The following is a 60,948-nucleotide window of genomic DNA, read 5'->3' as shown; positions in this document are numbered from 1 at the left end:
GTATTTATTTGTAACTGTGATTTATCATGTATGAATTGAAAGAAACAATATACGAAAGATTAGCTTTGCAAGTATTTCTGTTGATGCAGGACTAGATATTGCTGCAGAGAAAAAATACATCAGTACAATGACTTTGGATGCTCAGGTTTGTTGACTTTCCGTTAATAAATTTCAAATTATCGTCTTAAAACTCGATTGTTATTCGAATATATGTTAAAGCAACATTATAAACATATTATATATATATATTTTTTTTTTATAAAAAACACTCTATGAGCTAAAAAGGAAAAATCTTTTACTACATAAAACATCTTTTATTTATGGGATAGTGATAGTTATGACACATTACATTTTAGGAGTTTTTATGAATAATAATCTGATTATTAATCTTTTTGTTGACCACAATTTTATTGTATTTGACAATACAATTTCTAAGGCAAAAAGAAAAAAACACTTGCAACACTAATCTTCTTTACAATCTACCTTTGCAGGCAAATTTATCTCCTATAACAAAAATCTTAGGGATAATCTCTGTAATTGCTGGCAGTAGAGTTGTTACATTTGGAGGGCAATCCAGACCGAGAAGGAGGAGGAGAAAAGTAGAGAGACAGGTGTAGACAATTTTGGCCTTGAGGGTTTGGCGTGCTTTCCTTTTTTTGCTCTCTATGTTTCTCCTATATAAATATAAGTGATAATCTGATTATCTCCGACCCTTTCTCAAGTTTTTTTCCTCTCCCCCTTTTGTACCTCTCCTCAATCACAGTGGTATAAATTTTTTGTTCTTGGGATAGTATTAATGTTTATACTGAAGGTTTCTTGAATGCAAATTCTTTTAGAGGGTAGTACATTTGATTAATGTGTGGTGTGGAAGTAGAAGGGTTTGCTAGAACACCCACAAAGCCCAATCAGTCAGGTTTGTCAAAAAGCTTATGACTTTGCCCTTTATGAACTTGCATTAAAAATTGAAGATTTGGTGATATCTGGGTTTGATCCTTTTGGTAATTGTTGAATCTTGAATTGTTATGTGGTGTAGATATATGTGTTTGGTTGGTTGGTTTGTTTTGTTTCTCCTAGGGTGTATTGAGGTTAAAACAGGGATATCCTTTGTGAGAGTTTTTGGGATTTAAGTTTGAAATTAAAGGGTCTCATAATTCATGGACTTTTTGGGTTCTCATTGTTCTTTTATGTGAGCATTCAGTGATTGCTGGTAAAGCTATCACCTTCTGGTTTTCCTAGGGTTTATTGTGTGTTTTGAGGTGAAAGGGTTTATGTGAAATACATTTGTTCCTTGATCACTTGTCAGTTTCTTGCTGGTTCTTTGTTTCTCAGCTAGTGTTTGAAAGTTGCCCTTTTCTTCCTTTATCAGTGGTGTAAGAAGTCCGGCTGTGAAGATAATTTGTGGGAGTCACAATTTTAGATATGAGCAGGAGGATTCGGAGGAAATTGACAAGGAGGGGACAGGAGAAGGTGGATTACCTTGAGGTTGATGAAAGTTTAACTTTGGATGAGAGAGGGATAGTTGATTGGACTAAGTTGCCTAATGATACAGTAATCCAGCTATTTTCGTGTCTGAACTATCGTGATCGAGCAAGCATGTCATCCACCTGCCGCACTTGGAATAATTTAGGTGTATCACCATGCTTATGGCAGGGTTTGGATCTTCGTCCACATAAGTGTGATTCTGCTGCTGCTGTTTCTCTTTCCCCTAGGTGTAGGAATCTTCAGAAACTTCGATTTCGTGGTGCTGAATCTGCGGATGCAATAATACATCTTCAGGCTAAGAGTTTGAATGAGATCAGTGGCGATTACTGCCGCAAGATCACAGATGCTACATTGTCTGTAATTGCTGCCCGACATGAGTCACTTGAAAGTTTGCAACTTGGCCCTGATTTTTGTGAAAGGATAAGCAGCGATGCGATTAAAGCAATAGCTATTTGCTGTCCTCAACTCCGGAGACTTAGACTCTCTGGAATTCGTGAAGTTGATGGAGATGCTATCAATGCATTGGCTAGGAATTGTAAGGGTTTGATGGACATTGGTCTCATTGATTGTCTCAACATTGATGAGGTGGCTTTGGGAAACGTTTTGTCTCTTCAATTCCTATCAGTTGCTGGGACAACTAATATGAAATGGACTTTGGCTTTACAGAATTGGTGTAAACTACCTAACCTGACGGGCTTAGATGTTTCCAGAACAGATATAATTCCTAATGCTGCTTTAAGATTGTTTTCATCCTCACCATGCTTAAAGATCTTGTGTGCCTTATATTGCCCTGCTCTTGAGCAAGACGCGAACTTTGTTTCCAATAACAATCGCAGAGGTAAACTACTGCTTTCTTTTTTCACTGACATTTTTAAAGAAGCAGCATCACTATTTGCCGATACTACAAATAAAGAGAGGAATGTATTTGTGGAGTGGAGAAATTTAAAGACCAAGGGTAGAAAAATGGATGCTGTTATGAATTGGCTGGAATGGATCCTTTCCCATTCACTTCTGCGTATTGCTGAAAGCAATCCTCAAGGGTTGGATAATTTTTGGCTTAGCCAGGGTGCCTATCTGTTACTTTGTTTAATGCGGAGCACTCAAGAGGAAGTTCAAGAAAGGGCAGCCACTGGCCTAGCAACTTTTGTTGTCATTGATGATGAAAATGCTAGTATTCATGGTGGAAGGGCTGAAGCAGTTATGCGAGATGGAGGCATAGGTCTCCTGCTTAATCTTGCAAGATCTTGGCGGGAAGGGCTTCAGACAGAAGCTGCAAAGGTGAAACTTCTTTGTGATCCTATGTCCAATTGTCTAATTGATTTTGTAACTTCTTATGGTAGGTGGTTGTGAATTGTCTTTGCTAGATCATATTTGTGCTGTTCTATTACTTCAGTTCTGTCTTTGAAGAGTGTCCATTAGCTTGCCTTTACCCTCTGTCAGACTGTCACTACTTGCTGAATGGTTAAAAAATATGCTAAACAGCTAAAGTTATTTGCCCTCATAGCGAAGATTGATTCGTATGCATCTCAATTCGACGTGCAGGCTATTGCAAATTTATCTGTGAATGCCAATGTTGCAAAAGCTGTAGCAGAAGAAGGTGGGATAAGCGTCCTAGCAATTTTGGCGAAGTCTATGAATAGGTTGGCTGCAGAAGAGGCTGCTGGAGGACTATGGAATCTCTCAGTTGGGGAAGAGCATAAGGTTGTCGATCAGGTTCATAGTCACTTTTATTGTTTGCTCAGCAATTTGCTTCCTCCTAAACAACGTGCAAATACAGGCTGCCATTGCTGAAGCTGGTGGTGTAAAAGCTTTGGTTGATCTTATCTTCAAATGGTCCATTAGTGGTGGCGAGGGAGTTCTGGTATGTGCTTTAGCAAGGCATGTGCATATGCATGTAATACCCATGCCTTGCATTCTTACTTGCTACTTATGCCAATTGCCACATAAAAATGGAAGTTATCAGCTCATGTTTCTGCTAGTAACTTCTTTGTTTTTGATACATCTTAGGAGCGTGCTGCGGGTGCATTAGCAAATTTGGCGGCAGATGACAAATGTAGCATGGAAGTAGCAGCAGTAGGTGGTGTACATGCTTTAGTAAAGCTTGCTCAGGAATGCAAAGCTGAAGGAGTTCAAGAGCAGGTTCAATTCTTTTAGATTTTGTAGTAAGCAATTTTTGTCAGACTGTTCAGGATAGTGAGCAGAGAGTTTCTAGTTTTGGTTTACAATATATCACTTCATATTTCGGGTCTGATAATCATATTGAAGTTGTTGAATGCAAGAGTAAATCTGGACAAGCTTTTACATGCATGAAACGCCTTGTGCTTTACCAAAGGGCTTCCTTTCAAGTTGATAGTTCACTAGCCAAACTGTGAATTATGAGACCAAAACATCGTTTTCTTTGTCGACATGTTTGTGATAGGTCCTCATGGGAGGTGGCTTCTACATGCATGTACCTTATGTGATTCATTCGATAGGGTATATCTAAGTACAATGGGATATGCATTTCTCATATTTCTTGTTAATTCTATTCGCATAGTTCTCTCTGATATTGTACTGTCCTCCGCCCTTTTATTCTTAGTGTGCTAGTGGTACATGCAACATCTTCTAGTTAGGACTTGTATGATCCATTGCCAGAGAAGGGTTGCTTAACTTGTGGTGTCAGTGTTGCACTGTTTTGGGTTTCAGTGTATGGACATTTGGCAAAGGGTATGTTCGTATATCTGGTGCTGTCAGTTTTGTGATGACATCCTTTTTGTTTCTCCAGGCTGCCCGGGCACTTGCAAATCTTGCAGCTCATGGAGATAGCAATAGTAACAATGCAGCAGTTGGACAAGAGGCAGGAGCTCTTGAAGCACTTGTGCAACTTATTCGATCTCCTCATGATGGAGTCAGGTAGTTTGTCTTCCATAATTTAACTTGTGTACTGTTTTACATGAAGTGAAATATTTTAATACTTTCTTGCTGCTGGCATGTAGTTATAGATTCAGCAGAAGTCTTTCTAGGGTGGAGAGAAAAACTGTCCCTTCTCTCTAGACTACTTGAGACATAGAAACAAGCAGGACATTGATTATCTGAAAACTTCTCCAGGCAATTTCTATTGCAACCCACTTGATCAAAGCTCCAATGAGAATACTATCAGATTACATAGAGACATTAGCTTAGTATAAGAGAAGTGGAAAATAATAAAAGCTCTGTCATATACATGATAAAATTGGAGAAGTCTTAATTTTTCATTAGGAGAGAAACAAATCTAAATAAAGATTGTGGTAGAAAATTCATAAACATTGTATGGGTTCGTGGGAAGTGAGGAATGAACTTACGCTGAATGGGAGACCTTGAAGTTTATAGACCAAGGAACATACCATCCAAAGGAGATCACTCGGATGCCAAAAAAGCAAATTACCAAATTGCGGTGATCTATGAGTGTCCAAGGGAAAATATTAAAAATTTAGTGATGGATAAAGCAATTGAGGAAAGAAATCCAATGTGGAAAGCTCACTAAGCCGAGATTGAATCCTGATAGATGCTAACTCGTCAAGTGAGAAGCTTAAGTGGGCCATAGGTTGTTTGCTTAGACTTCAACACCACTAGATTTTCCAATAAAAGGGGCAACAACACAACCATCTAAGGGGCATGATAGAGTTCTCTGAGATCATCAATGGCTTGCAGCTTGTAAATCCCCCTTTTTTTTTGAGGCTCTTCCACTTGGAGCAGGGGGAATAATCAAGGAATCTCCTCAAGACTTGATAGATTCCTTTTTTCCACAGAATGGGACAAGAAATTTAGGAATATAATGCAATCTTTACCTCCTAGAATATCTTCTCATTATACTGCCCAGTGTAATTACAATGTGGAGACTGAAAGTACAGGAAATCCTACTTCAAGTGTGAGAACTGGTGGCTGAAAGTAGAAGGTTTTAAAGAGGAGGTGAAGGCATGGTGGGAGTCTTTTGAGGTGAAAGTTCATCCAGACTTTATCCTTGCTAACAAACTGAAGCTGTTAGAAACCAAGTTGAAGGAGTGGAGCTCATCTAGTTATGGGAGCATAGAAAAGAAAAAGACAGATTTGCTGAGTTGTGCTGCGAACTTTGATAGGTTACAGGAACTAGGAGGTATATCTGATAATGAACTACCGTCAAAGGCAAGTTCCACAATGGAATTAGATGACATAGCAAAAAGAGGAAACAACATGGAGACACAGATCTGGGGTGTCATGATTGAAGGAAAGTGATAAGAAACACAATCTTTTTAAAAGAATGACAAATGCAACATAGAAGATTAAACAAGATTGACAACTAGAGTTTGAAGGAGTTGAAGCAATACGTCCAGAACGATTTAAATGAGAAATCATCCCCTTTTATCAAAAGTAATATGCTGAAACTGAAACACGTAGGCTGAATTTTCGAGCTCATGAATCTCCCAGAATATTAGAGAAAGAGCAGAACTGGCTTCGAAGTATTTTGAAGAAACAAGAAGAGCTAGTTAGCATAAAGATGTGTGTTGTTGACAAAGCTCCATGGGCTGATGGGTACTCCATGGGATCCTTTCGTGCTTATTGGAAGATAATTTACTATGAATTTTTGTTGTCCCCGAAAAGAGTTCTAATGCTACTTATGTGGCTGTAATTTCCGAAAGAATGGAGCTAAAATTTTGTGGAACTATAGACGAATCTGTCTGATTGGATGTATTTTTAGGATTATCACCAAGACACTAACTGAAAGACTAAAGAGGATGGTGGATAACAATGTTGTCAAAGGCGCTTTTAAAGTGCGTGCAAGCCCTGAAGTGGGAATCAAAACATGTTGAGCTCTTTGGCTCGCTAAATGTTCAGTCTCATCATCTGGACAAACTTTTTCTTGTGGATGAGCGTTTCTTGAAGACACATACTAAAAAATTGATATTTTATTTTATCATAAGAAAATTTCGATAATTTTTGTCCTTGTAATTGTTATTTATGCTTATAATATTAGTCTTAGACCAAACATGTAACTTGGTATTTTTTTTCTATTTGCACCTCTCTTAATTAAAGCCCACACTTTATTTGTGCTTAAAACCCCAATGAACCTTCGAGCTTTTTTTCACTTTTCACTTTTCACTTTTGATAACCCTAGTGGATAACAACAAATGATCTTATCATCAATGATAATAAATCCTGGATGCAACTATTAACTCCTCCCAGCCAGTTCACTACTTCTCACTTACTACATACTCATCAAGTACCTTCCTCTGGCTAATGAGCTGGAATGGGCAAGGTAGAGAAGACAGAAAACACAAGCTCAAACTTAATCATTTCCACTACCTGTACTGACATTTCCAGTGAGTAAGAACTGGTATTGGAAGGGAAATTGGGGATTTTATGCAAACGAAATATCAATAAGGCTTTTGACCTTGTTAAATTGAGATTTAAATCAATATTCTAAATGATGTGAGATTTGGACAAAGTGGCTAAACGAGATTTCTTTTGGATCATTATGTTAAGATTCTCTATCTTGGTTAATGGTGTTTTTGAAGGTTCCTTCCATCTTTAGGGAGCCTAAGACAGGGGATCTCCTCTCCCCTTACCTCTTCATTTATTAATGGAAGAACTCAATAATATGATGAAGTTTGCAACTCAGAATCATCAGAAGAGAAGATGCCCGCAGTTGGATAAGAGTAACAGTAAACTAAATGAATGCTATCTTTCTTATCCAAATTTTCTTTGAGATCAGAAGCGGAAAGAGACCTCTTCTTGATTGGTCGCTGGTGGTTACTTGCCACTGATAAGAACTAAAGTTCAAGCCATGATTGGATAAGATTACTGAACATTCTGTGTAGTTATGTTCACAGAACATTTTTCGGATTGTCAGTGAGGAATGTGGAGTTCTTGTGAAATTAAATGAAGAAAGCATTAGTGGATCTCACTGGTAATAGGCTCCTGAAGGCGTGACGCAGTGAGGTCAGTACCAGCGTCGTTTGTGTTTGAGGGAGGGATGCAACCTACAGAGGAGTCTAATATGAGCTGAGTCGAGAACATGAGTACAACGGGATGGCCAGAATTCCTTCATCAGCTTGTATTCATCTCTGACAGAGTACAAACAATTGATAAAATTAACATTAAGATGGAGAATCTCTCCCGCTAGTCTTTCCTGAAAGATGACACATCTACAAGACTTGTACAATAAACAAACCAAACAGTTTAATTTTGTTTTGAATTACAAAGTCAGTTGAGGATATGTAAGATCTCTGGAAAACATTGAGCATGGCCATCTGCTGGTACGTAACAACTATGCTAAAATGGAACATCGCCACTTATCATCAAATAAAGGACGATAAAGCGCAGTGATTTGGGCTTAATAAAATAAGTGAGGAAATCTGCAAAGAATCCATGGCTGAGATACAAATGATTGATAAGATCTTCCTGAGATGACCTAAAAGTTGGAGGGCACCACTGATTAGGTTGACCGCTTGAATTGGAAACTAGAGCTGGTATACATGGAACCTTTTTTGGTTTTAGTATCTTCAAAGTTGGATTTATTGCATAAACAATATGAAACAGAATTCATGTCCCTAAACAGTTGTCACCTTAGGTCCATATTTCATCTCTCGTTGCTTTTCATTTGCTATTATATTTTATCTCTCATTGTTTTGCTTTCCTTATTGTGATTTAGGCAAGAAGCTGCTGGAGCATTGTGGAATCTGTCATTTGATGACAGAAATCGTGAAGCAATTGCGGCAGCTGGTGGTGTTGAGGCTTTGGTATGGTGTTATTCTAACTTTGGCCTTTCCCCCCCTGAAGTTAGGAAGTACATCTTAGTTGTAGATGTACAGTTTTTTATACATGATAACAGCTTGTGCTTGGTAGTTGAAAATTGCTGGAAGTGTCATGTTCTCATACAAGTCTCAGATTTTTCATACAAGATAACATTCTCCCAATTTACTCACACATGTCCCTGAATTTTTAATTTTACTGCAAGCAATCAACATATCTGGAAATCAGGTATTTTGTAAATTTTGCTAACTTAGTCTAGTTTGTAGTTTAAGAATGCTCAACTGAAAAGTGGAAGGAGCCTATATATAGTGGTTGTCAATTCATGTGGTAGAGGTTTACCTCTTTGCAATCGAGGCTTTCATCAGTTTGTGATGGTTTTCTAAATCATAATGAAGGTTGTGACATGGAATATGAGGGGATTAAACTGTGGCAAGAAGAGGGCTTTCATAAGGAAAATAATGAAGGAGTGGAAGGCAGATGTTGTTTGTCTGCAAGAGACCAAACTGAGAGGGGACATCACAGAAGCTGTTAGAGATATTTGGGGGAATAAGTGGGTAGATTATGTTCATTTGGAAGCTAGCGGGACTAGAGGAGGCATTGTGATAATGTGGGATAAAAGGGACTGTGAAGGGAAACTGAGCAGCGTGGGAATATATTCGGTTTCCTGTAGTCTTGTAGGGAAAACACAAGACTTCAAATGGCACCTAACAGGCATATATGCTCCAAATCATAGACAAGAAAGGGAGGAAACTTGGGGGGAAATAGGGGCTGCTAGGGGTCTCTTTTCAGGTCCTTTGATTTTATGTGGGGACTTCAACACAACTAGGCATCCATCAGAAAAGAAGAATGGCAGAAGAATCAACAAAGCCATAACTGACTTCTCAGAGTTCATTGAGGGCATGGAACTTGTAGATTTGGATTTGGAAGGGGGGAAGTATACATGGAAGAAAGGAGATAGCCATAACAGTGCAGCAAGATTGGACAGAATACTCATCTCAAATGAGATGGATGATAGCTTCAGATACATTAAGCAGTACGTTCTACACACTCCCATTATGTTGCAATGTGGAGAGTGGAAAGCATCAAAGTCTTATTTCAAGTTCAAGAACTGGTGGTTGCAAACTGAAGGCTTCAAGGAAAGAGTAAAGTAGTGGTGGGATTCTTTTAAGTACGAGGGCAGCTCTGACTATATCCTAATGGCAAAACTGAAAGCTGTAAAGGTAAAATTGAAGGAGTGGAGTAAGACAAGGCAGGGGAACTTGGGGGTTCAAAAACATGTTCTATCACAACTAGAAGCAATAGAGAGGATTCAGGAATACAGAGTCTTGAACGAGTAAGAGATAATATCCAGGATAGCACTCACAGGGGAATTTGAAGATATAGCTAAAAAAAAAGAGAGGTTTGAGACAGGGTGATCCGTTGTCTCCATTTTTGTCCATAATGGCAATGGAGGCCATCAGCAATCTACTGAATAAAGCAAGAGGGAAAATGTGGATTAGAGGTTTCCACTTGAGCAAGACAAACAGTTTAGAAGTAACACACTTACAGTATGCAGATGACACCTTAGTATTTTGTGAAACAAAGGAGGAATAAGTTCTGATACTAAGGGTCATCTTCATAATTTTTGAAGCAGTATCTGGGTTACATATAAACTTGGGAAGAGTTTTATATATCCTATCAACACAGTCAGTGAGATAGATGCAAAAACCCTTTAAACGGTTAAGTTCAATCGGAATAAAGAGGGTTCCAAGCTTCACATTGATGTTTATCTATCTCGAATATGCAAAACCCCTTTAAACGAGCCTTAGCACTATCTGTACTTGACAAGAGAACTCTAAATATCCCCAGGTCCCTTTTAACCCGTCATAGCTTAGAACAATGATCTGGAGGCTCGGTGGCTAGTGGTGGTGGCAACTAATTATAGTGATTGGCAGTGGTGTTGGTTATGGCTGAGGATGGTGTGGGTGGTGGATGGTGGTAGTTGATAATGGTGGGCAGTGGTGGCAGTAGTTAATAATGGTAGGCGATGGCTGTTGCGGTGAATGATTGAAATTGGTGAACTGCTATATTTGTAGAGATTTTGAATAGATATTTTAATGATATTAAAACTTTGCTATAGATCTTAATCATTCAAATCTATATAGACCGATTAAGTTATTGTAACACCAAATAAAACAAATGCACTTAATGGTCAAGATATGAATGATTCAGCTTTCAATGTAAAAATCAAACAAATTTAATCTGATTTAGATATAAATGGTTGCCATCTGTTTTTTTTTTCTTTTTTGCTTAAGAGAGCAGTCAAATGATGGTTTTTGTTCTTGGTTCATATATTTCTACTGAATATTATAATTCCGACTATGTTCCTTTTTAAGTTGAAGGTTGATGTTATTCTTTCATCTTGTTTGATTGCCAGGTTACTCTTGCACAGTCGTGCTCAAATGCTTCTCCTGGCCTGCAAGAGAGGGCTGCTGGTGCTTTGTGGGGATTGTCTGTATCAGAAGCAAACAGGTCTGTAAAACTATTTGCTCTGTGGTGGGATGCTAAATCTGTTTTGTCATAGAACAAACCTACTTCCACCACCTCTTCATGTCCCACAATATTTTTGTCCATCATAACTCACCTAGGTCAACAGAGGAGCACTTTTGGTATTTCCACGATTGGGAGGTGACTGACTTTAGAAGGTGGTTGTCCCTACATCATAGGCAAGTCACTCCGTTTGATAATTCTGATGTGTTGTGGTGGGGTTGGGGAATAACAGAGTTTTCTCTGTTAAATCTTTTTATGAGAAACTTTTGATTAGGGAGGAAGTTGTGTTTTCGAGTAGGTCAATATGGACTCCACAGGTGCCGAGGAAGGTGCACCCTTTCTCTTTACTAGCTGGTAGAGTGGTGATTTTGGCGGTGGAAAATCTTAGAATGCGGAAGATTGTCTGCATAAGCTGGTGCTACATGTGCAAGGAGACAGATGAGGATGTCAATCATCTTCTTCTACATTGTAAGTGTACCATGATTTATAGTGAGGTATGTTTAGGTGGTTTGGAACTTCATGGGAAATGCCAGAAACTGTGAACGATTTAATGGTTTGTAGGAGGAGAGGGAGGAGGAGAAGATGTAGGGAATGGAAGTGGTTCCTCTTGCAATGACGTGGATTGTTTGGATAGAGAGAAACAGGAGAGCTTTTAAGGGGGTAGAGTTGTATTCTTTTATGGCACTTGTCCAAAGCGAGAGATCATGTAAACCGTATGTCTATTCAGCTCTTTCCTTTAATAAGAACAATCTAAATGTGACACTTACACGATGAATTACCGGGAATTTTTGATACTAGAGTCCCAAAATTCAGGAAATTAAGCCAATGACCGACTAGCTGTGGAGTAGTCTCCGGTTACTTCTTTTCTTTGGGCTCCAGTAAAGTTCCTTGATGTATGGAAGAACGGGTGGAGTTCATAGAGATTCATGTCTTTTGTAGATTCTTTACCTTTTGGTATACCCATGGTATACTGCCAGATTTTTGGCCATGTTTATAAATGAAATACATTTACTTGATCAAACAAAAACTCTCCGAGGTCACCACAATAATTGTTCTCCAGAACTGGCATATTACATTAGACACCATTAGCTCTGGCTAGGTAACAGAAGGGGCATATATACAGCATGAATGCCAGCAGAAATTTTATGGTGATGAGCATAACTTGAACTACTAGGCCCTGAGCTTTGCAACATGTTTATTAAAAACGAAATTCACGTCTTCATGTTTTTGCCGATTGCTTTATGTCATTTTCTTAGCCATGTTGCAACTGTTCAATTTGCTTTCTCTTTACTCAATTTGTAATTAATCCAATTCATAATTATTGAATCCTGCAATAGTATTGCCATTGGACGAGAAGGAGGTGTGGCGCCACTTATAGCACTTGCACGATCTGATGTTGAGGTAAATCTTTGTGCAATGATGTATAGAAATGTTTTTCCATGCCTGCCTGGTTGTTGCTCTTTTTCAGCTTTCCACAACTTGTGAAAGCTTAATTTGTTAATTATAGTTTCTGCTATTGAACTATCTCATCTTCCTCGAATTGTAATTGAATTGGGTCCTTGTATATGTTTTTAATTCCTGCTTAACATAGCCATATTAATTTTGTTTCAGAACAGATTGTAAATTCTGAATACAGATCTGAGAGCTAGAAAGCTTATACAGGGAGATCCGACCTGTGGATCTCAGTTGCCATTACCTAGCAATTATGTTACTACTAAATGTGGCACCTCAACATGGTCTGCTAAAAACATGGGCACACATTTACCAGAACTTCTTTTGGATATTAACAGTTGTGACTTTATGTTACTCAAAGGGAAACTAGATCACTATTTCTGTATATAATGTTGTACCATTACTAGGTAAATTCATTCCATTTTCCAGGGGGGGGGGGGAATTTAGACAGAGTTAGCTAGCTTTTCAAGCTTAAAAAGAAGAACTAACCAGCCTGTCCAATGATGGTTAGGCTTAATAAAAATATATTCTACAGAGTTGCGTAGTTTAGAAAGTAAATCTAGGATAATCTTCTTGACCTATAGGGTTTATTTTAGGCTTAAACCCTTCCATGTCATGCTTCATCAGAAAAAATAAATAAAATATTTCCTTCCACGGCATATTGGCTAGTGGAGCTTTCTCAGACTCCACCTTAAAAGTACTAAACCATCAAGTCACAAAATCTGCAAGTTGGTCGTAGTTTCAATAACGTCTTTCACATAATTTCTGGGTCTTTCACATAATTTCTGAATATAGTCTTGTTAATCTGCCATATTTAGTTGTAGCATGTATTTGACATTTGTTCATGTACCTGCAAGTTGTTTTACCTGGCGGTGCAATGTTAATGATGCCTTATGTATTTATACATACTATCCTTTTCTGGGATATAAAACTATTATGTGAAGCCACAGATCTGTTGATTGGCATGTAATGACAACTGTATCACATTGAATCATATAAGTTTTTCTGCCTTCTGGAATACTAGTGTATTTATTTTGAGAAATAAGTATGAGTAAAAATATTATCCTTTTTCTGGGATACAAAATTAATATGTGAAGCCATAGTTCTGTTGATTGGCATGTGATGACAAATGCATCGCTTTGAATCATATAAGATTTTCTGCCTTCTGGAATACGAGTTTAATTATTTTTGGGAAATAAGTATGAGTATATTTACGATTGTACATTCCTAAATTTTCCCTCTTTCCAGGATGTCCATGAGACTGCAGCTGGGGCTCTCTGGAATCTTGCTTTCAACCCTGGTAATGCTTTCCGTATAGTGGAGGAAGGGGGAGTTCCTGCCCTTGTTCATCTTTGTTCGTCATCTATCTCAAAAATGGCACGCTTTATGGCTGCATTGGCGTTGGCTTATATGTTTGATGGAAGGTACTTGGCAATGTCTTCATCCATGAATATTATTCTAAACAGCACCGTAAACTAAATATTGAATGCTATTTAGTATAGATTTATTGATACAATTTTCTCTTGATTTTTCCAGAACAACCGTCTTAGAATGATACTTTCTTTTCCAGAATTCATTTATTTCTGGCATTCTTCTCATTATATTTATTAATCCAACCTAGCTTTAGCTGTTTCAAAGGAGATAACTAATTGAAGCGAGGTTTCTTCATCTCTTACTATGCTTAACAAGAATGTAGTTATCATTCTCCCTCAAGTGTCTGAGCTGTTTAAGATGGAGGAATAGGTCAATTGTTAATCGAACATTTTACTTTTGAATGTAGTTATTTTATCAGTTGCAGTTACTGGCAGACATTTGTAGAGAAAATGACTCCCTCAGCAGCACAAGTTTTCTTATCTCACGACTAAAAAAAACTTCAGTGTAAATATTGGTTTGAGGGAACTACTTGATTCATTTGGATGTAATTTTTTTGCTTGAATGGGGATTAATATGCCGTGGAGGAGTTCAAGGGCATTTAGTTAACTTTTACTGGTTGTAACCTGTGTAGGTTTGATGACTTGTGGAGATAGAGAAGCTTGCTTTTCTTGTGATAAATCTCATGGGACAATCACATATGCTCCTTTTTTTTTTTTTTTGAGAAGTTCTTATGTTCATGGGTACCTACTCCATGGGACCTCCAAACAAAAACTCTCGTAATTGGATTTGTGAGGAATTTAGCTAAAATCGTTAAACGACAACTGCTTCTCTATGGGTGTTTGCAAAGGGAAAAGAAAGTTGAACACTGGTTTCTGCGATGTTCTCTCTTATCAAAGAGAAAAAGATTCAATTGAGGGATTTTCTTTTGATGAAGCAAGAATTAATATTAAAAGCATCAAGAAGATGCAAAAGCACTGTACAGCTGCTGTTACAAAAGTGAGATTGAGAGCTCTATTACGGAAGTCTGTGCTAGAAATGATTGACGCATTCTTGAACATTGTTGCATTCTTTCCTTGCATGTTTCTGTCTGAGTAGAAGTTAAAATGTGATTTTCCTTTTAACAGAATGGATGGAGTTGCAGTTGTGGGAACCTCTTCAGAAAGCAACTCTAAGAGTGTAAACTTAGATGGAGCTCGAAGAATGGCTTTAAAGAACATTGAAGCTTTTATTCTTGCATTTTCTGATCCACAAGCATTTTCTGCTGCTGCTGCGTCATCTGTCCCTGCAGCTTTGACTCAAGTTACAGAATCAGCTCGTATTCATGAGGCAGGTCATCTTAGGTGCAGGTATGAATGTTGTCCCCCCACCCTTCCTTTCCCATCCTTTAATCTAATGTGTACTGATAAGAATGTCTTATAAACTTAAACTCACTTATCATAATAAAAATCCTACATCATGTCTGTAATTTATTGTATGGGCTGTGTACGACATTCACTGTCTGATAAAGACCTGTTTCTTGCTTATTGAAACTTCAAGGGCTTATGCCTATGTATTTCATGGGGAAGAAACATGGAAATGTTACTGAGTCGGATTTATGAAATTCAACACATTGCTTCATCTTCATTTCTTTGTGCAAGATTGAATAGGTGGTGCTTAGCTGTTTTAGCAACTCTCCCTGGGTCCCAAATATTCTCTCTTTCCTTGTTGAATTTCGTCTTTTATCCCCTCGTTAATATTCTTATATATCCTTCTGCCTATTTATTAATAATTTTTCTTAATTGCCTCTTCAGTGGAGCTGAGATCGGCAGATTCGTTACAATGTTACGTAATTCGTCTTCTATTCTGAAAGCATGTGCTGCATTTGCCCTTCTTCAGGTAGGTGGTTTTCTGTGTGGCACTGACATTCTTCTGATATCAGTTTTTTCAACTTGAACTGGCAACCTAACTGATCTCGTGTTTTCCTATGTTGTAGTTCACAATCCCTGGTGGTCGTCATGCACAACATCATGTCCGCCTATTGCAGAACACTGGAGCATCAAGGATTTTGCGTGCTGCTGCTGCAGCAGCCACTGCCCCTATTGAAGCCAAAATCTTTGCTCGAATCGTACTTCGGAACTTGGAGCACCATCAAATAGAATCCTCAACTTAAGGCCTGGTGACTACTAGTAGTAATCGTAGGCCGTACTCAGCAATAGTGATAGGTATCCGTATACTCCCGTCAGTGACATTGACATTAAGCTGCCAGTTTGTGTTAGCATACCAAAACTAACGGTGCTGGCTTTTGGGAAGAAGCAAAGGCTTCTTATTTTTCTACCCAAACGTCTGCCTGTGTTGGGTTTCTTTTAGCTTCCTTTCTTGGGTACATAGGCTGTGTGATATTTCCGCCCTTATGTTAGTTATTCTCGCTTGTCTCTTTGAGCTTAGGCTTGATAGATCTATTGACAGTGTGTTCTATAGTTCCGAAGTCCAGTTACTTTCGGATTCTGTATTTAATTTACCTGGCAGATGGTTTTATACCTGTACATTATATAGCTGCAGAGACGTCGTCGGCATGCTGACAATTTCTGTACAAACCGTTTGGGAAAAAATTTCTATGATATACTTGTGTTTCTAAGTGGTTTGGATGATGATGTCTTTCAACCATCTGAAATTTCTTTATACCAAACACATAGTTTGCTACTTGCAAAGTTTGGGAAAAATGATGTTTTGAAACACATTGTTTCTTGACATACCAAGTGGAAAACAATCAGGTTGTGGGAAGAAGTGAAAAGACTAGCTACCTAAAATTTCCATGATCTTAAGCTAATTTTTTCTTCATTGCATTCATCGTCGAAAGACGAAGGCCATAACAGACCAGATGATCTTGGTTTAGTCACTGTATCCAGCAAGTATGGTAGAATGTTTTTCTTCATTTCACTAGTAGATATTTCAAGATGACTTCCACATACTTTCAACAACTTCACTTTTCCAGCTTCATCCAACTTCTTTAAACCAATCCAGTCTTCTGTATACAGCTTTGTCTACAAATCAGAAAAAAAGAAAAGAAAAAGTGAATTATGTAGAAAAGAAATGAGATTGTGTGACGCGTAGAATGTTTATAATTACCTTGTGAGCAGGCAAAACAGTGGTGAAGGAACCATCAGGGTAGTACCCAAACCATGAGGTCTGTTTTGGTACCAAAATTTCATCTTTTTCAAACTGATGAAAAAATAAAACTTACGAGCTAAGAATGAAGAGTAAAAACCTGAAAATCAAGTTGGGAATCTATTCCATACTCACCATAATAAGTACTAAATTTTCCAAGCTTGCAAACCTTTTCTTGTAAGTAGAGTTTCTGTGTACCTCATTGTTGAGTACTGGAAGGAACTTACATCCTTTTCTATAGTTAGCTATGTCCTGGAAAGCGCAAAATGCCACAAAACAAAGCAGAGAAGATCAGCTAAATTACACCTATCGCGTTGGAAACAGATATAGCAAAATCACATAATTTGGTTACTTACAGTTGGGATTTTTATGTAACCTGCAGGAGCAAGATGTGCCTGGAATTGCATTAAAAGGACACCATTTAATAAAGGGACTACATAGTTGTACTAGTGTATATGAAAAAAGAAGAAGGGCAGACCTGGATAAAATTGCTGTAAATTGCTAACTTGAGCAAAGAGTCTTCAAGAATGCACCAGATACCTGACTGTGAAAATCGAAAAGACTTTTTAGACACTACAATGTTTCACCGAAAACATAACTAAGAGAAGTTGAAAATGGCTAGTTTCAGTTCATGGAGTCAAAGAGAACATTACACCACAAAAGGGAATAGAAGCAATCCCAGCATGAGGACCAGCTAGAGATATAAGATTCCTCACCTGTTACATATATTACGAGTACATGAATAGAGAGGTATTCGTTGAATATACTAGATAAAGTTTGAACTTCTTACCGGAGGTCCATCATCACAGAACTCAATAACCCCTCTACCAACCATGTTCCCCTGGAATTGCCAGACTGAGATCAAATTATGCGCGGAAACTTTAAGAGGTCTACCTACATTAGCATGTTTATTTCATACAATGTTGCTGCTGTTTTTACCTGGGAGAGCCCGATCATGTTGTAACCTTCACTAAGCTCACTCATTTTCTTTAACTGTAAGTTGAATGAATAATGAGATTAGGAACAACTGCAGGTTGATCAAGTAAACCAACACCCATTACACTAGCTTGACTTACCTTCTGGCAAGCAATGTCTACCTACAAACGAAAAAACAAGAAGCACGAAGAAGTCATTAATTTTCCTTTATCCATGCCTGATGAATCAGTGATAAACAGAGGTAACCTGTTTGGCAAAAGGCATAAACCAGGAGTCCCATTCTCCATTACCAATTTCTCTAAGCAAACAGAAAAAAAAAATTAGCTAGATTTAAGTTGGTAATTAGACTTAAAAGCAAGAATTAACGCCTACTAAACTCTCGTCAACTGAAATGGACACATCACTAGAGGTAGTAGACCAGATGATATCTGGTTTGTCGCGGAGAACATGCTTACATGCAATGTCCTGAAGAGCCTGACCAGTTGCTTAAAAGCTCTGTGAAATGTGTGATTCCTCCATTGCTACATTTATCTGATATTCCTGATTTATCATATCAAAAAAAATAAAAACAATTTAAACCCTACAATACATTGTTATTCCAATATGATAAAGCTACATATTACAAAATACAAACAGAGAGACAGAGTCAATTCGTTGAAAAATTACACTATCTAAATAGGTCAAATCATTTTATGTATACATGTTTGAGTTTTGACTTTTTATGTGTGTATTTTGAACAGCTTTACAATAAGTCAATAATTAATCACCTCGAATACCTATATTAAAGATTGTGCAACAAATCAAGCAATGGCTACAAACATAGGGATAAATTAAAGCAATAGAATAAAAATTAATTAAGAAGATAAGTTTACCATGAAAGACAACAAAAGGAAGAGAATAAGTAGTGATTGAGTGAAGGGTGAAGAGGAGGAAATTAATGAAAATCAAAGTGAATTTCATTGGGAAAATAGTTGTATAAATGTTGGATTAAGTTTTTGTTATAAAAAAGTGTGGATGTTGGAGAAAATACATGGATTACTTAATTTGTATGGAGTAGCACACCAAATATAAAGATAGATACACGTGGGAAGAGAAAAATAAATATTCCAAATGAGTTGTGGTAGTTGACGATCAATAAATACGTGTTATAATTGATTACTTAATTATATAAAAAAAGTTATTCGTTTACCTTCGATTAATGTAATTTTTATTATTATATTTTTTTAATAAAGTAAAACACATATCAATTAATTAAAGTTAAGTAAAATAAACTATAAATTAAAAAATATAATATACATTTATTAAATTGATATAACAATCGATGCGAATAAATTTTACCCTGGAAGGTTTTTTTTAAAAAAAAACTATTATCCTTTATTATAAAAGGGCCAAAAGGTTATGGGACGTACAAACGAGTAAAGTGCACAAATATCCGCTTTTGGTATCGTCATTTTACTAGTACTTTTGCTTCGTAAGTTTCTGACAGAATGCATAAACATGACCCTCAATTTGATTTTATTTTCGTTGTATACAAATAGACACTTAAACTTGTATAAAATTAAGCAAATTGACACATTCATCCTGCATGACAATCACATTCATCCTACATCACAATTTTGTGTCCTACATAGCGTCTTATGTGTATTTTGTCATGTAAGACACTTGTTTTTACTTGTTTAACTTTATACAAAATTTTAAGTGTATACTTGTACACATTCAAAGTTGGAGGATGTAGTTGTTTGCTAAAAGCCTAAAACCAAGTTAAGTGTCATTCATAAATCCAACATTAAAAAATATTTTCCAGAAAATACCAAATATGAGAAAATAAGTTAAAAATCTATCCGTTATCCAAAAAAACATTTTCCTTCGTACCAAACACACCCTACATGTAAAATGAATTGAAATTTCAGAAATATGCGTTTGAATAAAAAATAATATTTATTTTTCAAATTTCAATAATAAGAACCCTCAAATATACTCTTAGTAACTCAAATTTAAAACATAAGTTCATAAACAAATTTCAATCATCAGTTTCCCAGCAAAACTAACAAACTCATTTAACAATCTTTCAATTTTTTCATACATACACTCAATCATAAAGAACTGAAACACGTATTAAAATTGGCTAAAGTTTCAGCGTCTGAATGCTTTAGTTCCTTGTTGCAAGTTAGTTAGTATACATGGAATGTGAATACATACAATCTTGTGTACAAACTGTAAATTTTCATCCTGAATCCGATGTTCCTATATTTTTTTTTGCAACTAGATGATCTTCAGATGCTGCACGTTGGAGCAATAAACTTCTGGTGATCTTAACCGAGACAAGAGTCAGCAATGTAGCAGCAGGAACAAACACAACGTCTGGAATGCGTTTTAATAATTTGAGCTGAGGCACAGATTCACCGGTTTTCTTGACTGCCATTGCTGCAGGGGGTGTTGCCAGCCCAATGAAGAGCAATGTATTATCTGCCTTGTTTGGTTGTATATACTTCTTCAGGAACTCTACCACAACCGTCTTCTTTCTTTCTTCATCTACTGCCTTTTCTCTTTCCTCAAAACATTCCTATATTTGCCACACATGCATTAGCAACCAGTTTATGGGTGATGTCCATCTACTTATATATATATAGAGAGAGAGAGAAGATAACCTTAATTTTTTCAAACGGAGGCACAACCCAGTGCTTGCCAGGCAATGCACCATTCACAGTGCTGTGGTTAAAAGAAGCTTCAGCGTTACCCAAAGATGATGGTTTTATATAGTTAGGAATAGCATAACAACAAACTAGATACTGGTAGTTTTATCGGGCATTACGTTTTCATTTGATAAGTTGAGGCTAGTTGTATCAACATAAGTTCTAACCGAGTATTGACAAAGAATCTTACACAAACATGTCGAGAATTGCAAGATGGAAGTCGTCTAAATTATCAAGATTTCTCTTATTTTCACCCAGGAACAACTCGTTGAATTTTCCTGTCGCTTTATTAATAACCTGTGTTGTTGATAATCCTGTAGAGTTGAAATAATTATGGTTCTCAGATGTCATTGATATCTGATCATAAGAGGGTACAAGCTATAGCTATGCTCAAAGAAAGTAGGGAGGTGAAGAAGGAAGATGACTGACCTTTTGCCGCTAAGCTCGTGACCAGACCCATCTTTGTCAATATGAGCAAACAAATTCAATCTAGTATATAAAGAAAGACGAATGAGGAGGACGGGAATGACTTGTTTGTCTGTATAGGTGATGGGTGCAAGCAAAGAATCCAGCAACTGTTCCATTGGTTTGCTAGGATCTGATCCCTTGCTTTCATCAAACTTTAGCTTTAGCAGAGATCTGAACAATGGGCTTAAGGAGGAATCTACACAACGGGCTCACGGGTGATGCTCTGATTTTGCCTCGCAACAGTAATCCCAAAAAAGGGGCAATTCTGATTCCTGACCAACTCTAACATTTCAAACTTTTTTCATGTAGATTCTTGACTTTTATCAAGCTTTTATCTTAAGCAGGAATCTACAGGATGGGCTCCCAACATTTATCACTCAACAATACTCTGAAAGAACTATACTTGTGAAGCAGTCATTTCCGATTCCTTACTAATATTCTCTTGATTTTCAGTTGGAGGCCTATACATTCCAACCGCATCAACTCCTTTCTCGGGAAGGTCAGGTGTTTATCTGTCGTGCATGTATCTTTAGCCTCAAGGCAGACATCTGAGATATGAGGGAAAACAAGAGTATATACAAGATGTGAAATGTGTAACATTGGTCAAAATTCGACCAATCCAATATCATTACTATAAGGTGTATCCAAACCTCTCATGTACAACAGCAAATGCTCCAATAGAAGATGTATTTCCTCACACTGTGCATGTATTTTATCCCCAGCTACAAATTCACAGACCATACCATTAACTTCAATGGTACTGCAACCTGCCTCCTTTTTTGCCCCTTCTCTCCGCATCCGCCCCTTAATGTCTTCAACGTCACTCCACCTCTTATCAGTTGCATACATGTTCCTTAACATAATATAGATCCCATCATTCCATGGTTCCATCTCAATTGCTTTTTTCTTGACCTTCTCAGCCCTTGTAACATCTTTGGCATAACCACATGCAAATAGAAAGGAACTCAATATTATTCCATTGGCTTCATAAGGCATGGTCTCAATCAAGTTTTCGGCTTCGTCCAAACACCCTGACCTTCCCAAGAGATCAACCAGACAACCATAGTGCTCAATTTGTGGAGTGAGCCCATACTTCTCCATTTCTACAAACCATTTCTTGCCTTCCTCCACCAATCCACCATGGTTGCAAGCTGACAAAACACCAAGCATAGTAATCTCATTCGGCTCGTATCCTTTACTCTTCATCTTCTCAAACACCTCCAATGCTTCCTTAGCAGATCCATTGATCGCCAACCCATTAATTAAAGCATTCCAACTTGATGACTCTTTTACTTTTATCTCATTGAAAAATTCCCTGGCTTTCGCAATTTCCCCACACTTGGCATACATATCAATCAAAGCAGTGCAAACATTTGAAGATCTGTCTAATTTCTTCCTCTTCACATACTGGTGAACCCAGTTACCCAAATCTAAAGCACCCAAATCAGCAATAGCGGGAAGTACACTGACAACAGTAACACCATCTGGTTCCAATGTCGTCCCCATCTGCAACTCATGAAACAACTTCAAAGCCTCTTGCGGCTGTTTATTCTGACAGTAACCACCAATCATTGCGTTCCAAGAGAACAAATTCCTTTGCGGCATTACATCAAATAACGCCTTGGCTTCACTTACATTACCATTACTGCAGTGCCCATCAATCATACTAGTCCAAGAAATCACATTTCTCTCCGGCATTGCCCAAAACAATCTATTTGCTGACAGCATATCTCCTTTCTTCACGTAAGCATCAATCATCACATTGAACGCAGCAACATCTTTCTCAGGCATTGCATCAAAAAGTCCTTCAGCAATACCAGTACACCTGCACTTCAAATAACCTCCAATTAAAGCTGTCCACGAGACTGGACTTCTCTGGGGCATTTCATCAAACAACTTCCTAGCAAAAGCCATTTCACCAAACTTCCCATACATATCAACCAAAGAAGTAGCCACAAACAAATTCGAAGCAAACCCACATTTCAACACATGATTATGAATTTCTAAGCCTTCCAACAACACCAATCTTGCGCCACAACACTTGGAAAGGCTCGAAAGCGTGTAATTATCGGGTTTAAAACTTGTATGTCTTAATAAATCTCTATACAGAAATGTTGAGTCGGCGAATTGACCAACACCCATGTGAGATTTTATCATGGCGTTACAGAGGAAAGTCTTGTCCTTTTGGAGACTTTTGTCGAACATACGGCGTGCATGGCTGATTCCAGCAACTGGGTCACTGACAGAGAAGCTTGAAATGAGCATGGTGAGTAGACTGACGTTATCTTCAATGGCGTTTCGAAGCATTATGGCGTGAATACGGAGAAGGGTAGCTTTGGAGTTCCTCTGTTGAAGCAAAACATGGCATTCTCTCTCTATTCTGCTCCACATCCCAAACCCAAAGGTTTTTCTATCCTTCATTACTTGGAGATATAAAATTGATGCTTTAGGGTTTTAACAATATTTTACTTTTCTCCTTCTTATAAATACTTACATTTTGTTTTACAATAAGTCATGATAATTGACGATTTAAAAAGAATTATTATGATGAAAGAGAGAAGATTTGTTTAAATCATCAAAATTCAAAATGTGTCGCGCAAATTCAGACGGAGGGAGTAAACAATACATGCATTTCATTATCAAGAAGAAATACTCAGCTAACATCCAAATGCTCGATGATTTCAAAGTGTATCTGGAGATCAGGGAGCTTATTACCAAAATACAATCTTTCACGTATATACAATTTCCCCATATTCTTCCGAGTTGCTTCTTTGAGAAGCCGAAAAAACTCATCTTTCTCCTTCCGGATCCAAATCCTGTCACGATCACACCATTGTCTAGGAGTTCCATGAAGGAAAAAACGAATTCCAGGGGCTCCTTGGACGAGGCGATCAGAAATTCTGTGAATGACATCTTGGTTGGTTACATATGCTCCCTCTGTGTTTAGACCAACATCTACGTAATGGAACTCAGCTATACTATTTAATAAGCCATCTTTAGAATTTGGAATAATCTGATCTTGTGGCTGGGAGGAATATCCTCCATTTGTGACATTCTTGTTTGCTAACGGCACGTCTTCAGTGAGCTGGACTGGTGCAAAACCAAGCTCAGCAACCAGCTGGTTGAGTACAGTACCACCCTTACTAAATCCAAGAAGTAAAGTTCTTGGTGTACTCAGAGATGATGTAGAAACTTCAGCTTGATAGGGCTCTTTTTGTTTCCCTGAGATGACACTTTTTGCCTGTTTTAAGACAGTAAAGTAAATTCATAAGCAACTAAACTGCATATAATGTTCTACGAAAATATGCAAGAAGAAGTACAAAGTCCCCTTCTTTGAACAGGCAGTATATCACTATGATTCCTAATATTCTGCATATGGATAAATGAGAAAAAGCAAGTGATATCAAATGGAAGAAACACCACAAAACAGAAGAAAAATATTCACAAGCCAGCTAGAGAAGTGAGTTATAGCTCTATAAGGAGCATAGCAAAAAGCAATTAGTAATTAACAGAGTCAATGTAGATATAAATGGGAAAATACTTCCTCCAATGTTTTTGCAAGAAATAACAGACTGAATAAACTCTCTTAGATCTTCACAACTCATCTATGTCTTCTACAAACATGTTTAGTGCGAGTTCTAGTCAAAACAGGCCCAAGGGATCTAGGGACATCTTAGAAGCTTGTTATATAACAACAGCATACCCATTATACTCCTACAAGTGGGATCTAGGGACGGTGGGGTGTATTTTGACCTTACCCTTACCTTGAGGATAGTGTAATATTTACCTAAACTACAGAGCCAAGAGGACATACATAGCAATACAGGAAACTGTTAAAATCGAACATCCTAGAGCCAAAAAGACTTACAATCTATACCGAAACTCTAACGAGGAACTTCACTCATATTTTCTCTTTCAATAAAGTTGAACTAGCTTAACTAAAAAGTGGTACATGGTGATCAGCACACAAGGCAGGTACTTCGAACAATAGATTATACCTCTTTTAAACAATTCCACAAAAGCAAGACAATGGAGGAAGAAGCAGGGAAACCATCTGCATCATAAGATTTAGGCTCTCCATATTCATTGACAGAAGGTATAAAATCCTTATACACCGCAAAAGGTCCATTGAAGACAGGTGCCTCAATAACCCAAGCATTGATAGAATTCCCAAATTTCGAAACCAAGATTTCAGCAATTTGCTGCAGGTCAGATAATCTCTCAATCACTGGATTTCCCGTCCCTTCAATCTTATCTCCATTGAAAAAAATAGCATTTGCAACAGGCACCTTTGTTTCATACAAAATGCAAGGCATTAGAGGAGCAGGCCATTCGATTAAAAACAATAAAGAAAACAACTTCCTTGCTACCCAAACAGTGAATAGCTAAAAATGCACATCACTTCAAATATGTTATCGAAATTTAAGAACTCATCTATGTCATTTCCATTTGAGAAAAGGTTCATCTATGTGTAAACTAAAAATATTTTCGATTTTGCAAAACCACTTTTTTTACAGGTGATCAATTATGATTCAGCCACATCATTAAACAATTTGAGAAAGAGCTCCCTTTTGTCACAGCAAAACTTTTAGCGGATGCATACGTAAGTCTTTATATTTGAGCATCAAAATTTCCTTTTTCAGTAAGCTCCGTACAAATCAAAATTCATTAAATACAAAATTGAACATGCCCAAATATGCTTGAATAGATGCATATAACGAAACCAGCTAATTAGAACTGAGGCTGCATAAAAAACGATTCCAACGAATTTGACTTGAAGCGCAGATGATTGATAGATTGATCTACATAACTACACGATAAATTCCAATTTTTTTTAAAAAAGTGAATTTGGTGGGATAAATTGAAGTCTGAAAAGGATTTAGGGTTTAAAGAAAAAGAACAACTTACAGAGAGAGATTTGGAAGAAGGAGAAAGGCAAAGTGAAGCAGCAACTCGATAATATGTGTTGTACAATGGCACCTTCAAGATTCCTGTCCAGCGATCCATAGAAGCTTCCTATATCTTTTAGCTCATACAAATTCATTCCATTGAAATTTCCAAATAATAGTTTTTTCCGGATCAATTGGTATTTTTTGAAAATTGAAATTTTGTACCAAAATTTTATTTTTAATAGAGAAATGTACGAGCACCCTTTAATCTATATCCGAAATTTTAGATATACATTTATATTATACTAAGGTTTTATTAATAATTTTCTATCTTATTTGGCCTATATAACATTATCTTGTGGATCAAACGCTGATTGACTTCTTTTTTCAAGCTAGTATCACGTAGATCAAACACATTTTAATAGTCATTGTATAATGGAGAGACTTGAATTGGACACTTTGACTTAATACTTGCTTTGCGCAAAGGTGATATAATAATCGTTATGATTAAGAAAAATTCATTCTCAAAAACTGAACGAGTAATCTTGTCGAGATTTTTAAAAAAAATATGAAAAAATCACTATCATCTTATAATTTCTCCTCCTCCAACTATTGTTAAAAATTAGGAATATTGAAAGAAAGGAAGGATGTATTTCCTTTGTACGACAATTATGATCTGAATAAATCATTTTGATTCTGCACTTGATTCATTTTGTTTTGATTTATGGTAAATTGGTAAAAGAAGTTACATGCATTAATAAAGTATTAAATAACTATCAGGTAGACTAACCAATTAATAGCTAGTAAAAAAATAAGTAAAATGTAAACCCTTGAAAAAAATTTTATTAGTTAATAAAAGGGAATTTGATGTGGGTTTTTTCGATGCAATTTTTGCTAATTATTTTATGCAGTATAATTTTTTAAAATAGAAACTCTAGTAAATAGTCACTGTTATAAATTTGATTATATTTTATAGCTATAGTCTGTATATTTATGGATTATCGTTATAGTTTAAACTGTTTCGTTTATATAATTCGTTGGTCAATTTATATAATTCATGTGTACATTTGTATTATTAAGCTATTTTTGTATAATTTGAAATAGCGAATTTATGTCAATACAAACATCTGAACTTTAACAGTTATACAAGTTATATTATACAAAATTACATTACGCAAATAATTCAAATTATATCATATGAATTCTAAATTATACAATACACAAATAATACAATAATAATGAATTAAGTCATACAATCATAAGTAAAAATAATCCATAAATTATAATTAAGACAAACTATATTTACATTAACTATATATATATATATCCGCATAATTTTCTTTTTTAAAATGCTAAAAGACGTAAGCCCAAGGATGTTAGCTTTCAATATTCACACCAGAAAAGTGAAAAACAAAAATGATACCGCTTTCTAATAATCCAAAAAATAGAAATGTAAAAAATATTTCAGATAGGAAAATTAATAAACCTGTAAATGTCTGATAAACTCAAAAACAAAAACCCCAAGTGTACAGTAATATTCTTATTATTTAAAGTAATCACGTGCACAGTGCATCATTATTATTTTTTAATCACGTGCATGACTATATTATATAATATCATATTATATATTATATTATATTATATTATATTAATTTCGTTACATTGTCATCACCATCCAGGGGCAGAGTTAGGAATTTTACAAAAAATTTTCAGAAATAACACGATAAAAATAAGTAGAATTAATTAGATTCGTATACACAAACACTTCTTCATTCCAAGGAGGTGAATTCATTAGACTATAAAAAATATGTTTCGAATATTAAAAATATGTTATTTAATCATTTCATATATTTTACTTTATATATATGATATTTTTTTTCAACAAAAAGGGTCCGGCTACGCCACTGTCACCATCAGCACATTATTGAATAATAATGTGTGTTGTCCTCAAGTCAGGTTATTTAGTGCAGCATCATGGTTAATACTTAATACCATTTCTTGTTTTTAAACATAAATATAATAAACAAGGGGAAAAGGACAAAACATAATGGGTGTATTTGGTTTTCTAAATAAATTGCATCATGTAATATGATATTTTATTTATTAAATATGAATATATGCGGATTCACTTCTTCACAAATTGTTGTTTAATCGATAGTCAAAGTAATTTTTAATGCAGATAGCCGATAACAATGTGATTATTTACTTCCAATATTTTTCTCTTTGGATAAAATATGTGTGGTTGTTTGTTTGATTATAGAAATAAGTAATTTATGTTTTTTTTTATCGTAGATTGCGTTACGTGTCCCTATTTGGATGAAAAGGACATTAATATCCCAAAAATATAAAGAACGATTTACATACCATTTACGATAGTTTGGAGCATATAAATATATTTTCTTCCCTAGTAATAAAAGATGGAAATAAGAGAAAATAATGGATAATCCATTAGGTTTTTGAATTGATATAAGAAGACCTTATATTAAAGGCTTAAGATTCTTGTTATTAACAATGTAAAAATTAAATATGAAAACAAAGGGTATTTTGTTGTTTATTCATATTTAGTAAACCTTGTTCTTTACGAATTTGTGCTAGCCAATTACAACGACATAATATATACTCAATGTCCACGGTGTGTGCGCAAGATTTATTCCTATCTTAAAAAAAGCAGAAAACATTTTTGAAAGATTCTGATTCAAGAAAAAACGATTTTAAAAATAGGTTTGACGTACAATGACTATTTTTTGAGAGTCTTAAATGCGAAATGAAAGACAAAAAATAATAATTACCCGAAAATAGGGACAATCCGTGCAAAAACTTGATTGGAAGAGGATGTCTTGTATAATCCGGCCCAATACCTATAACTGGTCTGGCCCAGTTCATTCAGAGCTCATCAAGCCCAAAATTCCCTTTGTTTGTCCTTTTTTCCAATTGTTTAAAGGGAAATTACATGGTTAAGTGACGTAAATTAGTTATTATAATTATAATTTCAGTTAATTATCACTCACAATCAACATTCAGTAATTATTATGTAGGCTGGATTTTTTAATTTGTATAATTCAAATTTTGTATAACTTTTGTATAGTATAATTTGTTTAACTATTTTAAGATCGCAGTTTCTGTTCTTATAAATTCGTTATCTAGAGTTTATATAAAAATAGTTCAATTACACAAACGTACTCATGAACTATACAAACCCACAAATTATACAAATGAAACAGCTTGTACTATAGCTTACAGATCATAATAAAATTTATTATAGTGGTTGTTTGCAAATATTCATCCTAGTTTAATTACTTTTGGCTTGTATAGAAAAATCATGTAAGAATTATTATGAATCATTTGATTAGTAACAAATCGAGAGTTAATTAATCATAAATCGATTTATTATTTTGTAAAAATTCCTTGTAGTACTTCCTTTAATTTTTTACTATAGACACAATCGATATTAACGATTACATAGTTAATTTCTGCATAACTAATTCATATATCGACAAAAACCCCTTGGTATTTTAGCACAATGATTTTTTCAGGAGATATTTGTTGTAGTGGGGATAAATATGTATGATAGTCTTTAAAGACAACTCACTAATAAACAAAGACTAATTAAACACACTTTTGTGCGACAATTTTGTCCTGGTCATTCAACAACAAAAAAGAAAGGAATGTTTGTAAAAGAGCTTAATTATCTAATTACCTTAAGATAAAAGGTTGGATTACCAATAAATAATGTAAAATATGGAGTAATATATATCACAAAAAAAAATTAAAATCTTATTTTATAATGTATCGTATTATATTTTATTTGTTGTATATTATATTATATTGTTTCAATGAATTCAAATAAGTATTTGGATGTATAGATTGTATCGTTCTCCCTTATTACATAACGTCACTCATTCATAATTTGAGTGATAAACCTAAAAAAAATGGGAAGGGGCAGGGGGGTGGGGGGGGGGGGTAAGGTGTGGGATAAAACTGCTACTATGAAAAGATAGGGTAAAAAATGAAATATAATTATTGAATAATAAAGACGAAACGAGAAGAAAATATTAAGGTAACTACACAATCACACCAAATTCATCATACATAAAATGATTTTATGTCGTTATCTAACAATGTATTTAAACGATATGGTTAAAAAAAAAGCTACATAACACTCAAAACAAACATTAATATTTTAAACTAAAATATATAATACAATACAAGACAAAAAAACAGGTAATAATCTTATTATGTCACTCCTAATTATTAGTATAAACTTTTTCATTCGTAGAAAATGAATAGTATTTAATAATCATGGTAAAATTAGAATATGATAAATTAATTATCTTTTAATTTTTTAAATTAAATTAGTAAAAATGACTAATTTTTTTTGCTCAATATAGCGAATAATTAAAAATAGACAGACGAAATATATTTATTAAAGATTTGTTTTTCTTAAATATGACTAGTCTACTTGAATTTATATGGCATGATGACAAATTAGTTAATTTGGTTAATTGCATATGGCTAATCAGCTGTAAAAAATTGGAGAAAGCAGCCGGCAGCGCCGCCGCCACAGCTTCGTCAAGTTTTGAATTTTCTCGAAGGAAATAAATAATATCATTAAATATACTATTTACTACTTTCTCTGTCTTTATTTGTTTGTCCATATTATTTTTATATTTGTCGCTATTTAATTGTTTATTTTAACAGATCAAGAATGAAAAATATTTTTTTCCTAATATACTCTTATTTAATTCTAGAAAATTTCTAATATTACTAAGTTGTAATACATATTTTTTGAAATCAGAAGATATATTTATTATACTTGGGGAGTTGTATTATCTTTTAAGTTAAAAAATAAATTCGTAACTAACATATGATAATAATTTGTGTCTTAATATGTGTCACTTTTAAAATGGACAACTAAATTAGGACATAGGGAATAGTAATAGTTGAAGTACTTAGTACATTTAATTTATACCCAATTTAATATAAAATAGAATTATTTACTTTTTTTTTAATTCACGATGTTTTAAGCTCGTATTGAAATTTTAATTAAATCTGAATTGGAAAGTAACGCGGGAAGAAGCATTGTTGTTTTAAGAATAGCATTTTATATTTGATTAATAATATTTTTAAAAATATTTTTGTCAATATTAAAAAAAATTGTAATAATTGTCACTGTTTGACCAAAATTTCAAAAATACTATCGAAAAAATTTAATTCATTCAATTTCTGAAAAATAATTTCTTGACCAGTTAAAAAATACTCGTAAGAACCTCAAATCTCTAAAAATGAGTTTTTTTTTAAATTAAAGAAAAATACTTTTAACTTTTGAAGTCGTTGTCAAAAATTCTTCCTACAATTTTTCTATCTTTCCTCAAAATTATTTCAACATATTTTTGAGTAATGAATTTTTACCTATACTGTTTATTATGTGTATATGTTTATTATATATAGAGAGAGAATTGGATCCGCATAATTATTGTGAATAGCTCAAGGTATTATTCAAAATAAATTAAAAACAAATATGAAGGTGTTAAGTTTATACTTTATATTACTCTATCAAAAGTTTGAATTTGATACTGCGTACGCGCGTGCGTGTGTGCGTGCGCGCGTGTGCGTGTGTGTGTTAACTAGTAAGAAAGAGTGGTGACAATGTTTTAAGCTAGGGGTGTCAAATGGGCAGATTAGGTTGAAATTGGAAATATTAAACTGGTTCAATAGAAATCGGGTTGAGTTTTCATCCGCCCAAGTTACTTTGGGTTCAAATGGGCTAAAAAACGGGTTGGGTCTTGACCCAATTAATCTCAATAATTTAACATATTGATATTTAATTTTTATAATCACAATTTGAATTCCCGCTCAAGAGAATTTTTGTTAAAAAAGTAACAAATAGATAGATAAATCCTAAAAGATGTTAAATAAATAATAATTCATATCTTCAATATAGGAATATATCTTAATAAAAAGTTTTAAAACGGATTGAAAATTGGAGATTGAATTGGGCTCGATTGAGAATTCTCTTCAACTGGGTTAAGCTTGAACGGGTTGAGAATGAACCCAATTTAAATTAGAGCCCAACCATTAAAATTTTGGAGGGATTAGACGGGTTACGTATGTTTGGGTTCATTTTTGACACCCCCTATTTTAAACACATTTTATTATGGATTTGAATGCTTTTTTCTTCTATTTTAAAATTTAAAACCCACAAACTCTTTATTTCACCTGCGTCTGATCAACTTAGCTATTGTTTAAATTGAATTGTCACTATTGTACAATCTACCTATCACTATTAATTATTTATCTATTAGGTTGAATAATTATCACCCTTGTCACTGTGTGTAACATGATTAAGTTTATAAAAGTATAAATTAAGGAAGTCACTTTGCGTGTTTAGACTAAAAAGTTACTTTCTACTTTAATTCGTCATTGATTATGAATTCAGTTAAGTTTCATAACTTTAATTAAAATTCTGTATTTTTTTTTAGAAAAAAGAAAAACTCAATTACTTTAAAGAACTAAAATTCAAACTTTTTAAATTCTAATAACTTCACCTCCAACCATAAGATTACACCATTCATTAAAACATCATTTTTCAACATTAAAAACCACTTAAACATGGACAAAAGTGTGGTTAATTAAAGCATGTGTAATTACATGCGAATTAATTACTAGTATCAACGAGCTTATGTGTCAAATATTATATAATTTATTTAATTAAACTGAAACAAGTAGATTAAGAAAACATATTTTCCACTAGATTACTTGAACAAACAAACTTTGTTTTTTTCCCCTATTAAATTAATTTTCAATAAAGCGTCTAGATAGAATCAGAGAAAGAAAAAGTGATTTATATCATCTTTTTTTAAGATATTTAAACAACTGTTGATTATTTTTATTATTTTTTAAACTAGAGATCAGATCACAATATAAAATTAAATTCAACAACAGCTCAAATTTAAATGATTTTTTATTGTGTGTGTGAAAGTGGGTCCATATATAATATTACTAATTTCATTCAATGAACCGAGCAACAGAATAAATGATAAAGAGAATGACATTATTCAATTTTGAGTATTTTGTTTTTATCTCAATTTATATGAAATTGAAATTTGGAAAGTCAATTTATTTATGTATATAATTTGTAAAGATGCTTCTTCTTTCATCCCTTATTACATTAATTTTCAAAGTGTTTCACACCCTTTAAGAAAAATACGTTAAGATATAATATTTATTTTTTATTAATTATTATTAAATTTATAATTAAACTAATTAAATATTAATTAATCACTAATTTCAATATTAAATGACGTGAAGCAAACAATAAGAGCTTTGTTCTTCGAATTCGAAGGACAACTCTGTCATCAATCCTCCATATTCTTCTCTTCGGCATAACTGGTAAGCAGCACACTGAAAATAGTATTGAAAATTGAATAATTAAGTTAATTTGAATGATAAAATGTCTTAAAAATTAATTTAATATGGAATGGAGGAAATAATTATAATTACTACTTACGATTTATAGAAGTTTTTATATATAATTTTTAAATAACATATATTATTTCATATGTTTTAATAGTTATGTCAGGGATAAAATTTTAAGAGTAATTTAATTTATATATTTTTAAAAAAATTAAATTGTTAATTACAGTAACTTTTTAAAATTATTGTAGCTACGATAATTTTTTTAGAGGATATACAATTTTTTAATATATGTTTTAATATTTCAAATTAATTAATTATAATAATTGATAGTATTTTATATAACTTTTAAATATACAAAAATAATAATATGTTTAGTTAAGAAAGGGCAAGTCAAGGAAGAGGTGCTTATTTAGAGTCTTGTGTATATTTAAAATTAAATAATTTAAATATATTGAAATAAATTAAATAATATTATAGTTTAATCTATTCGACATTTAGCAAGTTCCAATAATTTTTCTTTTTCTTTTAAGTATTACCTAATAAGAAGAATCTTTGTTATTCTACTATATTTAACATGGTAACAAATAAAAATGTGTACGGCATCTTATTTAAAATATTATCATAAAATTAGTCATTAAGACAGTTTGAATTATATATCAACCAATATAACTTTTAGATGATCGATTTGTAAATAGGAAACTTTCATATAGCCACTTAAAAATAATTAATTACTTTCTATAGTTATAGTTTGATAATTATAATTTGTAGCTACATGTTATTTGGAGGTAAGAGGCGAGTGAGACTGGGAGAGTGAGGAGAGAGGCGAGAGAGAGGGAGAAAAGAGTGGGAAAAAGGTGAATTGTATATGTATATTAATTAGATAATTTTATATATGGCAAGAGAGATTGGGAGAGGGAGGAGAGAGGTGAGCGAGACTGGGAGAGATAGGAGAGAGGCGAGCGAGAGATGGCAAAGAGTGGGAGAGAGATGAGTTGTATATGTATATAATGTATATAACTATATGTTATACATATACATTTGTATAAATGGCAAGCGAGATTGGGAGAGGGAGGAGAGAGGCTCGCGAGAGAGAGCAGAGAGTGGGAGAGAGGTAAATTGTTATATGTATATAGGCTAAAAAATTGGATATTATACATATTTATTTGTATATCCTGACGAATTATACATATACAAACATGACTAATAATATAAACTCAAAGTCAACCCACGTAATTAATGCATAATGTTAGTCGCAAATGATAATTGTAGCAAACTATTGCTATGATGAGTAATTAAATAGTATAAGTCTATTTATCCGCGTAATTTTTCCTTTGCAGGGCAACGTGCCGATTTATTAATAATCAAGTAATCATATATTTACGGATGATTTATAAGAATGACCTTAAAATTAGACAATCTTAAACTTTTTATTACATTTGTTCGTGAAATTTTTTTAAAAAAAGTTTATAATCAAGTTTTGCTTCAATATTTCTTTTACTTTTAACTTTAAAGATTTGTCACAAACATGATTAAAAATTCAAGATCACTTAAATTTAAAATTTATTGAGCAACGTCTACATATTAATCTGCTTAAATTTAAACAGAGTAATAATCATTTTTGATGGACTAATACAAACATGTTCCTGTTTTGTGTAGGCAAACTTTTACTCAACCATAATTCATAGGTTTATGTATTTTTTTCATTTTAATACGTAACTTCTTAGATTAATTGAATTGTTTCCTTTGATTAATCACAAATTAAGAGTAATTAATTATTATTTTTCCTCAAAATAGTACTCTGTTGTTACAAAGTTTAATTTTCAACTTTGATTTCAATGCAATAACCCCTACATAAGCATTAATCACCATCACGTATTATATGTTAGCGTTGGTGACTTATATTCCTTAATCCTTATAATTATAATAATATAATCCCTTTTTTGGAAACAGTGAAAATTTGACCCACTATTTTAAATTTCATAATATATCCCACATTCATGCATTACTTAATTCACAAAAAAAAAACCTCTATATATATATACATCCATCATCAATTTTTTTTTATATCACTCTCAAATTATACACCCAATCCATAAAAGGCAACAAAAAAAATTATTCAATTTCTCTCTTACTATCATGCAAGGAAAAATATCCTTAGATATTGAACAAAATTTTCTTGATACAATGCAACATCTCTTCAACGATTCTGATTTTTCCCAAATATTATCAGAAATTCAAACTCCTAGACAATACTCAACTACTCCTGATCATCAAAACGCGATCGCACAAGATAATATCCCGATATTATTACAAGAAATAGAAGAAAATAAGGAGTCAACAACACGTTTATCGGAGCATAGGCCGAAAAAATATAAAGGAGTGAGAAGAAGGCCATGGGGAAAATACGCTGCGGAAATAAGGGACCCCGAGAGGAAAGGGTGCAGGCTATGGCTAGGGACATATGAGACACCTGAGGATGCAGCATTAGCTTATGATAGAACCGCGTTTAGGTTACGCGGTTCTAAAGCTGTGTTGAATTTTCCTCACTTGATTGAAACTAATGTGACGGAGATTAATAGAGTGAGGCCGAGGAGACGTCCTCGTTCCCCCGAGTTTTCATCGTCGTCTCCTCCTCCTCCTCCTCCTCTTCCGTACGTAGACGAGAGTAATAATAATAATACTGATGGTTCGATTTCAAAGAGAAGAAATGTTGAGCTAATTAATAGCTTAGCTACGGTGAACAATTTAGATTGTCAAAATATTATGGAGAAATATTTGACGTCTGATTATTATTTTGCTTGAATTAATTTTCGTTATGTTTTTTTCTTTTGATGTTTCTTTATGAGTATTTTGAAAAATCCACCATTGTGCTCCAAGGATTTAATCAACTTTAATTATTTGTACTAGTTCCATTGATTTACACTATATATGTATTAATTTATTTTTTCTGTTACAAAAGGCTTATATATTATAGATTAATATGCTTCATTACATTGGAGTGTCAGTGTAATAATAACCTCCTTAACTAGAATATATGCCACTCTAGCTAATACTTTTAGGTTACAAAATAACAACAAATCGAATGTAGTCTGGGGTTTAGCATCCAGGATTTTTAATAAGGGGTATTTAAATTATGGAATTATAGACACACGAAGTAGTCGAAGGAGATTTGACATCTACTATATATACTTAAAAAAATTATTTCAATCATAAATAAATAATATAATTTTCTAACGAAAAGGGTTCATCAAGGTAGTTTCGCCCCTGTACACAAATTTTATCCCTTTATGGGATCGAGAGCTTGTTTTTGGTAATGTTAATGAATTTACGATAGAAGGAATAAAATGATAACGATATAACAAAGATATAAAGCAAATGAGACAACATGTGGTACTATACGGTGAAGATTAATCCAAGAGACTACACATGAATATATACTAAATAGCCCCTGCCCCAAAAAATAAATATGAGAATACTCGATTATTTACTAATTTTCGATCTCGATCCTTGACCTCTAACCCTTCTAAATGTATATGTTATAAGTTGTTGGCATTTCATTACTATAACAAAAATAATTTTTAACGATTAAAGAGTGTTAAAATCTTTATCGACATTAGTTAAGTGTCATTAGAACCAATGTCGTTAAAGGTTTTAGGAACATATACAAAAAGTGATAATTGCCGCTAAAAATACATATTTAACGATAATTAAAAATTAAATACGGCTAATGGTTATTTTTATCGCAGTGCATTGAGTGTTCTTCTTGAGTTCACTAGCTTCATGTCCTTTAAAGTAAATTAATCCCGAGTATATATTATTTGGCATTCATTTCCTTCCACCTTTTTGGATCAAATTTGTCCTAAATATTGTTTTATCAAAAATATTAATTTCGAAAAGAGTTCGTTTTATTTTAAAGGTATTTTTGACTTTTAGGAGTCGCCACTTAATTTTTAAGAAAAATCAAGAAAACTTATTTTTCAAACAACTAAAAACAATCGTTTGAAAAATTTTAAGGGTTCGGAATTCCTATTAACGTCTTATGAAGGTTTCGAAAGAAAGCACCTAAGACGCTCCATTAACTTACGGTTTTCCGGCGATTAACTTATTTGACTATTTTATTAACTTTTGCAATTCTTTTGTTTATAGAACTTTATTAGAAACTTACTTAAGTGAATTGTCCAAATTTTTAGAATATTTTATTGAAGTTAAAACTTTAACTCTAAGCAATTTCCAAACTTAAACATCTATCTTTCAAAGTTTCAAATTTTTAATTTGAGTTTGATAAAACAAAAGACGTTCGATGGGGTTGGAGTTTTCTAATCCTAGACTAACGACATTCGAGTAAAAAGGCGTAAGCAAATAATAAAGAGGGAGGGAGAGAGAGATTTGGGTCCAAGTTTTCGGGTTCTGTTCGCCTTGACCGAAACTTAGATCCGCCTGCTTTTGGGGTTTTCGACCCATTTACCTGTCCTAATCTAAACATACAAAAATAAAATACGGAAAATAAAGCGACAAGGGCTTATGCCCGTTACAAATGGAAATATAAAGAAAATAAACATAAGGAAAAAGTCTTCTAATTTCGCCTTCCTCGAACTCCTTCAATTTTTTTCACGGAATTTTGACTTCATAGGCTTGTTTCGACGGATTGACTTGGTAAAGACTTTCCGAGCCTTTACGGCTCTTTTGAAAGCATAGAGAGAATGGAGTTCCGAAGGCTCGAAAGGAATTTTACATGCAAACCAAACGAAAATGAATTAGCGTTTGAGACGATGAACTAATAGCGAATGAAACATGTTTTGAACTAAACAAACTTTCAAACCGTTAAGCAATAAACAATGAGCAAGACAGTCCGATGTGCGACGCGGTCGTGAAATCAAGCGAAAGAGTGAAGCAAGCTCTGTAATTTTTCGTCACGTTACTCTCTAATGCTTCCTCTTTTATGTCGACTCTCTAAACAGCTGTCTCTCAATGCACTGCCTCCTATCTTCTTCGACGAAGAGAAGAGAAAAGAAACCTTAGTCTAAAAAATGCACTCTGCCTCAAATTTCCGACACTCCAAATTCCTAAATAAACTCCTTTCTTCTTCTCAAAGGAAGCTGGGTTATATTTTTATATATCAGATATCAGCGAAAAAACCACAACAGCCAACATTTTTCTCCCTCAAAAATCTTTTTTAAACTCAAGAATGTCCAACCAAAATCTCTCCACGGAACTTTCAGACTCAAAAATCTCCAACCCCTTTTCCGAAGAGGGGTGGGGTTTATATAGAAGGGGAAATTAGGGTTTTTCGGGATGAAGAGGGCTGGCCACTAATTTCAGGCCCATTCGATTTGAAATTCGAATTCCCCTCTTATCCGGAAGGACGATTCGAGCGGGAAGGGAGTTTGAGGCGAGGTGGAGGGTTGAGATGAAATCGTGGTACTTGCGAGTGTCGTGTCATCATCTCGTTGTCGCAAGGACGAGCAGTACGACCTGCTACGCAGTAGCTGGAGGCGTACTGCTGCCAAAGAGACGTTGCCAAGGCTGTTTTCGCGTGGAGAAGGGGTCGCGTGAGGGAGACGAGGGGAGAGAGAGAGCGGAGGGAGGGAAATCTCGCGTGGGAGACGCGTGGTTGTTGCTGCGTCGGGGCTTCTGTGCGCGTGGGTTCTGTTTTTGCTGGGGGGGTGTCGCCTGTTGGGAAGAAGAAGGGAAGGGGATACGCGGGGCGGGTCGGTCGGGAACGGGGCGGGTTTAGTGGGTTTGGTTAATAGATGGGTTGGATTTAAAAGAAGTATAAATTATAGGAACCACATATTATAAATACAAAATGACCATTTATCCCTTTAAGAATTGAAATTACTAAAAATCCCTTAAAAAGCAAAGAACCGGGATACATCAGTCTGGCACGGGATACATAAGAACTGATACATCAAAGTTAAAGGCTGTTGCGATTAATTAGGGTTAATTAACGTGATTTCTGTTATTCTTAACTGAAATCACGTAATTAATGGTCATCAGATTGTGTAATGGATTAGTAGGGATACATCACTCTGGCAAGGGATACATCACTCTGGCACGGGATACATATTAACTGATACATCATAATTAAAAGGCTGCTGCGATTAATTAGGATTAATTAACGTGATTCCTGTTATTCTTAACTGAAATCACGTAATTAATGGTCATCAGATTGTGTAACTGATTAGTAAATTCAAATTTTAAATCAGATTAGCTTCATAATTCAAAAATATTCTTGTAAAGGTTGATCTGCATACTAAGAATTCAAAAAAAAAAGGTTTTGAAGATAAATATCTCAATTCTGCTGCGGCATTCTGGAATTTGGGTAAGCAATATTAATTATGAAGGTTACAAAGTTGATGGAATTGTTGTTAGCCATTCTATTTCGTTTGTGAATCTGAAAACGTTGATTTTAGCAGAGCTTGAGATCGACAATGTTACAAAGGATATTGAAATACGATACATTGTCGAGGGAAGCTCATGTCCGTTGAAAATCAAAAACGACATGGGTGTGAAACTTTGTTTTGAAGTGAAAAAGAATGCAACTGGAATTGGCATGTATCCGCTTTGTATTGATACAACTGATAAAATTGTTGGGGATATACGTAATTTTGACTGTTCATCAGGTGAAGTCATATGCGTGGAAGGTACCGAAAGAGATACTGAAGCTCTTGCTCTGGTCGAGTCTAGAATTTGTGACTTTGCAGTTTAATTATGTGCCAAATTTAAACTCCAAATTTTATAAATAAATAGATTCAACAGTGGTGCGTTTTCAATGTAACAGTAATGATATAGGAGTTTGTTTGTGTATGTGATGTATCATATACATGAATATTATTGAAAAGATGTTATGTGTTCCGTGTATATTGTATTTTGAGATATTCAAGTGTACAAAAAATTGATTTGTTCAATTGTTTACTATATGATTTGTGTATACATACTTATGAGTTATAAATTTGATATATTATATTCAACAGTGTTTGGGTTTCAGTTTTACAGTAATTCAAGTTGGGCTTATTTGTAACCAGTTATGTATCAGATACATTCATTTTAGTGAAAAATATGTTATATTTTTCGTGTATACTCCATCATGAGTTATTCTAGTGTCCCAAAACTTGACTTGTTCAAATGTGTACGACATGTTTAGTGTGTACAGCCTTATGAACTGTAATTTTGATATAGTACATTCTAGTGGTGCATTATACTGTAATAGTAATCAGGGTTAAGTTTGTTTATGTATATGATGTATCATATACATTCATATAATTCAAGTTGCTAAATATATAACTGCAATATTTTTTCAAGTATATATTATACTTATGTATCATATACATCATTTGTATAAAGTGAAAAAAACTTAATAATGTATCATACACATTAGAACTTAAGTGTAATATACTTCAGTTTGTAAATTAGCTGTCAAAATAACTTAAAATGAAACACTAAAAAATTTGTAAAGCCAACTGTTTCTAAAAAAATAACTTGAAAAAATATAACATTCATAACTAATAAAATATTGTAATACCAATAAGCTTTTAGAAAAACACAAAAGATAATTGTCTTCAACACAAAACAACATATAAACTTGTTCATCCTGTCCCAGCTACGTATAATAAGTTACACAGTTGATGTAACTTTTCTTGGCCTTTTTTTCTTGATTTCTTCAGTCTTCTTCTTTGGCTCATCATTGTTGTTCTTCATCAACAATGGGTCATGCAATCGCTTAGATCTATTCTCAGCACACAGCTCATCATCAGAATCATACACACATTTGAAATTACCACACTCTTCCATGATATTTGTAAACTCACACAATGAATTGAATGAATGAGAAAATCTAGTTAGATGGAAAGATAGTCCTACAAAATAACAAATAGATATGGATGAAAATTTGAAGGGAATTCAAAATTTACCTGCAAGTGGAATGGGGAATTAAAAGTAGAAAAGGAATAAAAATTAGTAAACTCACACGATGAATAAGCTGAAGGAGAAAATTTGGTAGATGGAAAGAGAGTCCTAGAATATCAAATAGATATGGATGAAATTTTAACTGGAATTCAAAATTAACCTGCAAACGTGTGGAATGGGGAATTAAAAGTAGACAATTATACACCTACAATGTAGGGAAATAAAAAGGAAAAGGAATAAAAATTAATATGGTAAATTTTAATTGGGGATGTTAATGGGGAAGTGGGTAGCTTAAAAATAGGATTTAGTTTTTGGTAAAGTAAAACTTGCCAATTGGGTGAAAAAAAGGTGGAAAATCTTGATGTATCTTTTATATTTTTTTTGAATTGGGGGAATAAAGGATTTTTGAAATTTTTAAAATAAGTTGGGATAAATGGTTATTAAGATAATTAAAGTAGTGTATTTAAGTAATTTTTCCTTAAAAGAAAGGATTTGGGCCTGGGTATTAATGTTGGGGCCTGAATATTTGGGTTCTGCTCTTTGACAATTGAAGTGGGCTGGAAATACAGTGAAATGGGCCGCCTGGATATTGGATGGGAGGCCCAAATGTGATTCTTTATGTTTAAAAAGAGAGTGGGTTAGATTAAGAGAGGGCCAATTTTAGTTAAATAAAATAAAATTAAAAATTGGCTAATCCTTAAATAAAATGAACTTGTATTATTAATCAATGAGCTCCCCTTTTTAGTGAAATAATTATTAAAATCGTAAAAGTAATTAAAGTATAATTATAATTTTGATTAAACTAATTTAATAAAATACTTAGGTGTACTTCTTAGGGGGTTTTGAATAATCATAAAATATACAAACTATATACATAACTATATATATATACTATCTAAAGTTATGATAAGTAGCACAAAATCCATTATATATTATTATATATTTTCTTCCGCAAGATTTATAAAACTAACTTAAATAATTTGGAAAACCCACGAAGCTCGATAATTAAGTTATACCGAGGCGGGTCAAAATTGGGTGTCAACAAATATTATTTTTAATTTTTAAAATTCTCTCTTCATTAACAACACAATTATATAACTTTTATGAAATTTTAATTAAACACGCGACCTATATTTATTGATCTATATAAATTTCTAATCCAATTCAAAAGGACATGATCCCATCGATGCACATAAATTCATTTTAGAGTAATGTATTTAAGAGAAAATTAGCTTCACCAACTGGCTGGTGTCTTCGATAATTTTGAAGTTATATTCACAAACTTGAATATAATTGAAAGTCAACTCTTTCTCAAAAAATAGTAACAAAGGTGATTGAGGTTAAAATACTTGTCAAATGGCTTTTGCATAATTATGTGTTTGATGTGCAAATTGCTATTGTAATGATGTGTGTTTCAAACTTCTCAAAGCTTTTTCTATACGGTTCTATTCACTGTAATATGTTATATTTTCTATTTACACAATATAATTTAGAATGAATTGTGTTCAAAGTGACTATCCTAATTGAGTGAATGTAGCTATGCCCGAAAATCTATCAACTTGGTTCTTCACGAAACATAAATTAATTGAAAATGATTGGTGAAAAAAATAATATTAAACCCAAAAGTAACATTAAGGACAAATATGATTAAAAAGATGGGAAAAGTCCAATTTTTAGGGTAATTTTCACATATAATAACCATAAAATTTATATTTGTATATTATAACAAAATTTACATAATTGCGCTCCATAGCAAACTTATATATGTATGATTCGCTATACATATACAATTGAAACAAATTGTATAAAACGAGAAAGCGAAAAAGACAGAATTGAATTATGTAAAACGAGAAAGGCAGAATTGAATTGTATAAAACGAGAAAGAGAGAAATTATATACAATTTGAATTTGTATATAACGAGAAAAAGAGAAAGGCAAAAAGAGACTTGTGCAGGGAATATACAATTGAATCGAATTGTATAAAACGAGAAAGAAATTATATACAATTTGAATTTGTATAAAACGAGAAAGACAAAAAGACTTGGGCAGTGAAATATTTGTATTGTATAATTATAAGTGTATAGGACGAAGATATATGTATTTGCATGCGTTTATATACAATTTTCTCTCGCTTTATACAATTAGAAATACAATTCATACAATTCTATTGTATAAAACGAGAGAGTCGAGCAACAGGAATAAGCGCGAGAGAGAGAGACGAGCGAGAATATTAGGGAGAGAGGAACTGACAAACAATTTGCTATAAAATACAAATAAATTAAAGAATAGCTACTATATTTATTTTATATTATTAATTTGTCATTCTATACGAATTAAATTAATTAATTATATTGTCTAGGATCACAAGTGTTGGGTATGCGGGTAGACAGACCACGAATATTTAATATCTGGACAAATCCAGCCTTATTTCAAATATATATATATATATATATATATATATATATTCAAAATTTAATTAGTATCTTAGACCTTTGCCTAAAAAACTTGAAGAACATTTTAATGAATTATAATGGTGATATGGCTCAATTCCCTCAATAATTATTTAAGCCTCCAATGGTGAATTGACTCTTTTTAAAACTTTTAATAATACTCTCAAAGTATATAAAATAAAAAATATAATTGAAAAGAGCTGATGAATATATACATTTTCTTTCTCTCTGGTGCACATCAAGTGGACGTGGTAAATTCAACTTGAAGTTTCCAAGAACGATAATTTTCATTTTTCTTTTTGAGAAAATGAGTGTATTTTTTTTTTAAAAAAATATTGTTATATTTGATGAGTTTAACATTTAAATGAGTGCATTTTAAAACGAAGAGAGGTGATTCAAGATATAAATTTGACGGATTTATTTTCTAGATTCTATCATTGCATTCATTATTATTATTATTATTATTATTATTATTATTAGACCTTTGATTTGATTATATTAAGTGTTATTATGATGACAAAAGAAAATAGGTGTCATTTTGTTTTGGTGAGAATAAATCAAAGCATGGCTATAGTTTGTCTTAATTATAATTCAAACAAAGACTTTCATCCTAATATTTCTTAACATGGCTATAGTTTGTCTTAATTATAATTTACGATCAACTTAAGCTACAATTACGCAGTTCAGTTTTTTAGTTTTGTATAATTCGGAACTTGTATATATAATTCGTATAACTTTTATATAAATTAAAATTTGTATCACTGTTTACACTTCTGATGTTTGTAGTCAGTATAAATTCATTATTTTGAATTCATATAGAAATAACTGAATTATAAAAATAAACCTACAGATCAAACAATCCACAAATTACTTAAACGAGGCAGCATAAATTATAATTACAATTCGTAATATGCAAAATATAACCATAAAACATAATTAAATTTATTATAATCTTTTTCTTTTTTAATTTGGACTGTTGAAGGCAAGCACGTAAAATTCGACAAGCACTCCAGATTTGATGGACAACAAGTTTACCCACTCCTAATTTTAAATATTATCTTTACTTTAAATAATTAATTATTATACTTTGACAATTATTTTCTCAATGTCTTTAAAATATTTCAGAATAATTACAAGAAGCTTATAAGGGTAGAATTGCCAATTCATCCAAACTTATGTACAATCTTTGTTCAAATACAATGGGCTTAAGTCCCCACTTCTGCTTTTGGGCCGGCTCAACTCTTTTGGGCTAATCAAAATCCATTGGGCTAAATTGATACGGAGAATTTTCATCATTCGATCGTGTAAAAGAGCGATAAAATTGTAAATGATAAATTAACAATTCTTAATAAGGACGATACTTATTAAAAAATTTCTTAGATGATGCTTGTATAACCCTTCTATGACTACATATAATTATGTAGTATTTAGAATTATACATTGTAATTATACATTATATTAAATTTAACATATCATTAATATACTAATATTAGGATACTATATAGCTTGATCCTTTAATTATACTTCTTTCTATCTGTAAAAATGTTGTCTGTATCCACACACACTCCAAAGTAAAGTTAAATGATGATGTAAAGATACCCAAGAGAAATGTGCACTTAAGAAAACAAACAAAAACTAGTATAACATTTTCATTTTTGCTAGTGCTACTCATAATCATGCCATAATACATACTAAAACAGAGAAAAAAACAAATTAATACAACTAATTTTGTAAATTATGACGCACTTAATCCACCGTTTTGCCGTTTGAAAATTAGTATAAATACACTACACTCAATTTACAATTATATTCATTCACATAGAAAAAAAAAACAACTACATCTTAATATATACAAATTCAAGAAATATTTAAATTTTAGTAATCATGAAGACTATCGCAATACTAGTTCTAGTTGTGCTAGCTGTGTTCCAGCTAGCAATGGTTGCACGGGGCGCAATCACTTGTGGCCAAGTGGATGCTAACTTGGCACCCTGTGTCCCGTTCCTGACACAGGGTGGCGAGCCCGGTGCAGCATGCTGTAGCGGGGTGAGAACCTTGAATGGTAACACTCAATCCTCTGATGATAGAAGAACCGCTTGCAACTGTGTTAAGGCTGCCGCGAATCGATACCCCAACCTTAAAGATGATGCGGCTCAATCTCTCCCTAGCAAGTGCGGCATATCCCTCACCGTCCCTATCTCCAGGACCGTCAACTGTGACACGTAAGAGTTTAACTTATATATATTCGTAATATGAAATATGTTTTTTTGATACTACTTAATTCTTCGATCCTTCTATTTCAACTTATTGTGGTGAATTTATTTTTAAAATAAATTGGGAATAATTTAAATTTTACTTATTACTAATGAAATGATTAACGTCATACAATTTTATTTTTTTCAGAATCAGTTAAATTCAGCTGGATGGATAATGTTATAACCTCAATGTTGTTATAATGTATTAAATAAACCAAGGGTTGTTAAATCCTTGAACGTTGTAAACATATTCAATTACTATGAGTTAATTTGAGTATGTTGTTGTTCAAAAATGAATGTATTCCGTTCATAAATCATAAAGAAAGTTCAAATGATCGATCGTTACTTAAACTTTGTTTTCTTATTTTTGTTATATGTTTTCCCACAAACGATAATTATAGCTAAAATTAAGCTACAAACGATAATTAATGGACACTATCGATATGTTAAGCTAATTAATTGCTAGTATATCCGCATAATTTTCCCTTATAAGAATGAGCTTGGAAGTTGTGGACTTAGGGGAGTACAAAGTCGAACGAAAATTGACAAGAAAAAATCTCTGATTAATTACTTTAGTTTGACTTGTTTTGGTATTGAAATAAAAAACCTGATCATACTTGGGTTGGTTTGATTTTAACTAAAGAGAGTCAACTCAAGATCAAATCGACTTGACATTATATATATAATTTTTAAAATTTATTTTATGCATAAAAATATTTATTTTGATGTAATTTCTAAATATTACTAATATATTTCCATAATTTTTATCTTTTAACATATTTTTTCAAGTTTCCATTTAAAAACTTGGAATTTTGAATAGTTCAAAAAATGTTATAATCCATAGATATTAATAACTCTAATAAATCTCCATTCAAAATCAAGTCAATAATAATGCTAACAAAATAAATTACTCTAACACTAAAATGACAATAATGTTGAATATTTGTTCTTTTGTTTTATATTGGTTTAGACATTTAAAATTCATAAACTAATTTTAATATTTCTTTAATGTTTAATCATGTAATTAATACTTATTAGACTTATTTTAGCGTGATTGTACTTTTAAATAGTGATCATTTTTCATCATGACTTATTAATTTGCGATATATATTTATATGATTTCATTATTATCTTTTGTTGAATTTTTTAATATTTAGTGTTATCACTCATCATATTTTATGTTAATTTCTTAAGAAACACCTTAGGTAGTTCCAACCTGGTTGTGCTAAGTAAATATTTGGAGCACAAGATTTTTTGATAGACTTGCTCTTACTTTTTCTTCAGCCCAACCAAAAAATACAAACTCGAAAAAAATATGAAGTTTTATTAATTTGATTTGGTATTTGAAAACCTGAGGTTGAAAAACTAAAAAAAAAACGAGTTTTATTAATTTGATTTGGTTTATAAATTTAAAAGTTTAACACAAATAATTCTATTTGATATTTAAAAAAATCGAACCAACCCAATCATGTACACCCTTAATTATGATTTTAAATTTTGGTTCGCTATATCATGACCAAAATATCAAGTTTGATAAGTTTTTTCTCATGAATAACACTTTGGACTCTTGATCTTATATTATAGGTCCATTCACAAGGTAAATGAGGTCAAAATTTCAAAATTCTTCCCTTTGAAGACCCTTCGATATTGTGATTTTTTGTTTTAGAGATTTTTTTTTTTTTTTTTGTCTTTACAAATATTATTCATCACACAACATCTATATATTGGGCCCAAGAAAATATTAAGGCCGCACATGATGGGACTTTATCATCCAACATTAAGATATTGGGCTCAAGAATCCAGTAGAGAAAATTATATAAAATACCAAATTATTAATTAAAATTAAAGCTATAATTATATATTTATCTAATTTTAATTCGTAGTAAATATTTTGTCATTCATCTCGTTCTTCAAATATTTCACTCGCCACTCTCTTTTTTCTCTCATTTTATACAAATAAAAATGTATAAATTATGTTTGTGTTTATATAAATCGAGAGAAAATTGTATATACAAATGCAAATACATATCTTTTCGTTCGCCTCTTTCTCCATATATTTTGTTCGCCACTCTCTCTTGTCTCTCTCACTTTATACAAACACAAATGTATAAATTTTGTTTGTACAAAATGAGAGAAAATTGTATATACAAATACAAATACATATATTTTCGTCATATATATTTATAATTATACAATATAAATCTTCCCCTACTAAGTTCTCTCCTGCCTTTCTCTCTTGCTCGCTTTAAACACACGGATTTTACAAAAAAAATAATTTTGATTTCAAATATATACTTATGCAATTGATTCTTTTGTATAAGTATATTTAGATTTACATATTAAAAGTTTGCTATAGAGCGCAATTATACAAACTATAACATACAAATATGATTTCTGTATTTGCTAAACCTAAAATTTACTCAAAGTATTTAAGGACCACACACCATGGGACTTTTCGGAGTTCGAACGTTTTTATTTTTTTTAAAAAAAATTATTTAGTAAATGATAATATTTGGGAAAAACTTAGCAAATACCTCGTAAAAGTAAAAATAATTACAAACATACACCCCTTTACATTTATACCCCACTAAAAAATTACACTATACGGGCCTTCTAACTAATTTTGCGTAACTGATACTAAATCAGTATCATATACAGTGTTGGTATCATTAAAATTGATAATTTTACTTAATTGATACTAAATAAATATAGATAAATATGTAAGTTATATCAGTTGTTTTTCTTGCATATTGTCCATTACAGAGGCTACTCCCATCTTGCAACAACGTATATCTTGTTCCTAATCTTATTTTTGCTAGTATACCTACACATCCATCTAATCTTATAAGCATTCTTAATTTTGTTATTTTCATCTTTAGAATGTGAGATTTTTTAACTGACCAACACTCCACCTTGTACAAACAGCGGAAGAGCTAGAAATTTCATGAAAGGTATCCCAAATTTGCATAGGCAAGAAAATAATTAATGAATAGGTTCTCTAAAATATTAAAATCAAACTTTGTAACATAAATAATTACTATTATTTTTAATTAAAAAATATATAAAATTTTTTGATATTATTAATAGATAATATTAGTTTTGAATTATTGAACAAATAGCATATATTAATTAATAGCTCTTTTTAAAATATAAAAATAGAGTATAGTTATAGGAAATCGAACCCGCTCGCATGCTATTCTCCTCGGCTTTGGCTTTGGCTGAACGCCAGAATCATGGTTTAAGTAAAATATAAGTAAAATTTTATCATATATATAAGTAAAATAGTATATAAAATAATGAAATAATGTATTTTGAATATCTTTTACATTATTAAGTGATGTAGCCTAGTGGTTTAAGATGTCTTGAAAGAGCCAAGTCTTTAAGTATTTGTAAGTTTAAATCTTGCTAGCAATAGAGTTAAGCCTCTTCTTTTAAAAAAAATTTATGTGAATTTTCAAATTTTTACCTCTTATTTTAAAAAAATTTCATGTATATTACGTAGTTAATTTTTAAAATTTCTAGTACTCTCTTTCATCTTCTTTTTTTTTTTCAAATTTTTTCAGGTATATTACATATTTTTTTTCGTGTATATTACATGTTTTTATTTTTAAAATTTCTGGTGCACTGATTCATCCAAATGAAAAAATGTACTCGTATATAATTTCTGAACACCCTTCGTGAAATTTTGACTATGCCACTATATATATAATGCAATTTTTCGATAAAGGGTGTTCTCTCGGACACCCTGACATAGTGCAGTTAGGCACCGATCTCTCCATTATTTCTTTGGAAATAATGATCCAAGAGACTTGAATCTTTTTCTCTTAAGAATGATTTATGCTTTATCTTTTGTAATACGACATTGAAAACATGACACATAAATTAATACTGAGGAAATTTTTTTTTATAAAACTTGGACCATATACATAAAATATTCACACAGTTAAAATTGAGATAATTTGATTCTTTTTATTCTAACCCTGCTGTTACGAGAATTTACTCCGAACGCATCTTATTGAAGTAGAGTTAAATATGCTGATGTAGAGGTACCCACGAGAATAGTGCAGTATCACTCGTAATAAAGAAAGAAAAAAACAAAATTAGTAGTATAACATTCCCATCTTTGCTAGTGCTACCTATATTATGCCATAATACATGCTAATTCAAAGAAAAAAACAAACTAACACAACAAACTTGTAAATTGTGACACACTTTATTCATCGTTTACCACCTCTAAATTAGTATAAATACACTACCTCAATTTAAAATTATATTCGTTCATAAAAAAATATATACATATAACTAAAAAAAAAAATTAAATCAAGTCATCATGAAAAACTTTGCACTAGTACTAGTTCTAGTTGTCCTAGCCGTGGTCCAGCTAGCAATAGCTGGTCGGCTAGAACAACAGGGCGGAGTCTCTTGTGGTCAAGTAGACGCTAATATGGCACCATGTATCTCATATCTGACGCAGGGTGGTGAGCCTAGTGCATCATGTTGCAGTGGGGTGAAAACCGTAAGTGGTATGGCTCAGTCAACTGATGAAAGGAGAACCGCTTGCAATTGTCTTAAGGCCGCAGCGAATCGATACGCCAACCTTAAAGATGATGCTGCACAAGCTCTCCCTAGCAAGTGCGGTGTATCTCTCAACATCCCTATCTCCAGGACCATTAATTGTGACACGTAAGAATTTAATTTATATATACCGATAGTAAACGTAATTTAATTTTTCAGTTAAATAATTATAATTAATATTTATCTATCGTTTTTTCTTTTTGTCTTATTTTACAGAATCAGTTAAATCAGCTCGTGATTCACCGGGAATAATGCTTCGCAATGGTGTCATTTAAATTTTGTTATATATATAAAATATATGTGTATTAAATAAAACAAGGGTTGTTAAACCCTTGAATGTTGTATATATACTATACTCAATTACTATGCAGTAATTTGAGTATTTTACTATCTTATTTTGTGTTTGTTTAATTCTGCATTTTTTTTATTATTTTTAAAAAATGGGTTAATTTACGTGTTATAATTAATTCGTAAATTTTTATATATCTTTTAATTATTTTAAATTATCTATTACTGTAAATTTATAATATTTTTTAAATAATTTACCAATAGACAGAAGTATCTGAATCGGTTATGTAATAAAAACAAGAACGTTACTGACATACTATAATTATAAATCATAGTAGATTAACAGTACAAAATTATAAGTTCATATTTATACTCCATTATTCATGTATCTAATTTGAAGTATAATTTTAAAATAATGTTGTTAAGACATCGGAAATTGTGCCACGTGTTAGCGATTGTCACCAACAAGTCACCAACTCTTTTTTTTTAAAGAAAAAAAAAAAGTTTTGGCCAAAAACATCTTAGCTGTATCTCAAATTTAAGCTACATCCTTAAAATATTATTCCTAATAAAAAATATCCTTCAAATATTTAAAAATAAGCAATTTTCATCTTTTAATTAGATATCGTCAAAAATTAAGGGACCTTACAAAAACATGAGCAATTACTTTGCATTGCGCATACATAAAGAATAAATTGAATTTATTTTATTAAAATTATAATTATAGAAGTGTAATGTCAATTTGTCATCAGTTTTTTAAATTTTTTATAAGATGTATAAAAAAAACACAATTTGGTTGTTGGAACTGGAAAGAATCTTTATTTCTTAATATTAATTAAAACTGAATGTATTTGCATCATTTCATATTGTATTGGGTGACATACATATCAAATTGTCGGTAAAAAACTATATTCTATAAAACATAAAATAATAGTATTCATAATACATTGAAGCCATAATTTAAATTATTTATAATTAAAAGTTATAATATAGGGTTTCTGCAAACCCAATAACTTTCACTTATATTATAAATATAATTAAATTCGTACCAATAATTTGGACGCCTTGTTTCCATGAGATATGGATTCAAAACCCGCCAACTTCTCTTGCTTATATTCTAATTTTATTTATTACTCATGTATTAGGTTTTCGTGATTTCTTAACATAGATTTTTAAAAAACGTTAGGATCTTGTTATAAATCAAGTCAATTTTGTACGGGCTTATATGTTAAAAATAGCGAATAAGACTAATTTGGATGGGATAATTGAGCCGCATAAAATATTAGAAAGTTTTATTTAGGATCCAGACCTAATAATAAATTGATTAAATAGGAATAGCGGTTAGATCGAAAGAGGATACAATACCAAGAAATCATTTGTTCCTCTCATTTCTTTCTAGAATCTAAACTTCTCATCGCCATTCTTATCTCGTTAACTCTAGTTACTTGATATTTCTTACTTTTTCTTGTAACTCGAGCGTTATTATTGTAATTTGGTAACTCAATGACTATAATGTTTATATATTTGTACTAAGAATTGGGGTTTGTTTCAGATTTTAATTTATGTCGTTGATTGTCACTATTGTTTGCATGTTTCTTGTTCATTACTTTTTTAAATATATTAAATATCGATACATTATTATATACATTTGCTTGATATCGTTATCTTCTCCCCCCATATTCAATTTCAACAACTTCTAAACATTGAAGAACATGTTACAAAAAATGGACTCCTTCCTTTCTAGATAAAAGTTAAAAATAAAATAAAAAGTGATTTTTGATTAATTCCCTAAAAACCATGAGTAAATTAATTTAGATTATTATTTTTTCTTTTCCTTTTTCTATATGTCTCACACTTATGAACACAAGACTATGTTATTGCAAGTAATTTATTTTATTTTTTAAAAAAGGATTGAATAACTAACTTCCCAAAGGTGAGAAATAAATTGAGCATTTTTACCATCATTATAAAAACAATTTTAATTTTAAACACTTAAAATAAGAATTTAATTAATATAAGCGAGTAATATAAGTATTATATATATTTATTTTAAATAGATTTAGAAAATGATTACAAGTAAAAAAAGAAAGGGAGATGAACATAATATCGTAAACTACTAGTGTTATAGAGCGAAATCTGAAGAGAGGTCTCTGAAATTGTTTCTTTTAAAAAAAGTAAACTAACTAGCGGTATATAAAACTTAAATATTTGATAGAACAAAATTATGATAGAACAAAAAGTGATTTATCTATCTAAGTAATGAAAATACAATTTCATTAGAAAATGACAATGAAAGAGAATGGAGAAACTACAAGTGCAAACTCGAAGAAGAGCAACTTCTTTCCTTACTCATAGTTATACCAACATTTGTAAATTTAATGAAGCTATGACAAACTAACTTAGCTTTAGCTATTGAATTTATCACATCTATTCTTCTTTTCCTTGCCCCGTTTTTTGACGATGATAATGATGATGACGAGGGAGAACATGAACGACGACTCCCCTTTACTCTAGCTGGCTTAGAAATATCTAAGCCAGCTAAGTGAGGAAAATTAAGCCGAGCCTTAGAGCCTCGTATTTTGAATGCGGCTTCGTCATAAGCCAAAGCCGCATCCTTTGGGGTCTCATAGAGTTTTTGACCAAAATGAGTTATTTTAAAAATCAATTTACCTAATTAATATATTTTTAATTTTTTTTACACAAATAGTATAAACGTACTTTATGGTAACGTTTTAGGATATTTTCATTATAAAAATTCAACGGACAAAAAGTTAACGGGTTGACGACGTTAAACGCATAAACGTAACTGTGAGTAACGTTTTAGGTGTAAAACGTTACTCAAGAGTACGTTTTTGGAGAATCCAATTACGGGCCACTGACTCCAATCCTGCAAAGGCGGAGTCAAATCATTCAACTGTAAAACGTTACTATGAGTAACGTTTTACACCTAAAATGTTACTTTGACTTCCGTTTCTTAAGAATCTAATCACGGGCCTTCGACTTCTGCAAATTTAGAATATATTTAGCTATAAAACGTTACTCACAGTGACATTTTACCTTAAAAACGTTGCTTTCAATTACAACACTCCGTTAAAGTCATATTCCTCAATTTTTCAAACTGACCAAAGTGATTATAAATAAATGTTGTTGTAATATTTTGCATGTTCAAATATAATTCAGCAAAAAATTTCATTGTGTGGTCCATTTTAAAAATAATATTCACAAAATTTCATCGGGTATGATACATTTAAATGTATGTCATATTGATGTTAATCCAATTAATATTTTTATATAACATTATAAATCATATAAATAAAATCAAAGATTTTCATAATACCAATTGCATGTAAATTGAACTGTTGAAAGTATATATATAGGTACGCGTTTCATAATACCAATTGCGTGTAAATCAAAGGTTGTGAATATTATTTTTAAAATGGACCACACAAGGAAATTTTTTGTTGAATTATATTTGAACATGCAAAATATTACAACAACATTTATTTATAATCATTTTGGTCAGTTTGAAAAATTGAGGAATATGACTTTAACAGAGTGTTTTAATTGAAAACAACGTTTTTAAGGTAAAACGTCACTGTGAGTAACGTTTTATAGCTAAATATATTCTACATTTGCAGAAGTCGAAGGCCCTTGATTAGATTCTTAAGAAACGGGAGTCAAAGTAACATTTTAGGTGTAAAACGTTACTCATAGTAACGTTTTACAGTTGAATGATTTGACTCCGCCTTTGCAGGATTGGAGTCAGTGGCCCATGATTGGATTCTCCAAAAACGTACTCTTGAGTAACGTTTTACACCTAAAACGTTACTCACAGTTACGTTTATGTGTTTAACGTCGTCAACCCGTTAACTTTTTGTCCGTTGAATTTTTATAATGAAAATATCCTAAAACATTACCATAAAGTACGTTTATACTAGTTTTGTAAAAAAAATTAAAAACATATTATTTTGGTGAATTGGTTTTTAAAATAGCTCATTTTAGTCAAAAACTCGGGTCTCATATGTTCCTAACCACAACATTGAGCCTCTCCTATTTGGATCTCTTATCTCCGCAGCGAACGTCCCCCATTGCCTCCTTCTCACTCCAATATACCTCCTCCAGTCTTCTTCTGGCGCGTGATGAACATCATCACGCGCCACCACTGGGCCCCGCTTTGGGTCCTTGGTCGGTGTTGTTTCCACAAGGAATGTGTTACCAACGCTACCAAAACTTGAGCTAGGAGGACTATTAGGTAATTCAACGTTGCTTGAGGGCGAAAAAAATTCAGAAAAATCAATATCATTTAGAAGATATTGCTTCATTGATTCAAATCCATCAAAATCAGATGTGAATATTTCATCATCAACTGGATTCATTTTGTTTTGATCACTATAATTGTGTCATATATATATATATATATATATATATATATATATATATATATATATATATATATATATATATTATTGATTACTCATTATATTTTATATAAATAGGAATTTCTGTGAAGATTCCATTTTAAGCATGTGCATGTTATGCGCGTTATGGTTTTTTATTATTTAAAACTGGGAAGAGAAATAAAATACTCAATAAAATAAGTAGTGATACACTCCTTCGGTCCTTATATTAATCGTACGTATATATAAATATATAAAGGTTACTAAAAGTAGGGGTGTGCAAAAATCGAACCGGCCAATAAACCGAACCGATAAAATGTTATTGGGTTATTGGGTTTTCAATGGGTTTAGAAAAAATAATTATTGGGTTATTGGGTCGGTTTCGATTTTTCCTATTGGGTTATTGGGTAAATCGATAACCCAATAAGATCGATAACCCAATAAGACGATAGTTATTTACTACTTTACCCTTCCTCAATATTAAATATACATAATTTAATACATAATTAGATTCAATATTAGCTTTTCAGACTATGTGATTTTTTGGTTAGGAAATTGGTGAGAACTTTGTTGATTATCTGGTGGATCAAACAACTGTTCAAGATTGTCTCATTGAAATATTTTATTTTAGTTTTAATTCTAGTTCGTAATTGTAGGCGATAGCTTTTGCAAGTTTGTGAATGTTAGTAATTTGATCAACATTCAAAGTTTTCTATTATGTTTTGGCGGTAAGTTGGTAACATGTAATTATAACATACGTACTATTATATATTATTTGATCGATATTTTCTTATTGGGTTAATCGAAACCGAACCGATAACATAAAAAACCGGTAAACCGATAAAAAATTTCTTATTGGTTTGTTATTGGGTTAGCATATTTTAAAACCGAAAACTGATAAACCGAACCGATTATATGTAAAACCGAACCGAACCGACCGATGCACAACCCTAACTAAAAGAAGTTACTTTAATAATTATTTAATTATTTTATTGAATCAAGATAAAATTATTTATTTTTGTGTTACTTAAATCGTAGTATTAAAGTATTCTTAATATAAAATTAGTTTTATCTTATCTTATTCTTAAAAAAGAATACAATTTGGTGAAAAGAGATAAAGAGTAAAATATGCTAGTATATTATTATTTATATATGAGGAACGACAAAGTAACGATTATATAATTCAGAATTAAGATTCATTTTTTAGATCTTGAGAAGGATACTTGCACGTTCACATAATCTTTTGATTTTGGAACTGAATATTTTTTATTTGAAGAACAACCCTAGTTAAGCTATATAAAAAAATGTAATATTTAATGAGCTCTTTCTATAATTAATTCTATACAAGTTAGTTAAGATATTATTACAGATAAATTAATTCAATAAGATGAATTAAGATTCTAGAATAAATGATTACTATTAATGAGTTATCAAGGGTTTGCAAGTAGCAGAGTCAAAAATTTTAATGAGGAGTTTAAAATCTGAGAACTAAACATACGAACTAGTGGGAGGGAGTTCGACATTTATTATATGTACCTGAAAAATAAATTTAATTATTTATAAAATAGTAATATTTTTTCACCGTGAACCCCCTCATTATACAATACCTCTGGCCCTGGGTTTTGCTAGCTATCTTTTGAGTTAATATCTTATAAGATCGTTAACTATGAAAAATTATCTAATAAAATGATTAAATTTTATTTTGTATCAATAAAATTATTCAACTTAAAGTTTTATCTTCAAAAATCACTCAACTCATTTATCATTAAAATAAATTTAAAATAGCAAATAAAATATTTTTCGATGTCATGCAACTATGAGTCCCACAAATACATAAATTATAAAATCTATAAAGTTACTTAGATTTTATTAATTATTTCTGCAATATTAACGTATTTATTAGCAAATAATAATGTTCTGCATGTTTATGCTTTTAACCCGTTGAGCAGATCGATAGTTTATAAATTATTACCTTATTTGCTCAAATTTTATTTATGCATAGTAATAGCTTCTATTATACTGTATTTGTGGGTTGGTTGGGTAATAAATAGATTATAATTTTGATCAGTAGATACTGAAATTTTGTAGGACTTTACAATTAGAATTAAGACTTTAGAAAGTGTGTTTAATTTCAATTTTATTTTTGGAGAAATAAAATTGTAATTTATTTTATGTCACTTTAAAATTTATTACAAATAGAGTCCATGATCATAATGTGATTTATTTTAATCATCTTATTATGTTAAATTTATTTTAATGATAAATGTGATTAAATGAATTTGAAGGATAAAAAAAAACAAATTTCAATGACTTTTTAAAATAATTTCTTATAGTTCAATGAACTTTAAAATATAATGAAAAAAATGATTTTAGTATTCCATAATTCATTTTTGTTGCATTATTAACTTTAATCGGTAATCCAACTCTTTTGTGCATTAAACCACTATTTATATCTTATTTTCTTTGTCTCTAATTATTTGTCATTTTTTTATATTTAATAAGTAAATATATTTATTTTTAGTCATTAAATATATTTGAAATCTATCAATTAATAAAAATAAAATAATAAACTTACTGTATCAATTATTATTTAATCTAACAACCAAATGACCCCTCGTTGAACCAATATCGAAAAACTATCATAGCAATAACAGTATACGTAAATTTAAATCTATTTATTTAGCAAAGCTACGTTGGTCCTCAACAATTAATTATCATAGGGAACACAATTTTATTACTAAATTATATTTTTATCATATTTATTCATATATAGGTTTAATTATTTTTTATTTGTCAAATATTTGTATTTTCAATACGTTTAAGTTGTCAACTGATCGGACCAAATCAGCTCACCCACCAACAATGCTTACATACCCAATGAAATTCTACCCGTAAGATCAATAGATAGAACGTACATAGACTTAATCACTATCTCATAGAAATAGAAAAGTTATTTCTAGGGCAACTTTCACATATAGCAAACAAAAAAATCATATTTGTATAATATAGCAAACTTTGCATAATTGCGCTCCATAGCAAACATAAAAACTGTATAATTCGCTATACATATAAAAGTGTATAATTCGCTGGCCTAAATTGTATAATTCGCTGGCCTAAATTGTATAATTCGCTGGCCTATTTCGCTGCAATTGTATAATTAGCTTTGCATACAGTTGAATCGAATTAAAATGTATGTATATTGCATAATTATAAGTGTATAGCAAGAAGATATATGTTTTTCTCGCTTTATACAAAAACAGAAACACAATATATACACTTCTGTTGTATAAAGCTAGAAAAATTGTATTTCACTGCAATTGTATAATTCTTTGGCCTTTTTCTCTGCAATATTTGAAGTAAAATGTTTGTAAATTATATAATTAAGTATATAACACGAAGATATACATTTTTGCATGTGTATATACAATTTTCTCTCGCTTTATACAAAACAGAAACAGAAATTATACACTTCTGTGTATAAAGCGAGAGAGGCGAGAATGGGAGAGTGGCGAGCGAGACTTCTGGGAGAGAGACGCCCGGCAAATTTTTGTCAATGTTTGCTATGGAGCACAATTAAATCAAACCCTAGCTATTCAATTTAATTTAGGTTATTAGTTTGCTATTTTATACAATTTTCCCTTATTTCTACGAGACTCGCTACTCAGAATCAGATAAAAAGGAGAAAAAATTCGAATACTAACGTCAGATCAGGCCGGATTCAACAGTTGAGTTTTGGTTGTCCGGCCTAGCCCACAACTCTTGTACCCTTTTTCTCTAGGTTAAACAGTGCTGGGCTTAGTCATGGGCCTTAAAGGACCGATGTGTGTGCCGGATCGATTTAGTTTAAGAAAATATTTACCATTTATAATAATAGAATTTTATTTTTTCAATGAACACTTATAATACAGGTTTAACCATGTTAAATAAAACAACTTTTAAAATAATATATATAATTACAAATTTTTTTAATAGATAATATAATGTAATACAATAATAATACATTCGGTTAATTTTTTACCGAACAAGCTTAAAACATTTTAAAACACGTATAAACATATATAATTCACTTTTAATAAATATCATATTCACCACAGTATTGTTATATATTGCTTAATGACAATAAATAAAAAAAATATCACAAATTAATAATTATCTATTAAAAAGATTTCACCTAAGTATTTTTTTTTCATTAAGAAATGCAAAGATTCAACGATCCAAAATTCCACTTTCAAATTTAAATTACTTATCTATAATTTCACAAATTTAAGTTAAAAATAAAATTTTGAATTAAATTACAGAATCTACAAATTTTGAATCATGTCCTTTAATTTCTCTATTTTGATATTACTATTGAACCAAAAGTCTCACAACTATTTTTTTTTTTTTAATCATATAATTTTTAAAATTAACGGGTTAGGCCTGGCCGATGCACTGACCAGCCGATCAAGGATCAGATCTTTTATTGGTGGATAGGGATCGGTTTAACTTTTCGGTGTCGGGTATTTAACTATCTACTCGAGATTGAATAAATTTTATAGTAAAATTTAAAGGAAAATATAGTAAATATTGTTTGTTCATATATCTTGTCATTATTTGATTATTATTTTTTTTTTATAAACGACCCAAATTTTTAAATATTAGAAAAAAAAATAGAATTTAGAAGTTTTTGAAAATTTAAATTCTATACCAAACTTTTGTCTTTAACAAAAATACCCTTTCTAGTAATTGATTGCGTTGTATTACATAATTTTTTAAGCAGTGATGAAATATGAAAATGACGAACAATTGGTTTTGGGTAACAAATAAGAGTCATGTGTTTTGTTTACTTCACGATTTATAAACTGATATTTGTTGCACTCATTTCGAACTACCACATTATTTCTGTGTCATGGAGACTATTTTTCAGTTACTGCTACGAAGATCCACCCAACTTTTTGCGGAAGTCATGATTCTTGTGATGTCGACATTTCTAACTTGCTATGTAATACAAACTTATAATTTAAAAAACTTATGAATATAAATCATATTTATTAAAAAAATAAAATATATTTTCAAAATACTTCTAGAAATATTGATGAAATTATAATAGATATTATTTATAAAAATATATGATCAAACACTAGCCGAAAGCGTTAGACAGGGGTATCCCAAGGGTAAAGCAGAAAAACGGACGCTTTAGGCCCAAAATTATTTTTGGGGCCCAATTTCGGGTAAACTAAGTAGACTTTGAGGCTTTGAATACATTAAAATATAAAAAAGAAAAAGGTAGATAACTAGCTTTTTTTTTTTTTTAAAAAAAAAAAGGTTAACATTATTTTTCTTATATTTGATGATTGATGTGGTCGTTCGAGCTATAATTGATAAGGCCATTTTGTGAATTTTTTGCTTTTAGGTCAATCATTTATTTACAATTAAATTCACTTTATTTCTTGATTTGTCTAAGAATTTAAGTTTCGATATTAAGTTTCCAAACTTCTAAATTTTGTTATTTTTTAAATATATAAAAGAATTAGAGTATGTTTGGCATTACTGTTAAAAACTGGTTATTTTTAGAAATATTTTTTTTATAAAAAAAAATTAGCTTTTTAGAAAAGTATTTTCAGAAAGAGCAATTTGTGTTTGTCAAATTCATTTGAAAAGCGTTTTTGATAAACAATTTATGTTTGACTATTTTCTTTTTTCAAAAAAGTGCTTTTGAAAGTCAAATTATAAAAAATGATAAGTCTCAATATTTTTTTTCTTCGTTTTTTTAGGGTAAGTCTCAATATAATTTTAGTATTAAGATATTTCTATTGAGAAAAACTATTTTAAACATCCAATATAAAAACTTTAATTATATTTTAAAATTTTCAATCAATATTATACTAGAATAATATTGTTGAAAAATACTGAAAAGAAGAATTTCTTTTGTTATTTTGTTACCTATTCTCTTGGATTCAATCTTAGTT

The 60,948-nt window shown here is 31.9% G+C and overlaps 9 protein-coding genes and 2 long non-coding RNA genes across 14 annotated transcripts; 5 read left to right on the top strand and 6 right to left on the bottom strand.

The window, feature by feature from the left end:
- The first annotated feature begins 382 nt into the window (after positions 1–382).
- Positions 383–16,198, top strand: LOC101260763 (protein ARABIDILLO 1-like). Of its 3 annotated transcripts, none has more exons than XM_010327099.4 (13): positions 383–611; positions 1,367–2,760; positions 3,025–3,183; positions 3,260–3,343; positions 3,490–3,621; positions 4,247–4,374; positions 8,129–8,216; positions 10,646–10,740; positions 12,096–12,159; positions 13,459–13,634; positions 14,709–14,930; positions 15,375–15,459; positions 15,557–16,198. In XM_010327099.4, exons 2-13 carry the CDS (start codon positions 1,420–1,422, stop codon positions 15,731–15,733), a joined length of 2,751 nt encoding a protein of 916 aa, XP_010325401.1. In that variant the 5' UTR covers positions 383–611; positions 1,367–1,419; the 3' UTR covers positions 15,734–16,198. The 3 variants fall into 3 exon arrangements, with proteins under 3 accessions (XP_010325401.1, XP_004229757.1, XP_010325397.1); XM_010327095.4 differs by having other exon boundaries at positions 451–913; XM_004229709.5 differs by having other exon boundaries at positions 395–2,760.
- An 18-nt stretch (positions 16,199–16,216) lies between these two features.
- Positions 16,217–18,772, bottom strand: LOC101260474 (uncharacterized). Of its 2 annotated transcripts, none has more exons than XM_004229708.4 (12): positions 18,537–18,772; positions 18,120–18,204; positions 17,911–17,962; positions 17,805–17,825; positions 17,668–17,721; positions 17,519–17,569; positions 17,382–17,444; positions 17,207–17,272; positions 17,085–17,123; positions 16,864–16,980; positions 16,690–16,782; positions 16,217–16,604 (listed from the first exon to the last, which is right to left on the bottom strand). In XM_004229708.4, the coding sequence occupies exons 1-12, from the start codon at positions 18,622–18,624 to the stop codon at positions 16,365–16,367; spliced, it is 969 nt and encodes a 322-aa protein (XP_004229756.1). In that variant the 5' UTR covers positions 18,625–18,772; the 3' UTR covers positions 16,217–16,364. The 2 variants fall into 2 exon arrangements, with proteins under 2 accessions (XP_004229756.1, XP_010325388.1); XM_010327086.3 differs by having other exon boundaries at positions 16,690–16,749; positions 18,537–18,748.
- Positions 18,773–19,695: 923 nt separating this feature from the next.
- On the bottom strand, positions 19,696–21,122 carry LOC101259881 (uncharacterized). Its single transcript, XM_004229707.5, has 4 exons — positions 20,787–21,122; positions 20,548–20,671; positions 20,313–20,373; positions 19,696–20,227 (listed from the first exon to the last, which is right to left on the bottom strand). Exons 1-4 carry the CDS (start codon positions 20,815–20,817, stop codon positions 19,889–19,891), a joined length of 555 nt encoding a protein of 184 aa, XP_004229755.2. The 5' UTR covers positions 20,818–21,122; the 3' UTR covers positions 19,696–19,888.
- A 306-nt stretch (positions 21,123–21,428) lies between these two features.
- LOC101250169 (pentatricopeptide repeat-containing protein At2g44880) lies at positions 21,429–23,246 on the bottom strand. The gene has a single exon (XM_004231101.5). It carries the CDS (start codon positions 23,244–23,246, stop codon positions 21,429–21,431), a length of 1,818 nt encoding a protein of 605 aa, XP_004231149.1.
- A 188-nt stretch (positions 23,247–23,434) lies between these two features.
- Positions 23,435–25,922, bottom strand: LOC101259577 (uncharacterized). The gene is made up of 3 exons (XM_004229706.5): positions 25,734–25,922; positions 24,824–25,114; positions 23,435–24,066 (listed from the first exon to the last, which is right to left on the bottom strand). The coding sequence occupies exons 1-3, from the start codon at positions 25,830–25,832 to the stop codon at positions 23,479–23,481; spliced, it is 978 nt and encodes a 325-aa protein (XP_004229754.1). The 5' UTR covers positions 25,833–25,922; the 3' UTR covers positions 23,435–23,478.
- A 9,277-nt stretch (positions 25,923–35,199) lies between these two features.
- On the top strand, positions 35,200–36,121 carry JRE5 (jasmonate-responsive ERF 5). Its single transcript, XM_010317144.2, has one exon. The coding sequence runs from the start codon at positions 35,267–35,269 to the stop codon at positions 35,930–35,932; it is 666 nt and encodes a 221-aa protein (XP_010315446.2). The 5' UTR covers positions 35,200–35,266; the 3' UTR covers positions 35,933–36,121.
- A 2,784-nt stretch (positions 36,122–38,905) lies between these two features.
- Positions 38,906–40,048, top strand: LOC112941992 (uncharacterized). Its single transcript, XR_003247741.2, has 2 exons — positions 38,906–39,452; positions 39,547–40,048. It is a non-coding gene; the product is annotated as an uncharacterized lncRNA (long non-coding RNA).
- Positions 40,049–40,593: 545 nt separating this feature from the next.
- On the bottom strand, positions 40,594–41,377 carry LOC104648937 (uncharacterized). The gene is made up of 2 exons (XR_742870.4): positions 41,097–41,377; positions 40,594–40,986 (listed from the first exon to the last, which is right to left on the bottom strand). It is a non-coding gene; the product is annotated as an uncharacterized lncRNA (long non-coding RNA).
- Positions 41,378–45,293: 3,916 nt separating this feature from the next.
- Positions 45,294–46,091, top strand: LOC101259287 (non-specific lipid-transfer protein). The gene is given in 2 exon segments (NM_001329194.1): positions 45,294–45,707; positions 45,889–46,091. Coding segments are annotated over 2 exon segments (348 nt in total). The 5' UTR covers positions 45,294–45,369; the 3' UTR covers positions 45,899–46,091.
- A 3,921-nt stretch (positions 46,092–50,012) lies between these two features.
- LOC101258994 (non-specific lipid-transfer protein) lies at positions 50,013–50,798 on the top strand. The gene is given in 2 exon segments (NM_001329192.1): positions 50,013–50,423; positions 50,532–50,798. Coding segments are annotated over 2 exon segments (363 nt in total). The 5' UTR covers positions 50,013–50,070; the 3' UTR covers positions 50,542–50,798.
- Positions 50,799–52,793: 1,995 nt separating this feature from the next.
- On the bottom strand, positions 52,794–54,979 carry LOC138340875 (pathogenesis-related genes transcriptional activator PTI5-like). Its single transcript, XM_069293049.1, has 2 exons — positions 54,614–54,979; positions 52,794–53,226 (listed from the first exon to the last, which is right to left on the bottom strand). The coding sequence occupies exons 1-2, from the start codon at positions 54,977–54,979 to the stop codon at positions 52,912–52,914; spliced, it is 681 nt and encodes a 226-aa protein (XP_069149150.1). The 3' UTR covers positions 52,794–52,911.
- Positions 54,980–60,948: the final 5,969 nt, after the last annotated feature.

Source organism: Solanum lycopersicum, chromosome 1 (assembly GCF_036512215.1).
Source record: "Solanum lycopersicum chromosome 1, SLM_r2.1".
Taxonomy (NCBI): Eukaryota; Viridiplantae; Streptophyta; class Magnoliopsida; order Solanales; family Solanaceae; genus Solanum; species Solanum lycopersicum.
This window is presented reverse-complemented; position numbering and strand designations above follow the sequence as displayed.

Bases quoted from the DNA above. Each gene is read 5' to 3' on its own strand.
- LOC101260763 (XM_010327099.4), top strand. From the start codon at position 1,420: ATGAGCAGGAGGATTCGGAGGAAATTGACAAGGAGGGGACAGGAGAAG. The intron at 2,761-3,024 runs GTGAAACTTCTT...TTCGACGTGCAG, and splicing joins TTCAGACAGAAGCTGCAAAG to GCTATTGCAAATTTATCTGT. The intron at 13,635-14,708 runs GTACTTGGCAAT...TCCTTTTAACAG, and splicing joins GCTTATATGTTTGATGGAAG to AATGGATGGAGTTGCAGTTG.
- LOC101260474 (XM_004229708.4), bottom strand. From the start codon at position 18,624: ATGAAATTCACTTTGATTTTCATTAATTTCCTCCTCTTCACCCTTCAC. The intron at 17,963-18,119 runs GTAAGCATGTTC...CTGTTTGCTTAG, and splicing joins GGCTCTTCAGGACATTGCAT to AGAAATTGGTAATGGAGAAT. The intron at 17,826-17,910 runs GTTACCTCTGTT...TTTCGTTTGTAG, and splicing joins TTATGCCTTTTGCCAAACAG to GTAGACATTGCTTGCCAGAA.
- LOC101259881 (XM_004229707.5), bottom strand. From the start codon at position 20,817: ATGGGTCTGGTCACGAGCTTAGCGGCAAAAG. The intron at 20,672-20,786 runs GTCAGTCATCTT...TCAACTCTACAG, and splicing joins CACGAGCTTAGCGGCAAAAG to GATTATCAACAACACAGGTT. The intron at 20,228-20,312 runs GTTATCTTCTCT...TGGCAAATATAG, and splicing joins CTCCGTTTGAAAAAATTAAG to GAATGTTTTGAGGAAAGAGA.
- LOC101250169 (XM_004231101.5), bottom strand. From the start codon at position 23,246: ATGAAGGATAGAAAAACCTTTGGGTTTGGGATGTGGAGCAGAATAGAG.
- LOC101259577 (XM_004229706.5), bottom strand. From the start codon at position 25,832: ATGGATCGCTGGACAGGAATCTTGAAGGTGCCATTGTACAACACATAT. The intron at 25,115-25,733 runs GTAAGTTGTTCT...TATGAAACAAAG, and splicing joins CTTCTTCCAAATCTCTCTCT to GTGCCTGTTGCAAATGCTAT. The intron at 24,067-24,823 runs GTATAATCTATT...GTCTTAAAACAG, and splicing joins TGTGGAATTGTTTAAAAGAG to GCAAAAAGTGTCATCTCAGG.
- JRE5 (XM_010317144.2), top strand. From the start codon at position 35,267: ATGCAAGGAAAAATATCCTTAGATATTGAACAAAATTTTCTTGATACA.
- LOC138340875 (XM_069293049.1), bottom strand. From the start codon at position 54,979: ATGAATCCAGTTGATGATGAAATATTCACATCTGATTTTGATGGATTT. The intron at 53,227-54,613 runs GTTTTTGACTAA...AAACTCTATGAG, and splicing joins TAGGAACATATGAGACCCGA to ACCCCAAAGGATGCGGCTTT.